We start from the raw sequence: 60,768 nt of genomic DNA on the forward strand, positions 1-60,768 counted from the left end.
CACCCAGGCAGCGGCAGGGTGGCCAGAGCAGGCAGGGCTTGTCCTTGCCCCAGTGCCTGCACTGAGCAATGTTTGGGGACCACCACGGGAACTACCAAGCAAGCCCTAAAGCCGTGGCTAGCACGGCTCAGCATGTGCTGGAGGGAAGTCCTGGTGGTGCTTACGCAGTGCTGAGGCCTGACACCTGGCGGGTGTGGATTTCTAAGCCTCTGGAGAAGCTGGCGTGTTAATTTATAAACTCCGTAGGATTCCTGAACATTGGTAATCTGCTACAATTAACTCCTCAGCCACCACAAAATGCCTCCAGCTTGGCTGGTCCAGCACCAGCGCTGACAGGGCTGTGGCCATGCCAGTCGTGCACACGTGGTGCCCCAGGGGGATTTATGTTCTGCCCCTCCAGGCCCCCCCCCCCCCCGCCTCGCTGCCATTAGGTTAATGCCAGAGAAGCCCCGGCCCCATGCACGGCTCATCCGAGAAACCTCAGCTAATAAAGGGCAGCGCAGCACCCGTGTGTCACAGGAGCTTTGCAAGAGCCTCCGCCGCCGGCTGGATTATACATCACACCTCCTCAAACTGGGGATTTGCCATCAAGAAACCCAATCAGGAGAGAGGCAATACTTTTAAAAAAATTATGAAGGCTTTCAACTTTATTTGTTCTAATTGCCCAGCTGACAGCTCAGGGGAGGAGGAAAAAATCATCAGGGTATTACTGCCACAAAATAATTGTAATTGAATCATTCCAGACAATAAAGCAGAGGCATAGGTCACAGGCAGCACATCATTCCCTTGTGCCAGCCCCGCAATACCCCTCACTGCTGCACCACGCTGAAAACACACCAACACAAGGAGATAGTGCTCTAATAGCGGCCTATTACAGCTAATGGAAACGTGTTATCTGCGCCTGTCACCCGTGCATGGAGCAGGAACTGCTGAGCGGGCTCGGGGATAAGGAGTTCCCATGCTGCGGTTTGATTCCCTGCAATGTGTGAAGGCCTTTCCCAGGCAGCGGGACCCCCCCCAGCAGGCTGCCCCCCCTGCTCTTCCAGCCCTGGCTGCGGGGATGGCATGGTGGTGGTGCAAAGGGGGTCATGCTTAGCTTGCAGCTGGGACCTGAGGCGAGCAAGCCCCAGGGACGGCAGCAGCTCAGGGGTGCTGAAGGGAGCAGCCAGCTCTGCCTGTTAGCCCAGCCAGGGCTCTGCCAGCCCCCCACGGCAGGCAGGGCGCTGTCACAGGCAGCATTGCCCAGGGTGTGCTTCTGGCCAGCAGAGCCACAGGCCCTGCCTGCTTCTGGTCTTTTGCTGGGCTCTGGGCTTGCCCCAGCCTGACCCAGCAAAGCCTGGGCTGTGTCACTGAGGGCAAGTGGCACAGCAACATCCCACCACTGCAGCAGGGCACAAGCTGACAGCCAGCCCAGGCAGGACCTAGAAGCAAGCTGAGGTTAGCTCAGGGGGACGTGCAACCGTATGCTGCACAGAGCAATGGGGCACAGGGGAGCCAGCTCAGGGTGGGCACCCATAAGTGCTGGCAGCCCTCACATATCACAGTTCCCCCCTAGGTGTGCAGCTTGACACACTGCAAGGCCACAAGCCCAGGCACCTGGGAGACACTGGCCAAAGAGGCAGGAGCTGGAACACAGCCCTGGCCCCATTGCTGCAGGCAGCTGTGCTTGAGGCAGCCCCCATGTCTGGGGTGGGGGGCACAGCCTGCACCTGGCATTTACACCCCTCCTCTTGGCCAGGTCTGCAGCCCCCTGCCCAGCTGGCTCCCCCAGCACGCAGCCAGGAGCAGAGACCAGCTTCCCTGCTTTATCAAGCGCCTGCTGCCCTCCCCCCACGCACACACACACACACACCCCCCACCATCCAAGGCACCCTCCAAAGCACCACCATGCAGGGCCGAGGTTTGGGAACAGATATCCACAGCCAGAGCGCGATTCATTAGCACTCGATACAGACCATTACACCCTTGCTGTACGGGCTTGCTGCCTCGCAGCTCTGCCGGGAGCCAGCTGAGGCTGTGTGCGCTTTGTGGGAAGCAAACTGCCGAGTCCAAGCTCTGCCAAACCCCTAATCTGGGGCAGCGATGCTGGGCAGGCCTGCGGGAGCGATGGCTGTGACCCTAGTAGCAAGGGCTGCTGCCCTCCAACACTCGTTGCCAGCAACATGGTAGGAAAACACAATGTGAGCAGCTGGGTGTGGGAAAACTACTGCGTTACTGCTGTTTATCAGCACCCACTGCTTTGCCTTAGCAGGCAGCAGGCACCTGAGCTGCCCCAACTGTTTTGGTCCGTCCCCCCGCAACAAGACAGGGCAGGCAGGACTACACTCACAGAAGTCCAGTTTAAGACATTTTTATTCCTCTGCATGTTACACTTAGTGTTTAAGAAAATACAGGATCCCTTTTGACATTCATACATTTTTACAGGGGAAAAATAGGTTTCTCTGCGAGGGTGGTTATTAACCCCCTCCATTCCTGAGCATCACTGCCCAGTGCCCAGAGTCCAGGCCTGCTTGTGTCATTGCCTCAAGGTAAAAAAAAAAAAACAAAAACAACACAACAAAACCCCAACAAAAACCTCAAATACAGTGCTCAGTATTTCCAGTTCCACTTTCCAATAGCTCCTACACCAGATATTGCAAAGGAAGAGCTGGGGACAGGGAGTGACCAGACTGTGCACACAAATATCTAAGAGACCCATGTTAGCATGTGTGACTACCTGTAAGAGGAAAACAGGTTAATCCCGTTTGCTAGAAACCTAGAGGAAATATAAATAAGGGTTCCCCACACTCGTGCAGAGTCACGAACAGCTACTGGACACCAGGCTCACGCTGCCTCCAACTGCCGCCACATGGAGAGGGAGGGCAGCGAGGCAGAGCTACTACGAAGCTCAAGGCAAGAAATCCACACGCTTCACGAACGGAGAGCGCCTGCCCACGTGCAGCCCCTCTGCTCGGGGCCCAGGGGCAACGCTGCGAGAGGTGGCAAACAGCAGCTTTCACTTGGCAGGACACATCTTTGCATCACGGTCCAGGCCAAAGGCTTCCTAAGGGCAATGTCACCCACACGGTCATTACTTGTAGGCTGCCACAGTGTGCAAGAAATTCAGATTTAAACGTCACTATAGAAAGCAGGTTGAAAAAAGCAGCTGCTGGGGTAAGACCTCTATGACCCTAGGTGGGTTGCTACCCAGAGGCAAAGCTGAGGGCCAGGAGGGAGTGAAAGGCTCACTAGACAAGGCATTAGACAGCAAGCGAGCTACCTCCCCTTGGCAGGGCTGCAGCACATTGGCACTAGCAGCAGAAAACAAAACAGATGTTACAAAAGCTTCTTCCAAGCACCAGCAGACTCCACTTGGTCACTGCAGGGAGAGAGATGCACATGGAAAAGAAGTGATATTCTAAGGCAAAGGCCTTTCTCTTCGGGACCTCAGGACACCAGCGCAGCTAAACACCTCGCCCCCCACCGCTATGTCCCTCGCAAGCTCTCTGCCCTCCCCGCTAACACCAGCTGCCTAAATGCCTCCTGCCTGAGTCTTGCAGGCAAGCCACATGCCAGCAACCCACCCTGCTCCAGCCTCCCCTGAGCACCAGGCTCTGGGGGCACCCCATGCCCTTTCTGCCACTGCCGCTTCTACAGGGCTGGTGAACGCTGTCCCAACCTTAGGCCTCGCACGGAGGGGTATAAGGTATGAGCTGTACTGGAAGGGAATGGGGAGGAAGTGTCAACAAGAGAAGTCGTTGATCCAAGTGGTTCAAACTCCAGTCCAAGCTGAGGTGCGGTTAGCTGGTACCAGGAGAGATTTCTGGGAACTCCTTATAAATCTCCAAGATGATCAGTTTGTCCATCTGGCACTGCTGGCCCTCCTCTTCCTCCCCCAGGATGCGCTGCAAGATGCCCTGCAGGTCAGAGAGGCGGTGCTGGTGCTGCAGATAGGGTGTGGAACGGATGATGGCATGCATCAGAGACAGATACTCCATCCTCAGCTGCCATGTGGGAGGGGAGACAAAACACAGAGCACAATGAAAGATTTAAAGTGAGATAAACAAGCATGGCCAGCCTCCATTACAGCATGAGCACAGGAACAGCTGCCGCTGCACCACCAGCCAAGAAAGTGACTCCAGAGGCACCTGCTTTTCCTTTAAGGCTCATTAATAGCTATGGAAAACTCTGCTTTTCCCGACAGCAACTCAGTGCTGCTCTTCACCCGCTCTCAAACATGTGCACATCCTCTGCCTCTTGCAATATCAAAACAGAGATATCCCTCTTACTTCTACTACTCAGAAGGTCCCTGTTCCCAAAGGTCCCTGAACAGAAGGGTGCAGACCACCAGAAGCCTGGCAGATCTTTCTTAAAACATGCCTTTCTACTGCTGTGTGCTGAGCAGGATAAATCTCCCCTTCCTCCTCGGCCCCCAAGGTTGATTTGAACACCCAGAAATGTCATGCCCACACCAGGACTCCACTCTTGCCTACACTAGCAAGTGCCCCACAGAGGGCCAGGAGAAACACCATTGCTTTGGGACTGTGCTCCCTTCCCTAACTCCTAAGGGTCACTGTGAGCACCTTGTCTCCTGGGGAGAGATCAGCAATCTGCCGCACCAGGATGTCTATCAGGACCATCATGTCCGTGTGGTAGAAGATGCTGGCTGTATCCTTGCTGGCAAAGATGTCCTGCAGAAACTTCAGCACTGAGTGTGGTGGCTGTGGCTGATGCTTGAAGATACAAACTGGATCATCTGGGGGAGGCAGAGACATCATGCTAAGCCACATGCTCCCGGTTGCCCCCTCCTCCATCTCCAGTGCATACCCCTTCATTAGACCCTGCAGGCTTCAGAGAGGAGGCTGTCCCTGCCCTTGGCCTGCCGTTCCCTGCCTGTGGCTACCTTTTGTGCTGGCAGACCTTGGTGCCTTGCACAAAGCTGTGTAATCAGGATGGCAGCTCTGCAGGGTACCAAGCTGAGACCAAACTCATTAGCCTTAGCATTAATCATTGTTTATGTTTCACCTACCATCCCAGGTGAGAGCTCATTAGCACACTGCTTCTCAGTGCCTCCCCTTTTTGCTCAACAGCTACCACTCATTTTCTCCCCGGTTTATTAAGTCTGGTCCAATGACCCCTCTGAAAAGCCCATCAGAGCCAGTACCAGAAATGAGCTTTCACCACAGAGACCAAGCTAGTATATCCCAGAGTCACCACATCCTGTTCTCTTGAAAACCACATCCCTGCAGACCCCAAGAAGGGCTCTGGGACACTGTAGCCCCTGCAGTTGTCAGGAAGGCGGGCAAAAGAGAAGCATCTTCATTAGATTGCAGCCCCCCTCTCTCTTCCCCCGGCCCCTCACAGTAAGGTGATCCCTGCAGGGAATCTTGCAGGGAAAGGGCTAAACAAAGGCTTTGGGAGGAGGCCAGACAGAAGAGCACTGAGATGCTGGCTGCTCTCAAGCTGATACTGTGTGGAGACAGTGATTTGCAACCCCAAAGAGAACTAAAGCCAGAGTAAGATGTGCTGCGAGCATCACAGGATGAGTTATTTACCAGCAAATCAGCAAAATGAATCTCAGACAGCAAAGTCCCTGTGCTCCAGAAGGTATTAAAGAGCACAATAGTGGCATGCAGCACAGGCAGAGATACCTGGCACCGCTCTTCCTGCAGAGATCTCCAGCTTTCTAGCAATCTGCTTTGCAAAAGCTCTACATGTACAGTGGATTTCACTCTACGCTTGGAGGAGCCACAAAGCTAACCCTCTGCCGGCAATTCTGAAATGGGAAGTGCCACTCTAAGCAGCATTTTGTAAGGCAAGACCTCCCCCTGCATCTGTCCCCTAGGGCAGATGATTGCCAGCACGGGCTGAGGGTTGTGCCAGCACTGATGGAGTCCTGTCTGTCCAAGGACAGAAGTGGCCCAGGACCAGCTTGCCTCCCAGGCAAGAGCTTGCCTATGCTGCAGCCAGCCACACTACAAGACAGGGCTGATCTGACCCAGAAGTACATGCAAACAGCAGGCCAGATGCCTCTCCTCTCTCCCTAGATGCCATCAGCATTACTTTATTCTTTGTGCAGCGCCATCCTCAGCAGTGCAGCCTGTCACCCTCACAAACTCACCAGGAAGCAGCACGTCCTGCCTGAGCAGGCAGCTCCTCAGCTACCTGCATCCCCAACACACCTGACCCCTTAACAAGCGCTGGGCTCGTCCCTCAGTCCCCGTGAGCTGCACCCGCTGCCAGGCATGCAATGGTGCCGCAGCCACTCACCTCCCCTGTTCAGCAGCAGCAGCAGCTTCTCTGTGAAAGTCTTGACGTTCGAGTGCTTGCTTATTGTAGTCATGATCACACTGTGTTCTGGAACTAAGGAAGAAACCCGTTCAGCACATCCACATCCCTTCGTTTCCTGAAGGCCACAGTTAATAAAAAATAGTGGAGGACTTCTCTTTTGCATCAGTGCTCTGGGGAGCTTGGTGAAACCACAGTCTGCCAGGGCTACAAAAAGTTTCAGCCCCACAAAGCAGGTGGGCAGAGAGAGGGAAGGTGAAAATCGGGAAACACCACAGGAAACCCTTGGGACTTTGTGCTCTCTGCATGCATCCGATTCACACGTGGGCTCCAGTCCCGCCAGTCAAATACCGTGAAATACCTTGCAAAGGCTACCTGTTGTCAAACATTACCTCTGCTCACAACCCTCTGAAGCCAAGGGCTCCACTCCCTGCTATCTTCTTACTTCATATCAACAGTGTCCTGCTGGAATTTATTGCCTTGCAAGCTCTCATAAGAAGGGATGACCAGGTCCCAGGAGTATGCCAGAGGGGAAGGGTTGTTCTTTCCAGCACTCTGCACTGGGCTGTGCAAGGGGCTGAAGACTTTTTCCAGGAAACGTCTGCTAGCTTGCTTTGGGGGTGATTTGTTGTAACTAAAGCATGTTCACCCTAGCAGATCTTATGCATAAGTGTGAGTGCGCACACTCAGAAGCATCCAAACAGCACGGTGTGGCTATTTCTGTGGCACAGGGCTGGCAATCCTAAAACACTGCACAGGCTGCAGAGTGGTTTAGGGTCCTCTACATTGAAGGGCATCAATATAACATGTTTTGAGGAGGTTTTGAACTAATTTGCACCATTGAACTGTATGATAGATGAATCTTGCAGACAGAGGAATAAAAAAAATCCAATCCACTAATAAACAACCCGAACATCATTTAACATGTTCTTTGATGCTAAGAACAAGTCACTGCTCTCAGCTACACCCCAGGTGGGCAATAATCCCCCAGAAACACGCTGCCTGTCATGCATTATTGCCTAATTACTGCAGCCAGAAAGTATATAGGTAAGTGTGAGAAGGGGTAATGAATGAAAGCAGCAGAGATACACTTAATCAGTCTCTGTGCAATCAACTTTTACATGAAATTAGAAACTTCCACATAAATTTTAATGAAGCACAACTCAAAATAACAAGTAAATTAGTGGACACGATGTCCTTGCTGCCTTATACTCCCCTCTCTCCATGAAGCCAAGGATAAAGCCATGAAGCAGAACAAGGGAAAGTAATTGACTAAAGACAATTGGAGCAACAGGAGATTTTGAGGTAAGGAGTGGCCTCTCTTAGCAGGACCTGGAACTACTCTCCAGTCTTCCAACAACAGGCTTCAAAACTTGCAGGCAGTGAGAGGGCAAATGCCCTTCTCTAGGGACCGGATGCGTTGTCTGTTCTCATGGACATCAGCAGGGGAGGCAGAACAGAGAAGGGCCATCAGGAGAGAGCACAGCTCAGGCCGAGACTGAGGAGCCCGGCCCCAACACACAGGCATTGAACGAGCTTCAAGAGTTGCAGACAGGTAAGCAGAGGATTTGTCAAGACCTACAGAAGGCAAAGGGCTTTCTTTCTGAACTGGTACCAAGAAACACCCACTGAAGCATTTTCTCTCCCAAATCAGCTGTGCCTATGACTTAACACCACTCACATTCTGCCAGTGCAGCCCAGCAACTGCTTTGATCCGGGCAATGTGGAAGCACAGAGAGAAATCTGCTGGGCGTCACAGAGCTGTTGTGCCCCAGAGGGTCAGTTGGTTGGACATGGGCTCTCAGACCATTTTGTCCTCTAAGGTTTTGTACAATATTTAAGCGCAGTGTATTGCCAGAGGCTAGGGAGCTGGAGAGGTTATCATAGCACCATGAAGACCCCGCAACTCTCCCTCTCTATTCTTCACACCCTCATGCCAGACCACTGAAATCCTGCCAAGGCAGAGCAGCACCAAACCAACCTGGAATGTGGAGATTGAAGGCCAGAAGGACATTAACAAATAAGTCAGGCAGCTGGTCGGTGGTGTCCGAGGGCAGCCCATCCTCAATCACATCCAGCAGGAACTGCACAAACTGAGAGTTGAGATGTTCTGCACAAGGAGAAAGAGGGGCATTTACAACACAGTGAAAATAAACCAGGCAACAAGGGACCACGCAAGCCACTTCTCCGTGCTTTTGTGCTTAAAAAGCATTGGTGGAGTGCCAGTGTCAGCCTCCAGGGAATTAACTACGCTGCAAGTGAACTAGAGAGACCACTGAAGTGTCTTTGTGCAAGAGAGAAATGGCTCAGAGAACATTCACAGTGCAGGGAACTCTGAAATTTGGTCCCCCACTAGCAATTTTTTGGAATAAATAAAACACCAAATCCTACTCTAGCTGTTGTTGCAGCATCACTGCTGCCAGAGAAGGCTTCAGGTAGGAAAAGGTTTGTATTCTTGACCACTAGTTTAATCCACCTATTTAAAAAAGAGTAATCATCCAGATCATTAGCAATAACCCATTTTTCAATGCAGCTATTAGGAAAGCTCAGGAACTCATGCAAGTAAGTCTACCTGCAGGAAATAATTGCCACAGTTACACGAGGAGAGATAAAGGAGGTGGTGTGGAGGCTCATTCCACAGTCTGTACTGCACCAGCTTAAATCTTGTATGCGTTTACTGGGGTGTTAAAGTGATGCTTCTGAAAAGAAGCTTATAAAAGTCTACTGCATTGCTAGGAAAACCGGGCCCAGAGTTTCCCCACTATGGGAAACACAAGATGGCCTGGGGAAGAAGCAGGCAGGCAGGGCTTTCTGGTTGAAGGCTGGAATGAGAGGACAGAGGAGAAAACAGATCTGGCACAATGTTTGTACTACTTTATTGACTGCAATACCCTTAATCACCTTCACTTTCCCCAGTAACTTGAAATACACTGGGCTGCACAGTCCTGTTAGAAGGGAGACCAGACAGAGTCCACGTTATGCAGCTGACAGTTTAGTGGGTGCCTGTGGAGCGATCTGCGCTCTCAGCCTCATCAACAGACACAGTGTCTCTGAGGCAGGCAAGAGGCACACGCTCTCACACAGGGCATAGGTATAACAAAATGCCACTTAGTCACAGTGGCAGGCAATTCCACGGCTTCTGCAACACGGCATCCGTCTTGCTGGGCTTTCTGCTAGTTGTCCTCACCTCGGCCACCAGGAAAGGTACCTTCCCTGCATCTGCCAGCACGCCCCAGATGTCCCACCATCAGCTTTGCTGTCCTACCAAGCCATAAGCATAAGCTGCTCTTACCATAGTGATGATATGGCAGGGGCTCCCCCATGGAGAACATCATTGCCAACACCAGTGCAGAGTAGCACATCTTCTGATGATCTGCAAGATAAAGGTTCTGCCATTAGTTCTTCTGAGGATGTGAGACACTGTTCCCCAGCTGCAGCTGGGAAGTCACACATTTAATACAGACATTTAACACTGATTAGACTGCTCCTCATTCCTGTATTTACTGAGCTATAAAAGCATTTTTCCCCCTGTTTAAGCACACCACACGCCTTCTGTGCCATGCGTTTCCAAAGCAATTTAAAAATAATCACAACAAGAATTCACGATTTTTTCCCCCCTCCACTTAAGAGGATCTGAGCAAACTTGATCTGAATAATTAAAAAACTCCCCTGCACAGTCCCAGGACACATCCCATAGTTATGTAATTACTGAACCCAGAAAAAGCATCCATCTGGCCACCTTGAAAGACTGCCTGTTCCAACCAACACCACCCCCGGACAGCCACACTGCTTGTTACCATCTCTGCACTGCTCTACTTTCACTACCTCAGCTCTGCCTGGAGGTATAAAAGGTCTCTGGGGAGACCAGATCACTGCTCCTGACTCGGGCTGTGCATCTGCCCACCTCCCAGGCCACATGTGTCTCCAGCATTAATACGTCCCCCAGCCTGCTAGTCCAACACAATTTTTGCTGGCAGCAGCTATACGTGAACGCTCCACAGAACCACAGCCGGTGCCTCTCCTGAATTTTAATTAATGGATACACCTCAACAGATATTTGCAAAGAAAAAAAAAAAAAGTCATGGAATAGGATCTGTGCCATCATCAAATGAGCCTCCAACCACATCAGCAAGCCTGAAGATGATAGGAAAAGGAGTATTATTTTTATCAAGTAGGTTACCACACATACTGGTTAAATAAAGTTCAGCTACATCTGCCAGGAAGAGCCTAGGGTTGCTTGTTACAAGGAAACTGAGTGTGTATTTATTAAAAAACTGACCAAAATTACTTTTCACTAGAGGAGAAAAGAGTCCCTTCAATGTACGATGCTTCTCCCAACAGTACTGCTTCCCTGCATGATTTGTGCTGGTTCCAGCAACTCCCTCCAAACCCCTCAAGACATTTCACTTCTCTATGCACAAACTAATCCATCTCTAAGCACCTGCACCCCGCAGTTTGGTTTTCACTGCACAGGTTGATGCCTTCGCCGTCAATGCATACTCCTGGACTTGACCAAAAGACTTGCAACACTTGGCAGCTCTCAGATTTACTGTTCGCATGGGTAATCGTTCCAGCCTTGCATCCCTGGAAAGTCAGCTCTGTGAGAAAAGCCTCTATAAACAAATAACGCACAGACTTTGTCGGAGCTCCACAAGATGCCTGAGTTTTCAAATAGCAAATACTATTTTGTAAAAACAGATCATCTGGGGCTTAACCAGAGATACTACAGCATTAACAAGATGAAGAGTTTGTAGGAGAGCACTCTAGACCACGTGACAGCAAAGGAAAGCTGGAAACGGCTGTTTACTCCTGGTAAAGAGGGAGGATGCTCAATGACTTCTATATGAGTTCTACTTAAGAAGCTCTCAGCTATAAGGTGTCAGTGATGACAAAGCTCACTGTAGCAGAAAGAATCTGACAAACTGTTCACCTCACAATTCCTTCATTCTTTCCTCCATGGCTTCAGGAGTTGGGTATCAGAGGCAGGTTACTGCAGTAGGTAGGGACCTGCTGTTCCCATGTTCCTAGTAAGACTTTCAGGAAAAAAACTCTCTCTCATCACATTAGGAGCAATGAAACAATGATCTGAGAAGCCAGTGATAAACATGTGGTTGTAGCAAATATGGAGGAAGAGATTAATTACAGATGGGAAGGGGGAGGGTAGTTTTACATGTCCTTGGCCCATCTGCCATGAACTAATGTCCATTCATCTCAGCTGACAGCAGACTCCACTGGTATGTGACAAATCATATTTGCCTAAGGATGTCAAATCAAAGGATGCTGAAACCAGTCAGAAAGGCGAACTTGGGGCAAATCCACATCAACCTGGTGCACTTGCTCAGCACAGACTCGAGAAGTTTTTGGAGTGTCCCAGCTGCAGCAAGAGTCATCCAAGACTCTTCCATGCTGAAGAACAGAGTAACTGCCAGTCAAAGCACAGCTTTATTTTTTTTCTTCCAGAGCAGCACCAGTGGCTTCAAGAAAGTAAACAGCATTACAATACATAGTAACAGCAACTCTCCTGAAGCAGAGGGACACTGCCAACAACAGACTGATTAAGCATCACTCAAGAGGCCGCGAAGGGCAGGAGAGATGTGCCTGTTTGCTCACCAGCCTGCATTTCTGAAGCCAGCTGAGGTACTAGTAAGAAAGCTGCTAAGATGCTTGAAAGATGTTTCTCAGAGGCCTTCAAAGACCTTCCTTCCAACCTCTAAACACAGCAGTGCAAAATCCAGGCACTGAGAGCAGACACAACCGTCTAAAACTTATGTGAAAGGAGCCTGACAGCTCACTTGCATGTACACCGAGCTGCAACAGGGGAGAAAGTCCCCATTACAAATGGCATTATCCCTGTCTTTTCTTTGGAATTGTTCTGGCTAATTCTATCTTGCTGCGGCTTATTATAAGCTTTTCTAACACTGATAGATGTACAGGCCAGGCGCAGCAGAGGGAAGGGGCTGTCCAGAAGCAGTAAGACCCAAGCATCTGGCAGAAGAACTGGCCAGCAGCCAACACACTTGTATCAGCCCCAGGGTAGAGTGCCTTCTCATCAAAGGCACCCAGCATCCAAACACAGAGCTGCTGCCTCGGCTGTAACAAGCCAGGAGGGATCCCACGGTGCTGCTGCAGCCAGTTCAATGCTCCCCAGTTGCTTATTGTTGGCATCGATTGCTCTGGTCCCTGCCATCCGCAGAAGGGATTAGCTATTCCACAGCATGTCACGGATCAGCTGCTATTCCCCAGTTTTTAGTACCAAAATAAGCTCAAGTCATCCCAGGATTCAAGGTCATGTTTTCATACAAGGTACCGCTTGCCATTTGCTGTCAGGACATGGAGCAGTAAGCACCAGAATGGCAGGAGGGAACTACTAATGCCCTAAAACACCTGTGAGGGACGGACACATTTGGGTCAAGGATGGTTACTTCTCTGCAGCCCTGCTGTGAAGGCTAAGAGGACTGGATGCCACCCAGATGACATCTGTGCAAGTGCCTGCCATAAGCTTAGCACAAGCAAGGCAGCACAGGATCAGGAGACCGATTTGGGAGGCTCCTGTAACCAAAAGCAGCCTGTTAGCAAAGTAAGAGCAGTTGCCACCCTTCAACTGTACTGCCTACGTATTACAGCACGGAGGAGACAAAAAACCCTCACCTTGAGATGAAGCTAGGGAAAGAAGAGATGCTGCAGAGCTTCAGCTTGGCAGTTCAGAGGACAGAGCAGAGCCACTTTGCACTCTGTGGTGGATTGACCTTGGCTGGACACCAGGTGCCTGCCAAGCCTCTTTGTCACTCCGTTCCTCAGCAGGATGAGAGGGAGAAAATAAGATGGGGAAAAAAACCCCTCATGGGTCAAGATAGAGGCAGCTTAATAAAGCAAAAGCAAAGGTTCAGTGCAGAAGCAAAGGAACACAAAAGATGTTACTTCCCGTCAGCAGGCAGTGGCCAGCCACTTCCCAGGAGGCAGAAGACAAACGTCATAAATAACAAATGCCTCCCCCTTCCTCGTCCTTTCTCTTAGCTTTATTGCTGAGCAGATGTCATATGGTATGGAATATCCCTTTGGTCAGTTTGGGTCAGCTGTGCTGGCTCTGTCCTCTCCCAAGATCTTGCCCACCTCCAGCCTCCTGGTGAGGGGGGAATGTTGGAGAGACAGCCCTGATGCTGTGTGAGCACTGCATCCCAAACACCGGTGTGTTATCAACACCTTTCTAGCTACCAACACAAAGCACAGTACTATGAAGGCTGCTATGGGGAAGATTAATACCATCTCAACCAGACCCAATACACACCCACTTCCACTGCAGGGCTTTTTAGGTCCCCAAAGCAGAGCTAACACTTGCTGGGAGCCAGGTCTGCTTCAACCAGAAGTCCTATGTGCAGATCAGCAAAGGTGTGCAGAAGTCACCTGGGTCAGAGCTTGATGCTCCATCATATCAAGAGGCTGGCTTAGCCATGCTGTCTGGGATGATGCAGCCCCTGGCAAAACTCTCTGGAGAGCAACGCTGCAACCAGGCAAGGAGTAAAAAGGGCGACCAGTCCATCCTGCCTGCACGAAAGCAGCTCGGGGAACAGAGCAGGAGACTGAAGCCTGTTTGGGCATGGTGCAGAAGACACTCACTTGGAAACAATCTTTATGAATTGGTGATGGATGCACGATAAAGTAAGGTTTTGGCAGCACAAAATCAGGAATAACGTTGCCACAGAAATAAAGTCGTAGTCCCACAACCAACTATTATTTACTTCTTGGGCAGTAGAACCTCAGCCTAGAAAAGCAGCTTCTCATGCATAACCAGATAAACCACCACTAGCACGGCAAGTTCACTGCATAGCGTCGATAAGCTGCAGTGGCATATTGAGAAAGTGTAGCCAGCACAGGAGCAATGATCTCAGTCCCGCACCACACCACCAGTGCTTTGCCCTGCCCTGAGATGAAGCACTATTTCTCAGGCACTCCCCACCCTTGAAATGCCCACACTTCAAAGCATCTAAGCAAAGACACGTGCAAAGCCTTCTGCAACCGGCTTGATTTTCACCTCTCATACCCCTTTTCAGACATCAGATTAGCCCAGTTAGTCCTGTCCACCACACAGTGTTGGCAGTGTCCGTGGTGGGATGCTGGGGACGGTGGCATCTATTATGCATGTCTAAGGTAGTCATCTTGGACATTTACTTGGCTCACATGAAATGGATGTGACTGTCCCTGTTCTGCGTGGACTTGTCAATCCCCACACAGTCTCATCCCCGAATTCTACTTCTCCACAGCTCCATGATGCCCACAGCAAACCAACAGGCTACAGACTGCAGTCAGGGCAGCACAGCTCCAGACACTGAGGCTCTTCTGATTTGATCTGTGGTCACTCAATAGCTACTTTAGTTGTGCATCATGATTACCACAAAACAATGGATTTACAACATCCCTTCAAGGGAAAAAGTAGTACCAGCACAGGTGGCCTACAGGCTGACTTCAAAATGGGGAGCAAAGCTGTGACCGCCCAGGGCCAGGCATACGTGGGGAGCTGGAAGGTAACGTCAGAGGAGTATTACTACATGCTCATCTTGTTCTCAGGCTCTTCCTCAGCATCTGCTCCTGGTTGCTGGGAAATAAAGGACTCTGGGCTAATCAGGAACTCTGAGGGACCAAGATCAGCAAAATCTGACCACACCACCACCACCACCACGCTTTTGAGCATGTCTAGCTCAGAGGGCAGGAACGATGTTCCTGTTAGTAGCAGGGACAGGTCATCCCAACAAAGGGAGTAGGAGCATGAAGTAAAAGGAACATGAGGGCAAAACCTAGGGATGGAAAGCAAAGAGGTGGGGAAAGCAGGGCTGTGGCACTATCCTGCAGAGGACCAGGACCACAACTTTGTTAACAGTACTACCATCTCCCTTGGCCCAGTGGTGGAGAGAAGGTCCTTTCCTTTAACCGGCACACATCTCATTCACCAGCAAGAAATTCTGCAAAGATCTGATGAAGAGTGCTGAGAAAAACTGCCTATAAGAAACTGCAGAGATCTTCCTTGAGATCTGCAAGTGTCTCTTGTCAGCATCACGAAACAAAACCGGAGCAACTTTAAGACACCTACAAAAAGTGATGCAGATCATTAACGCCATGTTCAAGAGCTAGAGGGCCTTGCACTATTGGACTGAAACATCCCCTCCCGTGCATTCTCCACTTACAGCTGTAATAACCTGAACAACTTTAAAAAAAAAGACACCATTCTCTCCAGAGCACTGGGCACCCAGAGCAGTCAGGCAGAGGGGGGCCACCAGTGCTGCTGTAAATCATTTAATAGAAAGACACTTTCCTGGGGACCTGGGTACACCAGCTCTAGCTCACCTTGTGTGTGAGTCTGCATGTCCCGGGCCAGCTCCATTGGCAGCACAGAGTTTACAAGTGTTGAGATGACTGCAGCATCCAAGTTGCACATGGCTCCAAAGCACTTCAACAGCAGCAGCCGTAATGGCACCCTGTGTTCCTGCAAAAACAATTTATTAGACGAAATGATGTCCCAGATGAGAGCTCACTCTAAGGCAGAGACATATAACTGGCTAGAAATTCCCACTGTTGGGAAGCCACAGACCCTTCCAGGGTGACAGTGAACCCAGAAGCTCTACTGGATTTTAACAGCAGCATGGGAGTCATTTTACAGTAACATTCACAACTGAGCTAGATACAGATCGTTGGCATGTGTGGTCAGAGAGCATGCAACAGCCAGAGCTCAGATCTGAAATGTCCCACTACATCCAATAAACATGACACAAATCAGCAACAGATAACCAGACCCCAGCAAACGGATTTAATTTGTTGAGTAGCCAGGATTCTCTGGGCACACTGAGGTTTCACGAATGCTGCTCTGAAGGAGGTTTCTGGACAACACAATATTTGCAAACCCTCTTCAGCATGTGATGGTTAGTGAACAGGATGGGAGCAGCTCCTCCACTGTGAAGCTGACAGGCTTGTGCTGGGAACAGAGGACATAACCAGAAAGTTCTGGGACGTGCAGGGATTCCAGCAAAGATGACACTCAACCTGCAGCTCCCACGCAGGAGTTCTGGTGCTGGGGTAACCCTCATACTCCAGCCTCAGCCAGCAACTCCAGGGTTCAGAGAACAGAAGCGAGCCAGGCCCTGGCACAGGGCACAACAGCAGCCAGGACAGGAGGCAATTTCTCTCAATCTTGTCAGGCTTCCTTGAGATCCTGGTCAGAGGAGAGCAGGCAGCGAAAGCCAGCAGGCTCCAGTGTGCCCTGCCTGCCTTCCCACTGCTCTCAGATATGCTACAGCCTCCTGATGCTGAGCTCTGGGTTCAGACACAGAAGTGCCAGATGAAAGCTAAGTGCCACAAGACTTGATGTGCTGTAGCTGGGGACTTGGGGACAAGACGGGTACAAGTTTCCAACCCTCCCGAGTCCTACAACAGCACGTTCCAAGGAGAGGGGCAAAGCAACACCACACAGGCGTTGAAGGCAAAACTTTCATTTCTTCCTCTGAATACTGATTTCTGTCCTCACTCCCAAGGCTTCTACTCACAACCTGCTTTCCTAAGCAAAGCTATTTACTGATGCACAGGAGTGCATCAATTAAAAGAGGAGCAGTCACAGCCTGTCAGCTTTCCCAAGGCATCCTCAGAAACCCTTCCTCTAGATACTAGCAATGTCGGTTCTGTCCCTCAATTGAGCTAATAAAAGCAGCGAGCTTACCCTTCACAGTGCCGGCTACTGCTTCGAAGTCTATAGCATCCTCTGCTCTTCCATACAACCTGCATGCATAGCATCAACATTAGCCAGCACACAGAAGGGATGTGCTGGAACTCCACCTCGTCCACACAACTGCCCTATCCAGGGGGAACATCTTACATAAGCTCATCAGATCCACCTGCTCTTTTGCATTTTCAGGGAAATCTCAAAGAGGTATTTGATGCGTTCTGCCACCTTACCATCTGATAATATGCCACAAGGGACAGGACGGATTCAAACTCATTCTTCTTGCACATTTTCTTGCAAACTTCTGGGTCTGCATCTGTCTGGAAGCAGGAATGAACAGGTCAGCCCAGTGGCACATCAAAGCAGCAAGGTGCATGCTGCAGGGACCTCAAGGGAGGCCAGCTGCTTTCAGATCTCAGTAGTCCCAGCCCAACCATCTCACAAAAACTCAAAGCAGAGCATCAAGACAGCTCAAGAACCACCACCCTGCAGATTCTGCATCAAAGTGAATTCCTGAGAAACGTCTCTGCCATACAGCTGAAATCCAAAAAACCCATGACCCGAGCAGCACCCTGATGAGCACATCACTCAGTTACACAGGGCAGCTCCAGTACCATTCCCATCCTGAGAATATCGTACATCTCCTCCTGCCTCTAAATTATGAGGAAATAGTTGCACAAAATCACCCTCTGCCTTGCCCTGCAGGTCCACAGCGAGGCGGCACAGGCTGTATGTTGAGTAAAAAAGACACTGGCATTTATGACGCAAAAAAAAACCCCTGTTCTGCTTATGTCAGAACCTCAGAGGAGTACAAGATAGGTGGCAGAGCAAACCCCACACTGGCACCCGTAGCAGGCCATGTCACTGCAGTGAGTGGCAGCTCCCGTATCACCACGCTCCCTGTATGCAGGTGGGCTTGTTCATGGCAGCAACAGCACTGGGACAGTATTGCCCACTGCTGCCCACTGTGGGGACGCACCTCTCCCGTCCGCACAGATGTAGTGAGATACTTTATACTTTCTCACAAAAATAGCTTTAAAGCTCACCTTCAAGGCAATGAAAGAATTTTCTTTGCATTTAATGGACCTCACCCCGCAGGATGTTTTAAACAGAAGATATTTTACATGGCCCTAGGAGTGCAACAACCCTCACAGTGGGACATTGGGGTGTTTTTGAGGTGAGGGTTTATATTCTCCTGTGATAGGTAAATACCGTGGCTGCCATGAAGAACAGCTCTATAATGATCTTCAGAACAGCTTTGTAAGGTAGAGTGGAAAGCAGCTCAAGAGCGCTGCAGACCCCACACAGGAGGGCACAGCTTCATATCAACAGTGCAGATGCGATGGCAACACAGGGGCGAAGGAGGTCAGGAAAAAAAAAGGAACTTCACCAGGGCTGTCTGCTCTGCCTGAAAAGAGAAATTGACTCACCAGGATGCGAAGCAGCTCCTCCAGGTAGCAGCAGATGACATTCTCATCCTCGTAGAGTGCCCAGCTGCGCTGCTGAGCATCGTCCTTGTGCCTGGCCAGATCTGCGAAGATCACCTCCAGCCGCTGCTCATCGTGGCAGATCTGTCCTGAGGGCAGCCCCGCACTCAGATTCTGCACGGTAGCAAAACCACTGGTTAGTGCGGCCCTGACAGCTAGCTGTTGTCTGGGTGCCTGTTTCCTCTAATCTTTGTCTAAGGACTGGCAGTTGACCCCATTCAGTCAAGAGCTGCCAGCAAAAAACCAGCAAGTTTCAGACATGTGTTATTTCAGCTTTCATACTTCTGGGGCCTCTACCCACCTCCTTTCCTTACACAGCTAATGTAGTGAGTGAATCAAGATAGATGCCAGAACCAGTACATGGTCAGAACATCTTTAAATCCAAGATGCCACAATTCTGCTGGAGCATTAACTGTCTTCCGAGGATGTTAAAGAACCCAAGAAACCTCAACTCAAAGCAAGCTACACCCTGTTTTCTTATTGCATTTAGTAACCTAAGGCTGATCCAGGAAAGCCAATGTTCCCAAAGCCACGGGAATTTGTACCCAAGTCCCTCCTAGATCACATAATTGTAACCTCTTAGCACACGTACGCATTACAACTTCCCCACTTCTCTTCACAGCAAACCACAGGGTGTCTGCAGAACACTACCGGCTGCCTGCCTGCCCTGGGGAGGGTTAATGCTGCAGTAAGGGGATTACTTCCTATAAGTATTATTTCCTATAAATAACTACTTATTTTTTCCTGTATTTCCTGCTCATTTCCTATAAGAGAGGAATTTAAGGCAAGAAGCCAACTCAGATGACCAGAGACCTCTGCACATTTTGTAACACTTACACGGAAAACCCAAGCTGGCCAGAGTACTACGCTCAGTGCCAGCTAAACCCTCGCTCCCCCTTCCCAGGGGGCAGCCAAAACCCACCACATCTTTCACAAAAGCAGCACAGCACATGTCAAGAGCAGGGGGCAACCCAGCCCCACTGAACCAGAACAGTTTATTATCCTTGCACAAAACAAATAAAACACTGGTTTCCTTCTAGGTGCAGGCCTCAGGCAGGTGCCCAGAAGCCCTTCAGGGGACATGCCATAGACTGAAAATCATCCTGAGAATGGGGAAAGCCAAACCAGGGTGGCACGGGCCAGCATTGCTGCCAGGCGGCAGATGAGCACAGCTCCAGGCTCACCCCAATAAAACAGATGTGTCCCGGACACCAAACCAACCCGCTGCACAACTGCCTGAAGGAGAAGTTCCCCTCACTGCCCCCTCCCTCCAGCCTGAAAGAGACACATCTTCCTGTAATCCTTGACTCAAGGATTGACCAAGCGCTTGCACAGTACCCAAAGTGCCAACTGCTCAGTACTACGTCTGCCATCTTCTGCAGCAAGGGTGGGAACCAGTTCATCTTGGGCTGCTTTGGTTCTGCTTTCTTCCAAACAACAGAGCTCAACCACCATTCACAGCAGCTCTGCAGCTTGTAGCTACGACGCGGGCTAACTCAGCAGATCTTACTGCATGTCCTCCTTTCTCGGACTGCTGGCACCTGCACCCCCACCACTTCTACCTCACACAATAACCCTTGCCACGAAGGCTTCAATCTTCAGTTGTTTTTCCTACAATGTTCCTCTCCTTTGAGAAAGAGGGAGGAGTAGGCAGGCAGCAGTTACCCTGCCCCAACAGCTGCCGTGGTCTGTGATTTACGATAAGCCTCTAGGACCTAAGGATATCATATGAACTACCTGGTTTCCTGAAAGCAGGGCAAGAAGGAGGGACCAGCACGTGGAACTGGGCTGATTACAGGTGATGAGCCCAGGCACCATTAAGAGAGGTAAGGACTAATCTGCAGAAGAGCTTAAATGATATACACAGGGGTTTGGCAGCAGCAACAACAAGCAGCAGGAGATCAGCGAAGTGGAAGAGAACCCAGCTGAGAAATTCAAACAGGAAAACCCCACTCACTGAGACCAAACCCTTTACAATTTTTGGATGAAGCTGTCTTGCAGCATGAAGCGACAAGTCATGATCGTTCAGTGTGAAAAGGCCTTTACTGCTACCAGCCGGGACACCCTGCTACTGCATGGTGTCTTCTGGAAACCTAGAGAAGGCTTAGTCCTGTCTTGGTACAGCCCCTTCCAACAGACTGGCTATGAGGCCGGGGGCAGAAAGACTTTAAGCAGGCTTTACACCACAAGTAGAGCAGAAGGGGGTTTTTGTATGGAGACATGAGCCCATGTTTTGCGTCAGTGGCCACACACGCGGTCACAGACCCACACCACCAGCATGCAAGACTGCCAAGCGCAGCAGCCACCCCCTTCCTGGGCACCTTCCACCCTCCAGCCCCTTCTGGAAAAAACACTCCAGCTTTAACAGCAACGTCTCACCTGCTTTGTTAGAGACAGAATTCTTAGCAATTTGTTTTGGGGCATTTGGGGTGTGAACTAATTACAACCCCAATTCAGCGCTTCAACTATATAATCAAAAATTACTCTTCTCACTGCTCATCACATACTTTTTGTCAGGCAGGTAACGAAGGAAGCAGTGTGCTGGTTTAGCACAAGCCTCTGTACACTCTCAAAATTTTGGGAAGCTGTGGACGGCCTAGCAGAAAACCAGGTAACCAGCCGTGAGAGAGGCTGGCAGCTTTCAGGAGCTGAGCAAAATGCAAGAGAATCTCCCACTGCATGGCGATTACAGAGGCAAATATGTTAGCTAAGAGACTCACTTGGTCTTGCCATTTCTTCCTCTCTTTAAGAGGACCTACAATATTGCAACATCACCCGGCTGTCCTCCTGCACCCCAGCTGCTTGGGAGAGGATTCGCCATTTATGTACACTACTCACATCCTCCTCGCCGGAGCACGGCAGAGCTGGTCCGGCCTCAGTCCACTGCTGGGATGTCTTTTTGGATGAGCATTTTAATGAGTACTCGTTTTAATGATCACTCTATTCAGCTTCTTATCACTAATCTGCTTCCTCTAATCCTTCATCTGCAGCCCTTACAACCCCACCAAGCTCCTAATGGACTCGGATGAGATCAATCCATTAACAAGCCTTCAATCCGACCAGTGTAACTGCACCACACACCATCTCCGTGCACTCTCAGCACTGTTCTCAGCCCTCCCACCACCAGGGTCAGGTCTCTGCTTACTAAAACGTCTTGGCAGCTACTACAACGGGCAGCCTCAAACCTTGAACTGACGACTTAGCAACAATTCTACACAGAATCCCCTGAGATCATGGAATTGTTTGGTATAACGAATAAAAAGTCAGTGATTTGTACCATTTGTACTATTGTGTATATATATACACACACATAATTTATATACATATATAAATTTTATAGATAGAGAGAGCATAATTTGCACCATTAAAATATGCTAGTGATGCTGTGACAGTACAGCCACCCCACAACTACACATAACTGCCCTTCCAGCTGCTAGAGCCGGTCTTCTGCACCAGGTGAATAACCTCATCTGGAACCGGGCCCCTACGTGTCAGCAGAGCTGCATCTTCTGTGTGGGACCTTGAGGAAGAACACACGCTGCACCACAACACCTACACCTGAGCACTGCGCAAGCCCACCCAGGCTCCCCTTCTGAAAGCAGTATCCCTCAGGAGAGGTGTGATGAGGTACTAACAAGATGGGACAGGACTTTCTGCTGTGTCTCCATACAGTACCGGGCATTTTTTAAAGTCCCGCAGATGTCCTAGATGACAGACACCGTATCAGTTACGACTAGATCCATACCTGTCCCTGCACCAGCACCAGAATTTCTTCCCATCTTTTTCAGGCTGGTCTGCAGCAATGGGCATGAATCCGAGGTTTTCAAATCCCCTCTGCAGAAACCTGGCACTAAATGACTGCTGTGAAATTAAGCTTATTGTATCCCAAGAACAGGTATTAAAGATAAAAATAGTATTCAAATCTTGTCCAAGGTCCAAATAACAGAAAACTGAACTTCTTCACGTGCAAGTCAGAGCCAGAATATTTGCTTGAAACAGCTATATTTTTTTGCTGAATGTAGAGCGTACATTGACACGGTATTGTTATTGAAGTAGGAAGCAATTAACCATTGGGTTATGGCCACAAACTGAGCCTTGATGATTGCTTATAGGACCCTCTATTCAGTGCAGACAGTTAACAGATTATAATTTGATCTAAAATTTGAATGCCATTAGTTTTCCATATTCAAATGCCTCTGAACAGTTCATTATAATCTTGCCATTAGCAATGGAACTCCAATCTTAGATGTTTGTATGAAGTGTACTCCTCAGGGTTGTATTTAGCAAGTGGGAGCTGAAATTTATTATCCCTCCAACTTAAGCAGAGGGCTGCCCAGATGCACTTTGCTATTTCAATGACTGCTGCAAAAAACATCATTTCATTTCCCTCCTTGCACGTCCGCAGCAGAGGAAGCAGGCATACATGATCTTTTTGGCATAAGGTTTACTTAGAACAAGCTCAAGATAACACTTTTCCTCCAGTGGCTGAAAAAATAATCTTCTGTGGTCTTTTAAAAACAGTAACAAAACAGGGCTGAGGCATATCTGAGGTTTGCATCTATGGAAAACTAGTTTTCATCACTTTGATTAAAGACCAGGCCAGGCGTAAGGAAGTTTTGGGTGCTCCACCACCAAGAGACACAAGAATCTGTGCAGATTTACAGTACGCATAGGCATGCTGAATCTACACAGATGACATGCAGCACCATAGAAGAAAATCTTATGTATTATTTTATAAAAGGCTTCTACACAGAAGCACTTATTGCGGAAGTTCCAGTTTCCTGAGCTTCTATTTGCCATGTTCATAACAAAACACCTCTTTAAAAAGTCACTATTCATTTCTTTCTCTGACTTTATGCTGCCACAATGACTCTCTGAGCTTTCACAATCAGCGGTCAACAACTCCTACCAGAGCTTTCTCAGTGTGACTCAAGTCCTGCTGCACCCATTCCCACTGCTGCTTCGTCACCCGCACCGTCCCGGAGACCTGGAAGGTTGTCATCTCCCACCTGATGCGCTCATGCACTACAATGCGCTGCCGTCCATCCCACCTCCCTCTCCCCAAACCACAGTCTTATCCGAGACACCCACCCCTTTGCCGCAGTCCACCAGTGCTTTCCAGCACCAAGGGCCCTCTCAGCTGGTTTCCCCTCTCACCCCCAGCTCCAAATTCAAGGTTATGTTGTACATCAGCAGTTCATTTGGGGAATAAACTCACCTGCTTCCCACATCCCTGCTTCCAGTACTCTGACTCTGGTTCAAACCCCTGGTTCCCTTGGTGAGATATCTACCCCCACCTTGCACCTCTCCCCTTTCCTTTACAATCTCACTGCACTTCTCACACCAAATGTTAGGAGCGCTCACTGAGCTTGGAACACCTCCTGCCCAAGGTTAGGAGGTGGTCTGCAGCAGCCCCCCTGGCCCAGCACCACATTACCTTACTCTCCACCACAGAGATGAGAATCTGCTCCATGATGCTGCTGGTTGCCGGGACGGAGGTCTGAATATGGCCGATGACCACACCGATGGCCACGCGGGACAGCTCGTAGCTGAGGTGGGTGTTCCTGCGCACCAGCTCGATCAGTTCGGCACCTATCGTCTTGGGCACAGACGCCACCAGAGCACTGGCTTCTGGTGGCACTGGCTCCACGGCGGCCACCTTCTTATCCTCCAGGCAGAGGGAGTTGAAGGCATCCAGACTTGTAGTGGGGGCTGGGGCACCTTTCTTCACCTGAGAAGTCTTCTCGCCATCCACAGTGTGGGACCTCTGGGTCCCCCCTTCAGCTGGTGGTGCTGGGGCAGCCCTCTTGGTCTGGGGCGATTTGCTGGCCCCATCCTTGGGAGAAGTCCCGTAGCGGGAGTGGCCCACAGAGCCGGCATCCAAATTGCGTGTTATCGTGGTGTGGACGCTGCGGCTTGGGACAGGGGGTGGGGTGTTGGCAGGACTGGAGGTGGCCGTCGGGAGAGTGGTCTTTGATGCAGAACCAGCAGTGTACAAGGTATCCAGGGATGTCGTGCTTATAGAGGAGGCACTGGAAGCTGACCCAGGGATAATTTCAACAGCATCTGAAAGGGAACAATTAAAAATGCCTTAGCAACAGCATCAAAGGAAAAAAGAACAAACAAATTGCTACAGCGCAGTCCATTAAAAGGCTCATTGTGCATGCGACCAGAGCAGTTTAACTCCTCTTCCTGCCTGGCTTATCTCAAAGCAAAATTGTACCAGTTCTCTCTGGAACAGCGTTCCTGCACAATCACCTCTTTAGAAAGGGAAAAACTACTCTATTGAGATGAATACCCTTCAAAGGGCTTAGTGTTTTATGCAGGGGAAGGGAGGGAGAGAGGGACAGGACTAAGCGACAGAAAAGTCTTCTCCCCCTGGCTTAGCAAGGCCCTTTTTCTGCATTCAGAATCTAAGCCCTCACTTTTGGATGACGGTGCCTGAGAACTGCAAGACACCAAAGGCTTCGCACACCAGCCTGCACCGCCTCCTTGCATGCACCTCACCGACCGCAAACCACGGTTAGCATCGACAGCAAAGGAAACATTTGGCTGACAACACCTCTAGTCGCTTCCTTTCAGCACTCTCTACCATTTGATCACGAGCCCTGCAGCCCTGCTAGCATCCACCACTTTCACAAGCCTCCACGATATCTGCTCTACTGTATTTCTCCTCCCCCGCCCCCTCTAGTTTTGACTAGCTCTAGCAGTGGTAGCTGTCCCACCTTCCAAGGAAAAAAATCCACTACAAGCAAAGAGATGTCAAGATTTCTCTTTCCTTTAACCTGGCCTAAAATATAGTTTTGGGAAACCTTAACCAGTAATTTCTAGGGGGCAGCTACATACCCGAGTTCTTTCCCAACTGTGAAAACATTTACTTGGGCAAACACTGGGTTACCTTCATTAGAGCTTCACGAGAGCAGCTGATGTCAGCGCTGGAAGAGAAGGAGCACACCCCATGGGGAGCCCAGCTCCCAGGAAATGCCCTTTCACCCACGCCGAAGGAAAGACCAGTGGGACAGACACATATATCACCTTTACTGCACCTCTGCAGGCAACTCCAACCCTTCCTGCCCTGTTGGTCCTGGGAGCCCTCCACTACTCCATCCACCACTCCACCCCAAGGCTGAGCTAGTACTAGTTTCCTTCCCACCGGGGTTCAGCATCCCTCTTTTTTCCTCCTCCTCCTCACAGAGGAGCATTCATGAATCATAGCTCCCACCATGCTTCATTAAATCAAGATAATGAGTCGAAGGAAACTAACCTTTGCAAAGTCCCATTACCACACTGAAAAATGGCTCAGTACCATTAAACACCATTAAGCCAGCCAGCCCCAGGTTCCAATTAACTACCTGCAAGTCAACAGCTCTGCCCTGCTCCTCACAAGGGGATGAGAGCAGGCTGGAGATGGGCTGCCTGTCACTAATGGTATGGCCATCACAACACAGGAGAACACTTGGGCAAGCTAACAGCAACGCAGCAGGATGAGCACTGCCTCTGCCAGCCCAACCGCACTGGAGATGGAGAAGCTCCTGCCCCAGCCCCATGGTCCTGCTTTGAAGTGCTCCTGACCACCTGCTGCCCTGCCTGTGGGCAGCACTTGGGCAGCTGCGCCCCTGGTATTATTACTGCTCCTTACAGGCACCCGCCAGTGGTCTGAAGGAAATCCCATCTGAGCACTGCACAATTCTTTCTAGTGCCTGACAGACTGGGAGCCAAAAGCAAGACTTGAGCCTGTCCTAAAAGTGCTACCAGTGAGCTCCCCGTGATCAACTACCACATTCTGCGCTGCTGGGCAGGCTCCCTCTGCCTTGCTGGGAGATGGCCATGGTGTCTGCGGGAGAAAAACACCCACAAGGATCTTAAAATCACTGCAGCTGTGCACTGGCCAGACTAGCCACACAGGCAGGCAGGGAGTTTGCTCCTCAGAGAGCACCACGTTTCCCAAAGCCACCAGCACCCGAGGACCGGGAGGATGCTGTACCTGGCACCCATCCACAGGTGCCAGGCTGCCCAGACTCCCAGATCAGAGAGGGCTTGAAGGAGTACTGGCCACCAGCTCATGACCATTAGCATTAAAGCCTATACTAATTTAGGATTTATGGTTTTTTTATATATATATATATATATATATAAAAGACATAAAACCTACAGGAATGTAGAATATATATATATTTATAAGGCTATAAAACCCATAGGAATTTAGGATATATAAGGATGATCTTCTAAGCACAAAGCATGAGCATCCGGAAACCATGACTGTTACATCGCCCAGTGTCTGTTTCGTGCCCGAGATCTGGAAAGCGGTTTGTCCTTACTTTTAACAGGAGCAGCAATCTGTGCGTTCTTGCGTTTCTCTGGAGGTGGGGGGGTGATAGGAGCAGCACGCTGGGGCTGTGGTGGGATCTATAAGGAAAGATTTCAGAGCAATCAAAGGAGGTTGACAATGAAGACATTCTCCGTTATGAAACCTTCTTTCTTGCGTGCGTGTGTAAATTTGTCCTTACATCTCTTTCATCATTCAGGGAAGTTTTCTCAGGAGGACAGATATTAATAGGCAGCTTCCTAGAAGAACAAAGCAGGACTCAAGCCGGCTTCATCCCCTCCCCGTGACAGGCAAAGCAGCCCTTGTTTAATTGCTGTCTTCAGCAGCACACAGCACACACGTCGTGTAGACCTGTCAAGCATTTACTCCTCCTTTATTCCAAATGCAATCCCACACACTCGCTGTGTCTCCACATTACTCTCAACAGCTCCACAGAGGCTGCAAACAGGGTGTGTATTTAGACACTCTTCTGGAGAGATCCATTACATCAGCTACAAATACCCTTGCAGAACGACAAAGCCAAGGACTGGAGACAAGTAAATGCCTTTTCCATGCTTTCAGAGCTATTTCTGCTCATGCAGGGAGAAAATAGGGCTAGACCCTCTGTGCAATCCTACGCTACCCATAGCAAGACCCACTGGGAAAAGCTTTTGCCAGGGAGTTGCATTAATTCTCTGCCTCTGGGGTCTCCTGTAATTCTCCTCTGCTACGCATGCTGAGCCAGCAGCGTACGAGCCCCAGATCCAGATTCCTACACTCATCTTTTCCTGCCATATCCAAACACTATGACCACTGACACAGCTTTCACCCAGAATCACTCCGGTGAGGTGCAACCTCAGGGTTCACCCCCGATCAGTAGGACACCGCTGAACGCAGCAGCCAGGCTAGGTGGGAGCACATTGCATCAGTACTCTGATCCTCACATCCCAGCGGCTCAGGGCCAGGAGACTCGATTTGTGGTCCCTTAGGAATTCTGTGATTCAGAGCCTGCTGCCTGAAGCATGACTGTTTTTATGGGATATTACAATCACTGCCGGCAGCAAAACCCCAAAGGGCTGCATTGAAAGGGAAAGGAGGTGATGGCCTGAATGTCCCAGGTAGCCCAGGCTAAAGCCAGCTGAAATATACAGTGACATTTAGGCCATCACACAGTGACAATTTTCCATGTTTGTTCAGCACAGGAAAAGAAGTTTTTCTGTGACCTGCCAGTGCTGAACAGCCCTATAACACCACACAGGACACACAGCACTGCCAGTCCCTGCAGCAAAAAAATGAGACAGGCCCCTGAAAGGTCTCTATCTTAAATAGCTTGGAACAAGGAGAATGGATCCAGGAAGGGCAGAAGCCTCCTTTGAAATGGGAGCAAAGATATTCCTGTAAACAAGACACACTTTCAGGGACCACCTCACATGTTAATGTTAATATGGGGCTCACAGCCCATGTCTGGACCCTACCAGACAAGTGAAGACAGCAGTTTGCACGGCTTACAAACACTATTAGAAAGGGATCTCTTGGTCCCTTTCTCCCACCCAACACCTAATACATCCATCCTTTTACTATGCCGTTTTGACATAAAGAAGAAACTGCGCAAGTCGCTTCTTTACAAGTGCCTTCAGCTGGTGGACTAGTCCGAGATACTGCTGCAGACACCCAGTCTGAGCTCTTCTGCCCTTGTCAATCCATCCCACATTGTTCTCTGGTTAAAAAGCTATATGATACTTCCATACAGCTTCAAAAATGATCCATGTCGGTCCAAAAAGAGACTGCACAGCTGAGAGGCCAAGCAGATCAGGAGGGGTCTCAGCATTGCATGGTTGGAAGGCTGGTCCCAAATTCGGAAAGCTCAGCTGTGCTAAAAGCAGAGCCCTCCCTGCAAAGCGAGGGAGCTAACAGCACGAGTCGGGGCCGCTTGGCACGGCACGGCCACGATTCCTGAAGCAGTGGGATTTAGCAGACAGGCAGGCTCAGAGCTTAGAGCCAACACATGACATTATTTGGAGATAGAGCTAGGGCTGGGTCATTCCAGAGTATTTCCATGGCTTCATTAGCCCTTCCAAATTTACCATGCAAGTTTAACACAGCTATTACAGACTAGTGCTTAAATTAATAGATGTACAGCTAATGTTAGCTCAGAGCCCTGCCAGCCTCATTTAGATGGCCACGCGCAACAGTCCAAGAGCTGTGATGAGAACGTGAGGCATCACATGAATTTCCCTGTGCTGACGCGTGCCCAAGCTGTGAGCCTCTGGCATGGTCAGGAGTTGCGAGAGATAATCAATGGACAACTTTTGCCTCTGCCCCACACCTCAGCTGCTGCGTGGGGCCAAGAGAAGGATGTACAACACCAAAACCCTCCTAGAGAAAGGAAGGAAAGGGGAGAAAACATCCTCTGTCCAGCTGCCATGGGGAAGGTGACCATGGAGGACTCCCTGCAGCTCAGATCCCTCCTGGACAGAGGGTAGGAGAAGAGGTGGGACCTTACCAAGGGTCCAGAGAGAAGCACCTGGACATGTGTTAAAAGCCTCCCTTTCTCCAGGCCTCTACAAGAGGGCTGTGAACTGCCTCAGATCGATGGATTTTACACACGTGCTTCCTTTCCTTTTGCATTCTGTAGGGACTGCTAGCAGAGGCTGTGCTGCCTGTGAGCTGACTCAATCACAGCACTCCATCCCCTTCCCAGCTGGCCAGAGAGCACCACCGCTCCTTCAACTCCTGGGAATAACGCTATTATAGTAGGAACTTTTAAACAAACAAACAAAAAAAAACCAAGACGAAAAAAATAAACCAACAATCCCCCACCCACCACCTCCTCTAGGCAAACTGTGCCAAGTCAGACACACTGGTCTGAAGCAAAGGGTTCTGAAGATGAGCATCACAAACCCACTGAGCATGCACAAAAGCAGCAGACTGACTAAAACATGCTGAGAGCCCAACCTCCTCCTCGGGCAAGCTGGCATGTAACTGCTCCAGCTTCCCACCTTGTGCTAAGAATGGAGGAGCTGAGGAGAGGCTCAGCGCAGGTGTCATCACCAAGAACTCCAGCCAGTTCAGCCCTGCGAGCAAAGCCACCAACAGGAAATTTGCACCTCAAATTTTGCTTAAGTTTCCAGATGCAAACAAGAACACACCCAAAAATCCCAAGCAGCGAAAAGCACATCCCAAGACCTCTGCTTCTCTGGAGTTAGTGAGAAAGTTAGGATTTCAGCAAGCCTCCTCTTAGGCAGCTGCACAACCAGTGGAAGAAAGCCATGCTGCTTCCTCCGTTTCGTACTTTCAAAGCACACAGGAAATCCCCCCAACTGAGCTGTTAAAATCTCAAGGAGCCCTTTCAGCACAGGGCTAGGCTGGAAGCCCTTTGACTGCATCCTCAATGCCACCCAGACAGAAACAGTTCTTTGTCAGCCAAGGAATCTGTCTTGCTCCTTTTTGGAAAGAGACCAAACCACAGACCAGATAAAGACAGGGAACTGGCACGCAGAATGGGCCGTAAGGTGCTCCATTTGCCTAGCCCATAATGCACAGGCTTGAGAATGGAGCTGATTTGGCTGCCCAGAAAATGAATACCAAGGAGAAAAATGGGGTTTGAAGGAGTTGCTGTGTTCTGCATGAGCCAGAGCTACCTCTCATCTCTCAGACTCGCAGTTCTTCAAGTGTAAAACAAGCCTCATCTGCTAGGCATGACAGTGTATCAGTACCTTATAAACACTGCCTGCCTCCGAACACTTATCCCAGACAGATGAAGAAAAACTACAGTGCACATGTTCATCTGTAGGAGAAAAAAAAAAATCTCCACGCTCAGCCTTGCACGGTGCCTTTAGCCCCAACATCCAGCTATACCTACACAGTGTAATCAGACACATCATCCATCCCCAACAACTGCTGCATCCACCCTGAGCTACTCCTTGGAAGTCTCTCTGGCACCACACAGTAACCTTGGAACTGTGCCACCAAGATAAAAAAAAAAAAACCAACTCTGCTTTAAATCATATTTCCTGCAATTTACCTTTAATTCATCATGACAAGCAACATTCAGACAAAGCAGGGCCTTTGGATGTTATTATGTTTTAAGTAGTAAAAATAGGCAGCCACAGCAGATAAAATTCTTAAGGACCAAAGACCTGGTTGTGCAGATGTAACAAAGCAGTGCTGAGCACTCAGACGTTCTGCTGCTCGCGTCAAAACTGCTTTTCCCAGTATTCTCTGGGGAACTCGCAACTCTTCTAGAAAGCTGTCAAGAGATAGTCACACAACATACGAGTGGATCTCGCACGTCACCATAAAACCATGGACCCTCAAGGATCCCAAAAAGCATCACAAGTGTAAATGGAAGGACTGTTCCAGACTTCTTACATAGAGAAGAGACAGCATCAATTTACACTGCAGTGATCCCAGGTAAGCAGCACAAACGTTTGATTTGTGACTTCAGCTGCAAAGGCATTTTATTGAACAGGAGGAACCTAGAAAGTGTCGAGCCACTGTTACCTGATAAAGACCTTCATCCTCATCCTCAAACTCAGTGTTCGGAAGACTGTGGTGTCGCTCGTACCCTGTCCGGCACACCCCGTTGGGCTGCCGTGCCACATCCAGATGGTGATCGCTGGAGGACTGTGTCATAACCATCCCCTGCGGGGTGGGAGAGTGACCTTTGCGTGAGACCGTCTCCTTCCGGTGATGGATCAGTTTTCTGAAAGAGAATGACATCAGAAACAGCGGAGCTAAATAAAGGAAGGGAGCAACCATGCTGCAACTTTTTTTTTTTTATACCGTATTTTTTAATGATTTATTGCATTTGGGCTATATATACACCAGAACGGGTTACATTATTCTGAATGTTTCATTAACTCCAACTCCATGTTTCATTAACAACTAAAGGAAGCACTTCTGGGGGAGGAAGGAAGAGGCTCCGTAAGAGTCCATGATTTATTCATCAGTTCGCTGGAGAAAAATGCCTCTTCCTCGGGGGAGAGTCACATATTGCATCGCAAGCTTCAGAAATTGCCTGCACTTTAGAATCGCTGTTCAACTGAGATTAAACCAGCGTGCTTCAGTGCAGCACGAGGTGTCAGAGAAAAACAAAAATTTCTCCTCGCAAGCAATTATTTGAGAACATATTAAGGACCTTGTGCCACGTGCCAACCACCTCTACAATTCCTGGCTGGTAAAGAGGATAAAATGCATCTGGAAGGGGTTTGATTTCTCATCCAAGCCTACAATGCAGCTGGGAGTCTTCTCTTCTTTACACACACAGGGATAGAGGGGCAAGACCAAAGCGCTGCTTTGCTGGACGCGGTTGACAGGAGCAGCACTGGCTACCGGCTCGAATGCTGGGGAGCCCTCTTGGTGCATCAGCACTTTGCAGCGCAGGGACTCAAATCAACGATGTCTAACTTGACCCCCAAGAACTGAAAAGATGTAAGCATCACACAATGACCACCCTCCATCCACCAGCTCTCCCAGACATCTGTTGTACTTACTGGAGGACATCTCTCTGCTCCAGGTTGTACTTGCCCCCATTCTTCATGGCCGCGTTGTGCACAGCCTCGATGGCACGGTCAATGGACTGGAGAACCACATCTTGCTCCAGCACCTTAGAAACACAACATCCCACATGATATTGCACCACTCCAGCTGAGGTTCTTTTGCACCAGAGCTTACGGCAGGAGAGACCACAATATGGGAAACCCCCAGAGCAGGCACCGCACACGCCAAATGGCCAACAAACAGCTCCCAGAGCCAGAACCCCATCTCAGCAACATCTCACTTTTCCCTCCTTCCTCCAGGGAAAACATATTTGAAGTCATGCTTCACACTGAGTCTGGCCATTCAAGGTTTACGGGTGGAAGAAGAAAGTCCCTGTTACAAGCACTGAAGTCCAACGATCCCTACAGGAAGACCAGGGACAGAGCTTCAGGGCCATGCAGCAGCCTTGACTATTCAGCCTGCTGCACGCAGTTTTTGAGACCCCACTGCAAAGCCCAACTTACCCCAAACTCAACCGTTTCTGCTCTTGCTGCCCTGCTATGGAGCAAATACATAGCTGTGAATGTTACAGAGTCGAAATCTGGTGTCCTTCAGAGTCCACTGGCTCTGCGTTTGCATTTTTGCTCGCTTTTTTCTTGCTGGTTCTTATACCGATTTTGCAACTTGAATTGCCTTTTCCAAATCTCCACCCAAACTGTCATAGCAACATTTATTACTCCTGCCAGCCAGTTTAGCACTCGTTACTGCAGCTGAAATAAACACCAGCCTTGAAACAAGAAATACCAAAAGATGTCATTGCCTGGGCTTACGCAAGAGGCTGGGAGAGCTGTAGTGAAGGGGCACGGGAAGGTAAAGCAGGTTGCCACGCTTTAGGACATCCCAATGATGAAGGACATCCTTCAGAAGAAAATACCTTTACAGGACTACGGCTGAAGGCAAAGGACATGCTACTGAGCCTTCCCCTGGATCCAGCAGAGCCCCGTTAAGCCTCCCACAAGCTGCTGCTGGCGCCTGCACCATCCACTGGGTACCACCACGGGCAGCCTCAGCCCACGCACGCAGGGGAGTGCTTGGCACCCAGCACTCATTTGCAGCTGTTTGAACACTAAAACCCCCTTCATCTTCACTTGCTTTGCACCCCCCTTCCCTGCATCAGAGCAACCATTTATGCAGCCAAGAAGCGGCTGGAATCTCATCAAGGATGCACCTTAATTGGCCTTAGGGGGCTGCAGAGCAGAAGGCGGCAAGCCCTCCCCACCGGGGCTGAAAGTGCCTGCCTCCATAGCACTGGCATGCAGTTTTCTGATAACATGCTATGTATTATTTATATCCTGATTAATTACTAAACCAAATGTGAATTAACAGCTAGCACAGACTGTGGGGGAAAAAAAAAACCACCTGCAAACAAGGTGGGGATGAGAGGCCCCCTCTGCAATACTACTCGCCTTGAAAAATTTAGGAGGGTGGGTTTTTGTTGGTTTGTTTTCTCAAGAAAGAGAGAGGGGGAAGAAAGCAAGCGGGGAAAACTTTAACAATAAAACCAGCTATGTGAAAATACATCTACCAAATTTGTTAAAGTATCAGATCAAAGACAAAACCAACACTCAGAACGCAACTTTGGGATGAAGCCTCCAAGCAGCCCCATATGGCCTAGGGAGCCTTTCACCACCTCTAACTACAGATCTAAGTAAGGAAACGGAGCAAAGAGCATTGGAATATATTTAAAGGAGCGTTGGAAGGCAAGGCAAGTTATTTCAGAGAACGCATCTCATTTTCTGAGAAGATAAAATTATGGCAAGCTGCATGCTTTCTCTGGGAAAGACGAACAGTGCAGAAGCCTCCAGCACTGCTGCTCCCAAGGGAATGCCAGCGCTGCTCCAAGTGCCAGAGACCTCTGCCCTCTGCACAGCCCACCCACCTTGTGCCGCTCCTACCCCAAAATTCAACACCGCTCCTGCTACATCCTCCAAACACTGGCACGCTCCCTGGTCCCCTGCTTGCAGTCCCTCTAGATTCACCACCATCCCCTTCCAAACTGTTCCCTCCACCAGACGTGCCCCTCGGCGCTGCCTTCCCTCACCCTCCCCAGCCCACCAGGCTTTCACCCACACGACCTTCAACCCTTTCTCAGCCCCATCTCCCCAGGGAAGATCGCAGTACAGAGCACTGAATCCACTGCATGGCTCAACATCTCTGCCCGCTTCCAGAGGGCACATCGACATCATCCACAGCCCACAGGAATCCACAAGCTGGAGCTGCTACTCACTGTGTGATGCCGTTTGTTACGGAGAGGGCGCTTTTTTCTGATAAAACACAGCATTTTCACAGTAATGCAGGGGTGCTGTGACAGCCAGCTTTTAGCTGCTGTGCTCTTTCCTTTGTTTCCGCTCCCCAACCCTCTATTAACAGGGCCCCGTCAAAAGGACTGGAATAAAAAAGCAGCATTAACTTGCCACTTGCACTTTATGACGTGGTTGATGGTGCTCATAAATCATCTCCATCTCCCTTGCTCAGCCGAGCTGGGCAGGGGGCAGGGTCTTCAGCACAGGGGCCACTTCATGTTCAGGGTTTGTAGGACACTCAGCACTGGGCATCCCCTGCACTACAGTTATAAACGTAAAAAGTAGAAATCAGTATCCTGGATAAATCATGTGATTAGAAGCAATCCACATGCTCCTTGGGTTAACCAAAATGGCATTGTTTTGTTTGAAAAGGACAGACAAAAAGGCATGCTGCAGTTAAAAGGAGCATGGGCGGCAAGGGGGCAAAAGTCAGGTTTGCCAGGGTCTCACCTACAATCTCCTCTGCTCTGGGACTCAAGGGATTACCTGCTCACAGCAATTCAGGATAACACACATGTCTTGCCATTCTCCCCGTTCAGTTTAGGAAGACCAGTCACTCCGCAGCACTGGCAGGGGAATCCTCCCTGCATCCAGCACCCGCTCCCAAGGATGCTCGCAGCCGGGATGCAGGCAGGCAGAGGTCCTGGGCAGCAGGGCCAGGCGGCGCATGCCCACACCTTCTCACACGCTCGTGGGCAATCCTGGCCATGCACGGCTCTAAAGCCTGCAAAAGAGAGCGGTCACAAACCAGCAGCAAGGTAAGGGAGCAGAGCCTTTGTGCTCAGGCAGCCGAGACGGCGCTCAGCAGCCTGCTCTCGCCCCCGCAGGGCCCTGCACTGGGATCCTGCCTCTTCCCACGCTCCAGGATACAGAGATGAAACCCTGCTCATCGCAGGCTAAGCTAAGGCTCACATGGAAGCAGGGGAGCGCATGAAAAGGGCACTGCTGTACAGAGTGCTGTCAGAGGAGGCGTACGGAGTAAAGCCCTGGAATTCAGCTGGATTTACTGAAGCTGTGCTGGTAACCGCATGGGTGGGGGCTGGCAGAGCCCTGAGCAGCCACTGCAGCACGCTGGCCGTTAGCTATACCCTTCACCAGTTAGCAGCTCATCAGTGGCACAGCCGTGCCAGCATCTCCCAAAAGGTGGAGAAGGCAGTAGGGATGATGGTGGTGGAAGGTACCGGCCGTGCGTTCCCACCCTTACGGGGTGAGCACAGGGGTCTCCGCGGTCGGTGTGGGGTGGCACAGCCAGCAGGCTGTGGACAAGAGGCATTGACAAGACGCCACCTTCTGCCTAATGTACTGTGAAAAGAGAGGGGTATTTTGGCGAGGTATTGATCCATATTCACTTAGCGTCTCACCCCAGAAAGGAGTGGCTGCCACCCCCTCTATCAGATATTTCTGGTTTAATCAAATAAAACGCTGCAGCGGAGAAATGCTGCGCTCCATCAACAGCCTGTCACGATCAGCCTGGCTACACCAAGAGGCAGGGGAAGAGTGGAGCAGTGACCCTTGACAATCGCGGGGTAGGCTGGCCAGCAGGGCACCAGGGGCACCATCAGCACCCTGCAGGTGAGCTGCCCTGCAGAGACAAGTTACAGCTCAATTAGAGCCAGGAAACAGAATTTTTTCCTTTATAGCCCAGTGCAGGAGAATCACAGAAGCATCAATAAACCATTACTTCCTCTCTCCTTTCTAATAACGTGAGCAAACAAAGGGTTTCCCCAGAGCCTGCTGCCAATTTCCTCCTGCCCCCATCCGCAGGAGGGGGCTCCCGCCCTGTTTAGGACAAAGCCAGACCCCTGCGCTGTCCTGGGGTGCTCTCCATGTCCCCCTGGCCCCCAAGACAGGCAGGGAAAGATGCCTTTCCCAGGGCCAAAGTCAGGCTTTTACGAAGCATCCTTCCAGGATGTCCCATGGGTACCTAAGCATGGCCAACATGGGGCACAGCCGCACAGGCAGGAATGCATTCACCCCCACAGCTCACGCTGCTCTCATCCTCACTGCCCCAAGAGCCGTCTCCCCAGAGCACACATGCACAGGACGAGCTGCACACCTCTGCTTTCCCATGTAGGGGCTGAGGAGAGACTCCAGTGTTTCACAAAACATCGGTGTCCTCGCCATGCAGGCAGCACGAGCTCCTCGCCCGCCCTCCTGGGGGTATCGAAACTGTTGCCCCCCTCCCTCTTAGTTTTGAGTCCTTCCCCACGTACCACCGGTGTTGTTCAAACGCACTCACACAGAAGAACTTGCTCAACAGTCTAGAATAATCATAGCTTTCAGAAAAGCATTTTCTACACAAACAGGCTGACAGCTGCATCAGCACAGACAGGCTGAGCCACTCTGCGTGTGTGAGACTCCCACATTTATGAAAGTGGCCCATTAATGTATGGCAGGCTTTTCTTTGCCTCTGCAGGGGGCTGATCCAAGAAAACATGGCATTTCTTTCCTCCTGCCTCCCCAGTTTTTAGTGATCAAAGGCACTTGCTCTTCTGCGTGTGCAGGGACCAGTGCCCTCGTTCCCGCAGCTGCTTTTGCAGCCATAGGGGTGCCCAGGGGGCTGCTGATTTTCACCCTCATGGCATTGCTCCAGATCTCGCAACACGACAACAAAAGACAGACAAAGTTTTGTCTCCAGTGACAGTTCAGTTTTCACGCAGCTGCACTGACATGGACCACTGCTGAAATTAGGATATTTATCCCACTGGCATACACAGGCACAGGCTGGTTCTTTGTTACTCAAATCGGAGACGAACGCCACCTCTTAGGTCACATGCCGTTCGTCCCCAGTCACCACCAGACTGTCTGCACACTGTATTCCTTCCAGATTTAAATTATCATGGCAGCAATTTACAAAAATCAACCAGCCTTTGTCCATGGCGAAGTAATGTACCAGATAAGAGTTCCCCCTTCTGAACCACAGCTCAGACACACAGGCTGAGTTTTTGGTTTTGCGTTGTTGTGGGAAATTCAGCTCCTTTCTCTTCCCCTTTTTGCAGTCTCCATCAGAAATTTTTAGTCCCTAGGCTGTTGGCTAAGAGATATGCATTAACTTGTTCTTGTCAGCATGAAGATACTGTGCCTTGCATCACTTAAAAACGCACGATAAAACCGCAAGTGAAACAATAGGCTACTGTCCTGGTTACTGGCAAATAAGATGAGGAAAAAGCTCCAAACAAACCTGCAGCATCTCCGACTCGCTAGCGAGCGAACAAAGACATGGCTGAGCTCTTCTGACAAAGAGGCAGCCCTGAAACAGATCTGGAATTCCTGCTGATATGCTATAGTGAGTTTCTAACAGATTGGTGTTTTTCCACTGTGTGCCGACAGCAGCCGCTTGAGCGGACAGCCTGCACGAATGAGAAATGAAGAGAAAGGATAATCGGGGAAAGGGCTTAAGTTGTGCAAATCATGCTAAAGCAAAACCCAGAGCTGCTGGCAAAAGAGAAGCAAAACTAGGGACGGTGCAGGCATGAGTGGCATCTGGAATAAACAAAACCCTGAAGGCAGCAGAGGGATGCACAGCAACCAAATTTCAATCAATTTCTCTCCCAGGAGCAGGTGGCTTCAGGGTCAGAGAGAAGCAGGCAGAGACACACTGAGGAACAACAAAATACACGCAACCCACCACTGCACACTTGTACTTCGAGGTGGAACTGCTTCACCGTGGGTCTCTCCAGCCACGCTCAGACCCTATTTACTGGCCACTATGATCAGAATCAGCCACCGAGTCCTTCCCCTTGTAATTCTGCATCCTCCAGTAACCAGAACACGTCTTCTAAGCCAAAACACTCTACGAGGACAAAAGCAGAGACAGAAGTTTTTAAAATAAAGCAGTCAACACATATTCACATATCTTACCATCCTCTGCTGCCTTAATTCTTACAGCTCTCAGTGCTTCAGGGCACTCCCCTGGCTCAGCCTGTCCCAGGTGGACAGCCACCAGACGACAGAGCTGCCCCTCTCTTTAGGGTTACCTGTTTAGCATCCTTTTGGCACACAACTGTCAAGCCAAGTCATTATCAGACATGATCCAACACTGCATCTGTGCAGGGAAAACTTGTGTTTCTATTTATATATTTGTATATATAAATTACACACACACACATATATAGAGCTACCATCTACACCAAAAAAGAAAACTGCAGAGAGCTGCTACTTCGATGAAAGCTCAGGATTATAAACCAGGATATATCAAGATGGAAGGAAAGACACTGCAGCGAAGTGTTAGCAGTTATTCTACGACTTTTGACATATTAGCATCAAAACTTGTAAAAAAAGCCCAACAGAAGGGGCCGTGCCAGTCTTTGCACAGTCTTCAGTCTGGTAGCCCAAAAAAACTGCTGCAGATGCCCTTCACTCACTGAGATTCAGTACAGCTCCCAGGTCACTTGCATGCAATTAGCACAAGGGCATAAGAAAGCCCCTATATTAGAGTGTGATCAAAAAATGCAACTAGTTTCTAACCTCCCAAAGTGCTGGGCAGACTACAAGGTGCTAGTCTCAGCCCATCTCTGTTTTCATTGAATTGGCAAAAAACATGGATGTGGGCTGCAGACCCAGCTGCAGAAATGCTCTTTGCAGTTGATCAGGTTTGCCACACGTTGCCAGGACGAGGGGAAAGGACAGAGCCCAGAGGAAGAAACAAACCTGGGAAACTCTTCTGGTATTCAAGAGGAAGGTTCAGTTTTCCCCCAAAACCTATTTCCATAGCAGAAACTGTAGCAAAATGCTGGAAAGGTGATAGTCATACAAGAGGCAGGACCAAGCAATTCAAATTTCTGCCACGTTCAAGAGAATTCTCTCCCTTCTCATTCACCTCCATCCTGGAGTACATTTCCAGCACGTGAGGATCAGGTAAGTCAAGTCACCAGGGGTCAAGCAGGAAAAACTACAAGTTGGCAATTCAACTGATGCACAGACAGATGCAAGAGAAGTGCACGTGTGCGTTAACTGGAAGGGATTTTCCTCCTGCATGCCACAGACTCGCACTGATTTAACAGCATGCAGTTGCATGTTTGAGAGAGAGGTAATAACTTGTGATTCATCTTGCAAGGGAATTTATGGTTTAGTAGCTTTTCTTCCAAAATCCTCCCTCTCCCGTGACCAACCTTCTGGCAAGGGACAGAAGGCGGCAAAACTGCAGCTATGATGCTCTTTGGACATAATTACTGTGTTGTCCAAACCCAAAACGATGGAGAAATTAAAAAGTGTCTCTTTCTGACTTAACAGGAAAGGGGAGACTGGAAAAAAAGACTGACCTGTCACCTCAGCCCCAGGGAACACGGGACAGCAGACCTGGCAGGGGGGAGGCACGCAACCCAGGAACGCCAGCCGGGCGTGGAGGAGAAGGGGCAAGGAAGGTGGACAGGTCACCAGCCAAGGCAGTGCAGATTCTGTGGGCTTGGCCATGAGCATGAGCAATTCGAGAACAAGTGTCACTCTCTGGTACCTGCCGTACGAATAGCCACATGTACTTCACTAAGCCATTAATGAGGGAAAACAGCTTCCATCCTCACGAGGCAAACACAGGCAAGTCATCAGCTAGTTTTATCCCTGGACAGATGTAAATTGCACAAAATTGTAAACCAGCCACAAATCCCCAGGCTCTTTTTAGCAGCACTGGGATCAGAGCTGCCAGGCCCGGTGCAGCTAGTGCTCCTTTCCACAAAGCTGTCACTGCGACAATGAAAACCTGCCTGGCATCACCATGAGCAAAGAGGCCTTGGAAAGTTCTCCCCAAACAAGGATGATTCCAGTTAGAAGGATCAAAGGCAGCTTGCTTGCTGCAGGACCAGTTAACAGCCCGGCGAGAAAATTTTCCTGTGTCCTAGACTCTGCGTACAGAGAGAAAGCTGCCCCTTCTGCCGTAAAGGGATGCAACTCCCCCTGCAAACCCCAAAATAAGAAGAAAGCCAGCAGGGCTGGACCAGGAACCGCATTAACTCGTACAGAAAACCCAGCCCTTTCCTCTGTAATGAGCATTCCTCCTCAAGTTACTTGTGCCTCCTACCTGAAATGCAGCCTATCACAGTGATGCGATCAGATCATATCTGCGGTCTACTCCAAAATAAAGGGACCCCCAAACCATCATATGGAAAAACCAGTACTTGTTACCAGGAGTAGAATTGCTTCAAGTAACTCCACATTCCCACAGAGCAAACCTCACTCCAAGGTGGAGGGATCACTTACAAACAGTCCTTTTACCATCATCCCTTCACACAACTCCCAGGCACATCAGGTAGACCAAGATCCTTGAGGACTTCTGCTAATGGTGTTTCAGGCCAGGGACCCAAGAGACCAAGCACACTTACGAAGTTTCTTCAAAGTAGGTGCCCAAAAAACACACCTCATTTCTATACGATGTTCCCATCATATGGATCTCACCAGCAATTTCTCTTGTGTCCACAGCCCCTGCTTTGCTACAGGCACAAGGATTTGAAATACCAGTACCAGGAAACCCCAGGATACCCAACCACTTCCCCAACGCCTTCAGGCTGTACAGACCAGCTCCCAACGGTGTAGAGGAGCTGCCTTGTGCTGGGCAAGTACTTCCCAACGTGGGAATCCCAAACAAGTTTCCCACCTAAGAAGAACGGCATGTCCAGTCCCAGCAGCCTCCTTCCAGCTGCCAGCAGCCTTCATGACCTTAACCTAGGTACAAAATATTCATTAAGGGATTTAAACAAAAACTACGACAGCCAGGCTCCTGGTGAAAGATAACCCTCAAACGCTCATTTGCTTTCAGGTGGGCTGTCGTAAAGCTAAGGCAAGAAGGAACACCTCCTTCTGAAAGAACACAGGCTTTGCCCTTGCTCCCCTACCATGGATTTTAGTAGCTATATATTGTGACACGTTCAGAGTAGTGCTATCAATGCGACTCATGCTTTTGGCTTAGTAGTATACACAAAAATTACATGAAGTTAGGTGTGCCAGCTAATTATTGCAAAGCCATTTAACTGCTGTTGAGAATGCAGGTGCAGGGCAGCAAGGCAGGAGGCATCAGAGGGGCTGAAATACTCCATGCAGGCTGTGCTGTCAAGAGGTAGATCGTGCTAATTGCCCATAGACAAAATATCCAAGTATGCCAATGTGCTTGTTAGCTGAGAGCTGCTCCTGCAAGCACATTTATTCCTGGTAAAGTGGATTTTTCTGCTGAAGCAATCAGCACCCAGCCACTCACCAAATCCAGGGAGTCAATGCAACCAAGCTTTATCGGGACAACAGTAAAGCTAATGTTAACTTATGCCCAAAAATAAATAAAGATACCATTGAGATCTACAGCAGTGCCTTACAACTACAACTGTTACGCATGTGATCACAGAGCACAAGCCAAAAAAAAAAACCACCCCAGAAAACTGAATTAAAGACCCTGCAGCCTCCCAAGTTGCTTTTTGACTGGCAAACAGCAGGAGCGGACAACACACAATTTTTCTGTACCACAAAACTTAGACAGACTGACAGTTTCCATTGACCTACAAAAGTACCTTGAGAATTGCCAGTTTAGCTGTGTTTGTCAGAGGAATGAGGCTAACCGGCTGTTGTCTCCAGATTTAGTTCAAGAACAAATTCTGGGGTTTGTTTAGCGGGCTTTTTTTACCTTAAGAAAAGATTAAAGGGTTCAACTGGATTTGCTGACATTTCACCTATAAGGAAGAGGTGAGTCATGGAAGAAAAGCAATCCATTAGTGTCCCGCACTATCTGCAGGGAAGAAATAGCCTACTGCTCTAGCTGCAAGTTATAATCCCATCTCTCTCTGCAGCTTAGAGTGGCAGAGAGCCTCCAGAAAACACAAAGAAATGGGAACAGGAGGGGAATGTCCTCTTCGGACATTGTGCTACAGGCAGCAGAACAGCCATAATCCTGTTTTCCTCATCCCTGAGGCAGTAAATGAGAAAAGCTGCATTTGTTGAAGTGTTCACTTCTCACACGCAAAACTTGTGCCCAGCTCACGTGCGTTATTACAGTACCGATTTCTTGCACCCACCTCTCCACATGCCACATGCACCTGTGCCAGCACCCACCTTGCTCAACAGCATCAGTGGGAGCGAACTGGTCCACTTCAGGAAAACTTCCCAGCCCATCTCCAGTGGGACAAATCCCACGGGAAAGGAGATGGACCTGACTCAGCTCACCTCCACCTGACCCAGCTGGTGGTCCCTCCACGGAGGAGGTCTGTAGCAGGACCCATCCAGTGCACAAGGCCACCCTGGGGTGGAAGCTGCCCGACAGTAAGGGGCTACAGTAACCCTTGAGCTCTGTGGTTTGCACAGCCCACGTGTGCCATCTCTCCCTGTCCCGCTCCCACATTCATTTCCCTCCCCAGACTCTTCCAGGTCGATGCTGACCACCCTTCACTGCTCATAACTCTCCGCAGCCCAACTAGGAGAGGTTTGGGTGGTCACAGAATCACAGAATGGTCGGGGTTGGAAGCGACCGCTGGAGCTGATCTAGTCCAGCCCCCTGCCAGAGCAGGTTCACCCAGAGCAGGCTGCTCAGGGTCACAGCCTGGCAGGATTTGAATGTCTCAGAGAAGGAGACCCCGCAGCCTCCCTGGGCAGCCTGTGCCGGTGCTCGGTCACCCTCGGAGTGAAGAAGTTCTTCCTTGTGTCAGATGGGACTGCCTGTGTCTCAGCTTGTGCCCGCTGCCCCTTGCCCTGTCGCTGGGCACCACTGAAAGGATCCCGGCCCCGTCCTCCTGACACTCGCCCTTGAGGCACCTGTAGGTGCTGGTGAGATCCCCCCCAGCCTTCTCTCCTCCAGGCTGAACAGCCCCAGCCCTCTCAGCCTTTCCTCACAAGGGAGATGCTCCATGGCCTCCATAGCCCTCCTCATCATCTCCATAGCCTCCGCTGGCCCCTCTCCAGTAGCTCCCCATCTCTCCTGAACTGGGGAGCCCAGCACTGGGCACAGCACTCCAAACACAGCCTCACCAGGGCAGAGCAGAGGGGGACAATAACCCCCCTCGACCTGCTGGCCATGCTCCTCCCAATGCACCCCAGGGTCCCGCTGGCCCTCTTGCCCCCAAGGCCACGCTGCTGGCCCATGGGCGACCTGCTGCCCACCAGAGCTCCCAGGTCCTTCTCTGCAGAGCTGCCCCCCAGCAAGTCAGCCCCAGCCCGTGCTGCTGCGTGGGGTTGCTCCTCCTACATGGTCCTCCACATCTGAAGAGTCACATGAGACCAAACATTGCCAACAGCAGTTTTGTTGGGAGAACTTTTTTGCCCAGCCATTTATAGTATACTAATAGTGTTTAAAAGCTTTTAAAGTCACCACAGCTCGACATCATTTTGAGACCTTAAGCTTGTGCATGACAGCTCAATAATACAGCCAGGTCACATCTGTTCATGTGTCTCAGATCCAGCCCATATCACTGGACAATGCTTTTAAGGAAGCCCGAGACCACAGACAAGATGATGCTTCCCAAAACCAGATGCTGGAAGAGTTTCTTTCCATCCCTGATGCAAAGAATTCTAGTGTACAGGCCCTTGGTAATAACTGCACTATTATTTCAATGCTGCTGCTACGTCTTCTCATCAAGCTAAAGACAGACAGACACATGAAATCAATTCAAAAAACAAATTAAAGGGGGTGCATTTTTCAGTTGAAGTCAATAAAGGTGATTCTGGGGCAGACAAAATCTTCATTACTTAGAACCCAGCACTTCAGGGGACATTGCTTTTTTGATGTCAAATGGAAAAAGTCTTCAGCTACAAACACTTTGATTCGGCCAGGCTCAAATCCCTAAGCCTCTGCACTAAGTAGGTAATGAATTTTTATGATCACTATTCTTGAGGTACTGGGTTTTCACACAATTATTCTTTTTACACGCTTAAAAACATGGGCTGCCCTGATACTTTAGCTTCTCCCCAAATATTCATCAGGGACAGCCAAGCCCAGACACAGAGGGAAAGGGACCGTGGACCTGCCTTCTGGCATGTCAGTTGGGATCAATTATGACCTGGGCACAGCACATTCGATGTTCAAACCATGGTACCCCCTCCATCCGCCTGCAAACACATATCCTTTCCTCAGGCGAAGAGGGCAAAAGGGTATCTTCAAGCAGCCTGAAAATCACAGAATTCACCCAGTTTACACAAAAAGGAATTGTCACCACATCAGACTGAGAGGCCACGGAAGATTGCGTTTGTCTGCTTGGTGGGGAGCTTCAACTTGATCTCATTAGGCAGCCATCTGGTTTTACAGGAGCTTTCACATTCCCTGTACAGCCGTCACAGCACACTGCACTGAACTCGACCGATGGAAAGCCCTCCACCCTGACAATGTGTCCATCACCATTTCCACCTTCCACATGCGAGGGGTGAAAGTTGCCTGTGTGGTCCATCAAGGCTTTCTTCCCACCTCCAGAGAAGGAGGATGCAACTCAGAGGCTGAGCTCAGCCTCCCCCAGCCAGCGAGCTTGAGGGCAGTGGAGCTGGAGCAGGAACAGTGGGAGATGACACCCCAACCACATCAGCAGTTGTGGAGGTACCGCCCCTGGCACAAACCTCATGGACAAGGCATTCAAGACCTTTTCATCAAGGCATCATCCCAGCTTCTAGGTGATACCCTCCTCCTTGTGGGCGAGGGTCTATTTTTGCAGCTATTGCCTCATCTTCTCTGTTATCCCTTTGTTTTTATTCAATATAATAGCAGGTTTGGAGCTGGGGCCTGCCCTCGGGTTTCCATACTACAAGGCATTGTCTCCACTTGTACCAGAAAAAAATCCAAGAAATAATAGCTATTAATTAGAAGAGATCTAATCTGAATTTGGAGCCAGTGATTTAGCAAGGAATGACCCACAGCCTGGAATTATCTACCATGCTTAGTATGACAGCTTGATTTTTTATTTTTTTTTTAAAATTAAATCTCTTGAGCAGCTGAACAAACTAAAATATCAGCCTACGGTGGCATTTCCAGATCACAGGCACAAAAATCAACATCTCACAGCCCGCTTTCACGCACACCACCCCAGCCAGCGCAGGGAAGAGGGACCAAAGCAGTGTAGATGGGACCCCATCAGCGTGACAGCACAGACACCCATCCAAAAGCACATCTCGCTAGCACAAAAGGCAGTCCAAGTCAGAGGAACGGGCTCACCACACTCGCAGCTGGGTGACACCATCCCTTTAGCTGTACCAGATGGACAGGAGGGAGGACACGGACTCCACAACTCAGTGATCAGGAAGTATGCAGCTTCCAGGGAGGAAGGAAGTGACAACTACTGCTTCTTAACAACTTCAACAGGCAAACAAATAACCAGGAAAAACAAACCCATGAACTTCCCACCCCATTCCAAAAAGCCCACGCTGCCAAAATTTTACTTCCCCTTCTCGCTTAAGCTTTATGCTAAAAAGGGACAAGTATTAATGCTTTGTTCCCTTGCAAGCCAAGCAAACGGCTCTGCCTTGCAGGGTGTGAACACAGAAGGGCTAAAACGAAGGTAACTCTCCTCTCCGGCTGCAGGGTGGTGGGTCTTGACTTTGGGACAACACTATCTCCCTGTTAGCATCAACGGAGCTTTGACCAGAAGAGGGCTCAGCATCCCCGTGGCAAGAAAGCAATGCAGGGTGAAGGGGAGCAGACAGAAACAGACGCAGTCATGAGTAGTGTCCTCTGTTCCACTTTTCACATGAAAGCTTCAAAATCCTTTTTTTAAAAAATCAAATATTTTGCCACACGATAAAAAAAAAAGACAAATTAGGCTTGACAAGCCCCTCGTGTAAAGGTCAAAAGTTTACTCATGAGCCACTGGCTGGGGAAGCAAAGTGATGCTCCTCCAGAAGCAGGACCGGGTCACACCACAATTCCTGCTGCAACTCAAGACCAAAGGCAGTGAGGGCAGTCAGGGTCCACAGAAAGAATTCCCAGTAGAACTCAACAGACTCATTTTTCAAATGAGAATTTTTCCTCTAAATACAACAAGCATGCTGCAGCTCCAGATGCCAACTCACAGGAAAACCACAACCCGGGGTCCTCCAATAGTGCCACCATCCATTTCTACCTGCCTCAGCACAGGAACCAAACTGCTTCTTGCAGCCCATTAGCAGAAGCACTCAGGAACAGCCCCAGCATCGAGCTCAATCATTTTTCCTGGGTCTCGTGACACAGCTTTGTCATCTCCACTCGCGAGACAGGCCCTGGAAACAGGATCTCCTTCCCCACCAGAAGTCAGCACCCACTAGCACAGCAGTCTGCACGCAGCACCTCAGCAAAGGTGGCACCAGCCAGGCTGGGTGGCAGCATGTCACCAGCCCAGCGGGACCAGCACTTCCCCCCAGTGGCACCGCAGCAGCCCCCACCACGTTTGCTATCACCAAACGCTGTCCGGCACAGGCAGCCCTACCCCGTCCTCAGCACGGCACCGGGTGCGCACTGTGAGAAAGGGATCAGGTCTGGGAAAAAGAGCAGGTCTGCAAGAGCCTGTGAACTGGGGCTGATCTCCTGGTCCAACAGCAAATGCTCCCAGCCCTCGCAAGGCCACACACAAATGCACCTCTTTAGTGAAAGAAATTGAGCCAACCGTTACTGCCGTGGCAGAGAAGAAAGCCTCCATTTAAGGTTTTCTCTCTGGAAGAAATGCAATGCACATGCATTTTCATGTAAAAATCTCTGCGCACAGAGCTCTATTAGAACCTGTGGCTTGTAAAATTTTGGTTATAGCATTGGCTACGTAGGATGTCAGTATCTGTGAAGTCTAATTTTCTTGCAGACTATCTAATGCTACAGTTGCACGCTAAGGCTGCTTGCACTTCCCTCCTTACAAACCCATTCTGGAATTCATTCTTTTTCCAGTGCCCAGACTGACAGCTCATATGCTGAACACATACCCTGCCCGGGAAGGACAAAGTTTAAATCGTTCATGAGGGAGTGAGGCTTGGATGCTCTTAAAAATTCTGTTTGTTTATGTATAGCTCAGACGTACATAAGTAAGGGAAGAAAAAGAGGAGGTTGCTTCTGTTCCAGAACCGGAGCTCTCCTAATGACTTCAACAGACGGGTTCAGCTGTTTTCCATGTTTCAGCCACTGACAGATGTAAATACCAGGTTTACACCATGGGGTTTGACCTTCCCCACAGGCATTAATATGCCCCAGATCTCGCAAAGGATCTTCTTAGGTCAGCCAGTGACCACGATATAGTTGCTTGGTTTTTTCAAAAAGGCTTTTGTCAAAACCATGATATAGGTGTGTGTTGCTTTTTTTTTTTCAAAAACACTTTTGTCAAAGCCTCCCCTAGTGTACAGGAGGTTACCCTTCTCTTGCACAGAGGAGGACTCTTCACATTATTTTCCCACCACTAGTAACACCAGCACATTTTTCTCCAGGGACAAGCAACACAAATTCCTCCCTGCTCTTCAGTGTCTTGCTCCCTCTGTACTTCACACAGAGCAACAATCACCAAAAAAAGAAATAAAAAAAAATTAATTAACTTCCATGAACTTTCTGGTTTACTGGTTTCAATACAAGCCTCTCCTCTGTTTGTTTGGGGTTGTTTATTTTTTTTCCTACTAAGAGTTCACCTGATGGGATGCTGGAAATCCTGGAAGGAACCACGAGAGTGGGATCATGAGCAGAGGTGCGCAAACACAGAGCAGGTGCTGCTCGGCAAGCACAGAGATGTTCAAACACATCTGCCGACCCCCTTCAGCTCCGACAGTGCAGCTGAGGCTGAGCTGTTGATGCCCTCCCTGCTCAAGGCGAGGACAGCACAAGACTGATCTTCTGAGGATGGGAATGCAGTGATGGCTGAAGCTGGGACACCTTCCAGCAGACCTGTTGTGTTGCACATCCACCAGCTTGACTTGATTAGCACCGTTATTTTAGAGATACACACCGATGCTGCGGGACAGCCATCAACACTTACTTTCCCGTGGGCCAACTGGTGTTTATAAGCTTAAGTTCGCATCAATTAAATTTCACCATTAATGAGAAATTCTGCTGAGCCACAACCCCCCTGTGGGGCCTCTTGCCCGTATCCTCACTTATGGGCAGGGGAACAAGGTCTAGCAAAGAAAGCCAGTTACATGAAGTCCCATAGCGAGCTGGTGGCAGATTTGAACAGAATCCAGATGCCCATATGTTAATCACAGAAGCATCTTGCTCAATAAATACACAATGCAGTTATTACTAAAGCCTTTTTCCTGCAAATGGGGCAAGAGGAAGGGTGTCTGTCTGCATTTGCTGTCCTCCAGCATCAGCACCTTGCCAGCCTTTTTGAACAGATGCTTCTAGTTCAAAACTGGCAGTTCTTCCCTTTGCAATGAGAAGTTGATCACCTTCCAGATGTAAACCAGGGAAGGAAGTCTAGCCATCTTCTCCTGGTGGAAAGCATTCAAAAAAACTACAGCAGGCAGCCCCAAAAAAGTCACAAATTTGATCAGTAAAATTGCAAGATTAAAAAACAGCAGGTAATTGTTTGTGCAATACAGCAAAATGCTCACGGCAAGGCCAGCACTAGAAAGCAGGGGTGCAAATGACTTGGCAGACACTGCAACCCCACAGAGAAGCTGGAAACCAGACTGTGTCTATCAGCTCCGGGCAAGTGCCTCTCCAAAGTCCTAGAAGAAAATGGCACGTTTCTTCTTTCCAGTCTGGCCCCTCACCTTGCGCTTTCTCCAAGGCAGAGCCACAGACACATCGCTCAAAAGCGGACATGGGCTCTCAAGATGTCTCTCTACTGCTTGCTCACTTTTGACCAAGACAGCCTTCACGTTGTTCAACCCTGAAACAGGCTTAACGTTTCCAGCCCAAAGCACACGCACCAGGACCATCCACATGTCCACCGGTGTCACTCCAGCCATGCTCAGCCATTAGGCGGCTGCAGGAGCAATAAGCCCAGGCTGCCAATATTGCCCATACATGGACATCCAGATCACAAAGGCAAATTTTGTGTGATATCAAAAAGCCTAATTATTTTTAATCAGAGTAGAAGTGAGAAGAACATTTCTTCACAGCCAAGCAAAAATAGAGGCTAAAGATCGTTAGTGTATTTCTACTTTAATCATTCTGATCTGTGAAAGACTGCAGAACTTCTGGCTAAAATTTCAAGTCTTCAGCTACAGTAATTAGAAATGGTTATAATTCCCCTGACTGTGTAATTTAGCCTCAACAATAAAACTTCACCTCAAAGCATTAGCAGCTCTGACATGATAGCATCTCTGTTACTGCAACATCCCAGAGAAAAATGCTTCATTATTTCATTTTCTTGCATGTGTTGAGAAATGCAGCCTCAGCTGCAAAACACTACCAGCTGTTTATTCTCCAAAATAAAACTTTATTTTTAGCCTAAGCACTTATTCAGGATCTGTTGCAAGTATTGCGATTAAGCTCTGATGCCCACTGAAAGCTCCGTCAAATCTGCAGGAGATGGTCTGTACAACAGCCTGCACAATACCACCTTCTGCTTTGGAGCAACAGGAGGAACTCTGCCAGGGGTCAGGAGCACCCTGCTTAAAGCTGGATTTTATGTAGATGGAGGGAGAAACTCTTACAGCAAAGCACAATTGCCAAAGCTCATTTTCCAGTGACTGGAGATTTGCTATCAGAACACCTGATCATTTGACCGACACCACGCAACCGATTTTGTGCTCCACATCATCATCGTCATCTCCACACTAGCATGGAAAGGTCTGACAGTACCTGAGCTACCACAGGTCGCTGCTTGCCCAGCGGTCCCACACTGGCAGCAGCCTCAGCACAGGCTGCTCCATCACAGAAATAACGCATTTGCTATCCTGGCAGAAAAGCAGCCAGGTTAGAAACAAAGAGTTTTCCAGCAAGCCGGTGAACTGAACGAATTGAGAGCAGGGACGACAAGAGCAGCGGCGGCACAGGGAAAGGCTGGACCACGGGGCCAGGCGTAGGATGCTGGACCAGGCTCCAGGAACGGTGCAAGCTGCCAGACCTGTGCTTTGAGCCCTGGTCTGCATGGACAGGCAGCTCCTGCGCTACCTTGCTTGCACCAAGCACTTCCAGTCCTGAGCCTGTGTCAATGCTACAGCACAAAGGGGTTTCCTGCAAACACAGAGCACTCAAATTCCACTCCTTCGGAAAACTCTCGTTGCAGCTCGGGAGGTGAAACACCGTTTCTGCGCCTGCCTGGCCAGGATTACCTGTAGTCTGCACTTGGTGATGCTGAAGGAGAATTTTAAGTTGTTGCTAGGCTGCACAAAGCAGTCCCTGAGTTTTATCACATGCCTGCTTATTCTAGTAGAAAAAACCACAGCAAACAGCAATCCAAGGCATCCTTAAAATGCTTGTTACACTCTCACCTGGGTCCGTTTTCTCACCAGACGGTGCAAAGCTTCCCAGCCATCAGCACACACACCTTCCCACACAGACAGCCTCCTTCCTGCTCCTCCAGAGGTACAAGGTGAAAGTCTGACCTACCAAAGGCCTCAGCAGAGCACAGAACCCAAACCCATGTTGCAAACATTTTTTTTCAGTTATTTCAAATACATTTCAAGTCATTTTGAAAAGGCTATTAATAGTAATTTCAAAGCTAAATCCTAACAGCTTAATACAGCCGAGCAGCTGATTTGCAGCAGCCAGCATGCAAAACCATTCCCACTTCACCAGGAAACATCTCCCTGCAACTTAGCACTTATTTTCACACCCCTACCAATACAGCATTTTATGGCTGCCATTCCCCTCCTCGGCATGTAATATTAACAATTCCATCGATGGGGAATACAGCCTGGGTCAGCGCAAACAAGAAAAAAGGTAAGACCAGTCAAGCAGGCTGCTGCTCCCTTACACGGGTCCCAAAGCCAGAAGCAAACCACCACCTCAGCCCCTGCCCTGATCCCTGAACCACTGGGACCAGAGCAGATAAGCTTTTCTGGCAGGCCAAGCATCACCTGTAGTTTGGCATCTTCCAGGATAGTCACTTGCTTCGTGCTCCTTGTGGTGCCGCAGCACAGCCCCAAACCTTCACCCAAAGGTGGAATCACTCCAGACACAATTACAAAATTACATGTCCCATCCTAATGACAGCAACATACAGGCTATCTCAGCCAGAGGAAGGACCCATATTATTTGCTGGACTCAGCGTTTGTCCCTTCCTGACACCGAGTGAACCTCCTGCTCCTAAGGCAGCTTTCTGAATTCAGTCTTTCACAGCTCCACACAGAGCTTTGAAAGGCCTGCCTTCCGTGACTGGCTGGCTCCAGAGGACAGCCTTAGCTCCAATTTAACCTTCACATATTTCTGCCACTCATACATCGCTTAAGCATCAGCACGCAGCCGGAGACAAAAGACCAACCTCATGCTGATGGGCACCTTTCCATTCAATCAGAAGCCATGGAGCTCATGCCGACAGCTTCGCTGCGCTGCAGCACTATTTGCCTCGCATTAGGTATTAGCGTTTGCCTCTTGCTCTGTCAATAGCTGGAGGCAGTTATCCTACACGCCGTGCTGTTACCGGCCGGTGCAGCGCTGGGTACATGTTCTCACTTGTCTCAGCAGCAGCACCTGTCAGCCCTCAAGTTTGTTACGGCTCTGCTTGCTACCACCATGCCTACCGGCACTGCCACCCGAGACCTCCACCGCGGGTGTGCCAAGCCAGGGTTCCAGCGTGTGCGAGGCTGGCGTTTCAGTGAGCAGGTCACTGCCTGCGGCGCACGAGCTACCCCCGTTCAGCAGCACGCAGCCCCATCCTTCCTTGTCGCCGCTGCATGGCTTCAGCATCTATCCCCAGAATGGCACTTGACTTGAAACCACTCTTAATAACCCACAACAGAGCTCAAAGGGAACTACAGAGGAGCAAAATCGGCTTAAGTTAGGCGTTTCTAATTGACCCAAATTAACTTCACATCAGCTTCACGTTCCGGTGCCCTGGCTTGGCCCTAACTTGTTTCTTAGAGGCATTATGTGTTTGTGTGGTTGTTCCCCCTCCGTGCTCCCCCAAACTAACCCTCTTTTAGTAGCAACACTGAGCCACAAGGATTTCAGTACAAAATTCTGCCACATCTGCAATAAAAAGCCATCACCCAAGAATAAGCTTTAAATAATAAATGGGAATTATTTCTTCCTCTAGAAAAGCCAAGGCATGAATTTTCCATATCTATGAAAGCTGAGCAAAAAACCTGAAAATCAAGAGGAGCTCAGAATAAAGCTGAAGCTCCTAATAGCGGATGGCAGTAGCAACAGCAGTCCGAGCCTCTCCTGTGAGCATCCTCTCAGAGTGCTGCTGCAAGCGGCTTTTGGGAGATTTGCTGCTGTTGGCTGCGACTGTTGTGCAGCCTATTGCTCACCTGGAACCTGACTGCACTGCTAACAAAGCCCAAGGCTTACTTTTACAATGGTGACTCCTGTTGGCCACTCTCTCTCCGTGCTAAGCACGCTAACACTAATCATTAGCTGTGGTTTCCCTCTGTTGTGATTGGGGCAGCATTAATTGCCTCCCAAACTGCCATCACTAATTAGTCTCGGTGTCCTTATTAAACCAAAACTGGGTGACACATTGTTTGCACTCATCCTGGACATTCAGCAAACGGTCTTAAACAAGCTTTCAGTGAGCAGATGCCTCCTCCCTTGAATAAAGGCAGGTTTTGACTTCAGATCAGCTCTTTGGAGCTGGCAGGACGCAACAGTAGAAAGTCAGGCACAGACACAGCATTACCACAACCGCAGAGCAGCAAATTAGATCCTGCTGCCTCATGCATCATTAGGCAAGTACAGGTGCCGGAAATCTAATGGCCAAAAAAAGATGAGCGGATGGGAAGGCTCTTCTGTTTCCTGTGAAGAGGTCTAGGGGCATTTAGGAAAGTTACAGCTGAACTAGAGGAGAGGGCTCACAAAGTCACCAGCGATGCTGCTTTAATATTAGTGCCTTACTAACAGACTGTCAAAAGTCAGCCTGGCAGGCTGCAGCAAAAGATAACCGGAGGAATGCATGTAAAGTCAGTGAAGAAATGCTTTTCCTGTAAGGTCTCAAAACTGGTACAAGCAAGCAAGGTGGAGGGATGCAGGAAGGCTGCTCTGTCTCCCAGCAGCCTGGGAGAAGGCTCCCGCACCCACAGCAGCGGGAAGACGTCACGCCACACAAGCAAATGAAGCAGGGGACTGCAGAGAGGAGCCCCATGAGCAGCAGCCTGGAGCGACGCCACCGTGGCATTTTAAAATCTAGTCATTTAATAAGGTCTTTGGTCTGTAACTAAACAGCTCCTGTAAACAGCTTAAGGGCTTAGTGATGCACAAGATGTCCCCTCCCGCCAGGCCATCCTGGTGGCAGGAGAGCCCCAGCCCGGCGGGCAGGCCGGCTCAGAGCCCAGCAGCTGGCAGAGCCACCGGCACGCAGGCGCTGCCCAGGCGATGCCAGGCGCACGGAGCCGCACACACCCGCGCTCCCTTACCGGCCGTTACTGCTCAGCCGGGGTTCGGCGGCACGGGAAGGAGCACCGGCAGCACGCTGGGATAACGGGGTTCAGCACCATCTCCAGCCAGAGTCCAAAAGGGCCGTTTGTAACACTCACCACGTTTGCACACACTTACACACCCACTGATGCTGTTCCCACGGCTACCCCAAGGCCCGAATGGATATAAGACCCCCACGAATTAGCCATATATGAAAGGCCTGTTTTAATTTCAGAAGCCACACTGTCCCTCAGAAGCCTCCACTGAGCAGCCCCTGCACTGCACAAGGCAGGAGCAGCCCCTCTCCCCCGAGCTCATGGCCGGACCCCCCCCCCCCCGCCTCCCGTTAGGTGGGGGCCAGCCCCAGAATTGCTTCCTGGCACCACCTGGGCTCAGGCTCTCTGTCGCTACCCGTGTTGGCTGTAACTGCCGCCACCGCAGCGGCTGTGCCCGGGCCGGTACAGGCGTGCTGGCGGTGTCACGGTGTGCGGGGGGGACGGTCACCCCCTCGGTCCTGGGGTGCCAGGCGAACGGAAACCCCCGCGGCCAGCGGGAGATGGCTACAGCACCTGCGGGCACCAGCCGGGGCTGCTGGCGGGGAGACTCCGGGGTCACCGGCAGTCGCGCAGGCTCCCGGGGGGAGGGTCCCCCTCATCACGCCCCGCAGAGCGGCACCGGGGGTGGTCTGACTGCCCAGGCCCGGCGGACCCCCAGCCCCCGCGGACCCCCAGCCCCGGCGGCGCACCCGGCGGCCGACACAGCCGCCCCTCGCCAGCCCGCTCGGTGCGGGCCCCGCAGCCCGGCCCGGCCCACCTGCAGCCGCTGGAGGTAGGAGGCCGGCGCGTAGCCCGTCTCGCCGGAGCCGGCGCGGGTGACCAGCCACCAGTGCTGGTTGCTGCGCTCCAGCAGCAGGAAGGTCTCGCCGGCGGCGAAGGGCAGAGAGTTGGGCTCGGCCGAGCGGAAACTGTACAGGGCCCGGTACATGGCGGCGGCACCGGCACCTCCGACCGCCACGGCCCGGCACGGCCCGGCACAGCCCCAGCCCCGCCCCCGCCGGGACCCCCGCCCCGGGACGTCGTCGCCGCCGCGCCGCGCCCCCGCGCCCCCCCGCCCCCTACCGCCCCCCTACCGCCCCCTGGCGGAGCGGCGGCGCCGCTCCCGTCGCCTCCGCCGTCCCGACGGCCCGGCCCCGCCCCGCCGCGCCCCGCCCCCCGCCACCTCCCGGGAGCGCGCGAGCCGCGCGGCAGGGGGCACCAGCGGCCCGCGGAGCGTCGCCGGGGCGGCCGCGGCGGGGTCCTGCGGGGGGCCGGGGCGGCCCGGGGCCGGGCGGACTGCGGGGAGGGACCCCCGGGGACAGATCCCCGGGACGGGCCCGCGGGGACAGACCGCCGGCAGGGTGCGTTCAGCGCCGCCGACTCCCCAGCGCCCGCCTGTCCGCGTCCCGCCGTTCCTCCCCATCACGGCCTCGCCCGGCTCCCTGCCGGCTCCCGGGGGTCAGCGCTCCCGCCCCCTGCCCGCCGCGCCCCCCGGCGCTGGCCCACCCGGCCGCCGCGCTCGGGCCGAACAGCGGTGCCCCCGCCCCCAAGCTGTCCCAGCCCGGCCGGGTGCCCCGGGGCAGCCCCCGCCCCTGCGCGTCCCGTATGTCACCAGCCAGCGCCGTTACGTCCCCAACGCCCCTGTGTGCCAGCGGCCCCTCCGTGCCAGGCTCCGCTCCCGGCACACGGTGAGCTTCGCAGCGGGCAAGGGGCGGGCAGCCGGGAGCAGCACTGCGGGGGGCAAACCTCTCGCTTGTGGGGTTATCGCTCGGTATTACCGGGATCCCATGGGGCTGCGTTCTCCCCACCGCCTGCCCCCGGCATCGCAGCCTGCCCCGGCTTCGGCTGCAACATCTGCCCGGCCTCAGGGTCTGCTTGCAGCCCTAGCCCTGCCCAGGTGAGCCCTGCCCAGGTGAGCCCCGCTCCCCGGCGCCAGCCCAGCTCCTCTCTGTGCCGGGATAACGGCCCTTTATGCCACGGAGTGCTCAGCACCGGCGGTGCCAGCAGGCAGAGGCAGCGGTGGGGATGCAGGCACCTACCTCCCACACAACGGTGGTGGCACCCTGGCCTCTCCCTCTGCCTGGCACAGCGTGCTGGCTCTGCCACTTGGCGACCGAGAAGGGGCCCGGATTTCCTCTGCAAGGGCTCCTGCAAACCCTCCTGCACCCACGTATGATGCACCAGGGGCAAAGAGTCTCCAAGGGTGCTGGGAGCCCAGGACAGACTCCTGCTGCTGAGGAATCAGGTCCAAACTGCAAGTGCTGGGTGCTTTATCGTGGACAGGGAGGGGCAAGGAGCAAGGATCCCGCTGCGTCATTTGTGGGTGACTTTTAAAGCTGAACTGGAGACCTCAGATAATAATGTTTGCATCCGTTGCCTTCAGAGCCGTGGGGACCAGGACCACCGTAAGTGCTTGAGGGGCTCGGCACATGCATGGCAGCCTCTGCCGAAGCGCCGGCAGCCCCCCCACGCACCCGCTTTCCTCCGGGGCCGCAGAGGGGAAGCATTGCACAACAGCACTCATATGATTGAAACACAAACTTGCCAGCTCCACGTAGACTTATATAATTCTGCACTGCCTGCTTGTCAACATGTTGCAAAACAGCAGCGGGATCAATCGTTCTACTTTTAGGTATACAAATACTATTGTACTCCCGCCAGCCCTATCTGGGCAAAAAGTCATATGGGGTAGGGGTTGCTGTGGGGACCCTGTGCCCGTGGCTCCAGGAACAACACCGTCAGCATGTCCTGCAGGGACTGGGGGTGTCCGTGAGCGGGATGGGGAGGCACTGGGATGTCTCTTGGCTATGCCCTAATTTCCCAATGTCCTTGGCAGCCCTTCTTCCTGGAAAACCTCATTAAAAGGCTGTGGATGGAACCCCCCTCCAACAGGATGCGTCGAGACACCCCCCCTGCCAGCAACAACCCTGTCACCGTGCTGAGTGGAGTGGGACCACCTGGGGAGGGGACAGTGCCCAGCCCGTTACAGGCAGGAGGGGCCCAGTCTCACTCCTGCTGCCTCATGGCACAACTGGCAGGGTGGGAGCAGCCCCAGCCCCTCCGCAGTGCCACGTGCCCTCACCTGCTCCAGGGACACTGCCAGCAGCTCCTGCAGCTCTGCTGGAAGCTGGTCCGGCCACCTGCTCTTGGGAAGGATGTTTGCAGGTGGGAGAGCTGCCAAGGCTGCTGTGGACCAGAGGCACCGCTGCAGCAGAGCAGGAGGGCGAGCTGCATGAGGCATGGGGCTGTGCTCTGCCTGCTCGCCCACGGCCAGGCCAGCCCAGACCCCAGTGCATGTGGCAGCTGGGCACTGCGCAGGACTGGGTGGCTGCGCCACGGTGGCTGGCACTCAGGACACGTGCACATCCCTGCTCCCCAGCGAGACGTGGAGCTGGGCTCGCACACGGGAGGCAGGGACAGGTTTGGGCAGCTCTGTGCCCCATGCCACGTATACAGCCCTGAGCAAGCCGGAGTGGCTGGCGGTGGGGAGCGCAGCCCCACGTCCAGCCTGCACAGCGCATGTACCAGCACTGCTTGCAGGAGACCTCACCCCTCAGCTACATCTGGTCCCTTACGGGAGAAGCCCCAAAACCAGCGCTGATGCCAGCCGCAGAAGGAGGCAGCTCTGCCAGGCAGGAGCCAGGGACGCGGTGCTCCGTGCCGAGCCCAAAAACACCAGCCAGGAGCTGCTCTGCCGGCTGAGTCCAACGCACAGAAGAGCTGAAGGTGTTGGGGTGTTGGGTGGCTCTGGGACCTGCTCTGCTCCACCTGCCCACCAGGCTGAGGTGTCCACAGGACTCCTGGCACAACCCGTCCTGCACGAAGCCAGCAGCGGGGCTGGCAGGGGCCCAGGCCCCTCCTGCGGCTGGGAGGAAGGAGCAGCCAGCTCCTGCCAACAGCTGAGCTTCCTGGAAATGAAGAAGACAGAAGGTCGGGAGAGTTGAGGGATGGTGGTAGGGGGACTGGGGGAATGCTGTGGGAAAGGACTGAGGTGCTGGAAGTTGCAAGGCAAAGAGCACATAGCCCAGCCTGCCCCGCAGCTCTGCTTCGGGAAAACAAGCTCTTTGGCTCTGCACAAGCAGCACCATGTTCTTTGTTAAGCTCTCTGCTCACATCCTGACCCGATGAGCCCCTTGCCGCCCAGCACACTGCCTGCTGGCATGGCCCCTTCCCAGCTCTCCCCCCTGGGGCAGCTCTGCAGGCTGCAGTGCCAGGGGAATACTGCTTTTCCTGCCACCAGCTCAGCAGCCAGGCACCTTGCCCCACCTTGCCTGTAGTATAAACCTGGGGGGTGCAGACAGAAGGCATCAGCATGGTGAGAGAAGAGAGGGGGACACCTGGGCTAAGGTGCTTGGTAGTGGGAGCACAGGGTGCATGGCAGTGTGGCACCACACCGCGGGCTCCCTGCACCATCCTTCCCATCGCAGGGCCTGCCAGGGTGGAGACGCACTTTCGGGTTTACATCCCTAACCAAGCCAATGCCACGTTGTCCAACACCACCCTTCTTGCTTCTTTTCCTGGTTGCACACATGTTGGCCGGGGAAGAGCTACAAAGCGAGGGATTGCCTGGGGTGCAGTGGCAGATACTGGCCCTGCGGGCTAGAGGAGCTCCCCTGCTTCTGTCTCAAGGAGAGATTGAAAAGATACTGTAGGGCCAGCACAGCCTGTCACAGCTTGACTGGTGGGGACATTGGTATGGTGCAAGAAAGAAAGAAAGAGGACAAAGCCTGTGGCCTCATCTGGAGCTGGCATCCTGGCAAGGTGGGTGCCAGCCCGAATTGCATGAGGCTGCCTACCAACATCACCCTCTGCTGCCCACAGGGCTGGGGGACAGGGACCGTGTCCCTGCTTGCACCCCTTGCCTGAGGGGGAGCCCTGGGCAGGTGGGTGGGTGCCCTGGCGGGCAGGTGAGGGGTGCTAGGATGGGGATCCCCACTAGAGGAGCGGGGTGCTATGGCATGGCATGGACTGGCTCCGAGCACCCCACTGGGGTTTGCTCTGCCCGTGCTGAGTCACAGGCTGCAAGCGAAGGCCAGGCAAGAGGCAGCTGCAGGAGCCCCTCAGCCAACCCTCATTTCCATACAATTCAGGGAAGGTGGCTTCACCCTGGCAGCTCCCAGCCAGGGACACGAGCCATTCCTGGTCCCCTCTGCCCTGGGTGGCTCCAGGCTGGGCACCACTGCAGCTGCTCAAGTGGCAGCCTGGGACCCTCGGTGCCCTGCACCAAGAATGCAGGACAGACAGACACCCACCCCCAGTTCTGCCATGGCATCACCACAGCAATAACTTAAAACCCATTTTATTACTGTCCAGTTACACAAACTTGACTTCAGCATCGCTAGAAATGGTGCAGGCACAGCTGCTGAGCCACACACAGCACCCGCTGTCTCTGGGGCAGTGGGCACCATAGAGGCGCAAGGGCACAGAGTCCCTCCACCCCTGTGCACCGGGAGCCACCATGTCCCCAGCAAGGCTTGGGGCCGTGGAACATGCCCTGTGCCTTGCTGGGGCCCAAGCACTTCACAGCCCTGGGGCCATGGGGTGAGCGTGCTGCTCTCCCTTGGGCGTGAGTCACAGCAACATATGGCCGCTGCCCTGTGGGGATGCTGCTGCCCGACCACAAGGAAATATTTTGCTCTTGTTCCATAAAAGCCATTTGTGTGTCCCTCCCTGCTGGCAGGGACCCGGCTCGGGGGAAGAAGTCCAGCAGCTACTCAAGAGGCAGCAGCAGATGACAAGGACAGTGTAGGAAGGAAGGTGTCCTCTTTGGGGGTGCATGGGCTGTCCCTTGCCTCTTCTTGCTTCTGCCCTGCCCAGCCCAATGCTTAGGAGACCACCTACTGAAATGCCCTGGCAGGTCCACGGACCTCGCTCAGCCCCCCGTCCCTGTCCCCAGTGCCTCACCATCAAAGCGGAGCTCAATTCACTGGCGCAGCCGGCACCAACCACAGGAATGTGTTTCATCTCTGGCCAGCTGACCCATGGCGATTCCCCACAGCCACCCCAGTTTTGGGCTAGAAGTGACCTGTTTACATCAGGAGAGCTCCCCTCGAGCCCAAGGGCACAGCATCAGGCAGGGGAGGGGGTGGGGAAGCAGGGATGTGGGTGCCTTGGGGGCGGCAGGGCCCAGCCAGGCTGGACCAGGTGCTGCCACTCACCAGCCCCAGTGAAGCCCCCGGCACGGGGCCAGGGCCAGCGCGTTGCAGCCGCCCGGGCGCTGGCCTCACTGGGCCCGGCTGGCAGGAAAAGGTGGGTCCCCTCCGAGCATCAGGAAACAGCCAGGGAGGAGACCAGACACAGGGGAGCCGTGAGGAACAGGGACGTGCGCTCAGCATCATCCTCCACCCAGCACAGGCTGCGGCAACCGCAGAGTGGGGTGTCCCTGCCAGGGCATGGGGTGCCCCAGCTCCCCGTCCTCCCGCCCGCAGGGCTGCCCCACGGAGGTGCCTCTGCCGGGGCTCAGCGCTCCCTGGGACAGAGTGGGGAGCCAGCCCCTGCCCCCTCCCAGCGTCGCTGCGGGCACCGCCAGCGCCAGCAGGAAGCTTACTGCCCAGCAGGCCCAGAGCTGCGGGGAGCAGCGCTCAAAGCACACGCAGTGAGGGCAGGATTTGTCCCCGGAGGGGAAAGCGCTTTCTGCAGAGGCAGAAGCACCAACTTCCCATGGCACACGCACCCCAGAGCCTGCTGGGGGTTCTCTCCCACAGCAACGCAGACACTGGCTGCTTCATCACCCTCCACTGCCAGCCCTGGCCCAGAAGGGACATCCCCAGA

The 60,768-nt window shown here is 51.6% G+C and overlaps 1 protein-coding gene across 4 annotated transcripts; it reads right to left on the reverse strand.

Annotated features, from left to right (window-relative positions):
* Positions 1–2,334: 2,334 nt before the first annotated feature.
* NCKIPSD (NCK interacting protein with SH3 domain) lies at positions 2,335–56,431 on the reverse strand. Of its 4 annotated transcripts, none has more exons than XM_056335123.1 (13): positions 56,037–56,431; positions 32,257–32,369; positions 31,265–31,466; positions 26,775–26,862; positions 23,894–24,522; positions 18,400–18,570; positions 17,203–17,289; positions 15,604–15,742; positions 9,560–9,640; positions 8,249–8,377; positions 6,250–6,342; positions 4,563–4,735; positions 2,335–3,983 (listed from the first exon to the last, which is right to left on the reverse strand). In XM_056335123.1, exons 2-13 carry the CDS (start codon positions 32,301–32,303, stop codon positions 3,780–3,782), a joined length of 2,043 nt encoding a protein of 680 aa, XP_056191098.1. In that variant the 5' UTR covers positions 32,304–32,369; positions 56,037–56,431; the 3' UTR covers positions 2,335–3,779. The 4 variants fall into 4 exon arrangements, with proteins under 4 accessions (XP_056191098.1, XP_056191095.1, XP_056191099.1 ...); XM_056335120.1 differs by lacking the exon at positions 56,037–56,431 and adding an exon at positions 54,776–55,003; XM_056335124.1 differs by lacking the exon at positions 56,037–56,431 and adding an exon at positions 45,707–46,342.
* Between the last annotated feature and the right edge of the window lie 4,337 nt (positions 56,432–60,768).

The sequence above is a fragment of the Falco biarmicus genome, chromosome 4 (assembly GCF_023638135.1).
Source record: "Falco biarmicus isolate bFalBia1 chromosome 4, bFalBia1.pri, whole genome shotgun sequence".
Lineage (NCBI taxonomy): Eukaryota > Metazoa > Chordata > Aves > Falconiformes > Falconidae > Falco > Falco biarmicus.

Excerpts from the sequence above, each read along its gene's own strand:
- NCKIPSD (XM_056335120.1), bottom strand. The coding sequence starts at position 54,946 with ATGTACCGGGCCCTGTACAGTTTCCGCTCGGCCGAGCCCAACTCTCTG. Across the intron at positions 18,571-23,893 it reads TCTCTGTGGTGGAGAGTAAG|AATCTGAGTGCGGGGCTGCC; the intron begins GTAATGTGGTGC and ends GCTACCGTGCAG. Across the intron at positions 3,984-4,562 it reads ATCTCTCCCCAGGAGACAAG|CTGAGGATGGAGTATCTGTC; the intron begins GTGCTCACAGTG and ends CCCACATGGCAG.